The sequence below is a fragment of the Notamacropus eugenii genome, chromosome 2 (assembly GCF_028372415.1).
Source record: "Notamacropus eugenii isolate mMacEug1 chromosome 2, mMacEug1.pri_v2, whole genome shotgun sequence".
In the NCBI taxonomy this organism is placed as follows: domain Eukaryota; kingdom Metazoa; phylum Chordata; class Mammalia; order Diprotodontia; family Macropodidae; genus Notamacropus; species Notamacropus eugenii.
This window is the reverse complement of record NC_092873.1, coordinates 103,562,673-103,634,761: the sequence shown is the minus strand read 5'-3', so window position 1 is coordinate 103,634,761 and position 72,089 is coordinate 103,562,673. Positions and strand designations below refer to the sequence as shown.

Genomic DNA, 72,089 nt, shown 5'->3' with positions numbered 1-72,089 from the left:
GAAATGACAAAGCCCTGCACTATCTTTACCAAGAAAACCCTCCAAAGCAGGTTCATGAAGAGTTGGATATGATTGAAATAAGTGAACAACCACAACATGCCTTGTGGTTAAGGGAGGCTTATGCCTGGAGGGGTCCCTCAGCCAAACATAGTTCCTATCAGCTAACACCTTTGTCCAGGCAACCAGTGGAGCATCATTAAAGGAAACAGACACATCTACAAATTTTACATATGGAGACAACATTTCTGTGTTTTCCTTATAAATGGGAGTCTATGCTCATTCAGTTATACCTGTGGAAACTTGTCTCTCCATAACTTACACATTGGATTGTTTCTCCATTCAAGCCTTACATAGAAGAAAATGAAGAACTCCAACAAAGCAAAATCCATATAATTTATGACACAAAACTCTATCACTTACAGTGCTCACTCAGAAACTTAACCTGAGTCTGCAGAGACACTTCCCAAAGATGAAGAAACTCTGCCGAAAATACCCTCCTGTTTGTCAAAGTGGAGGGGGGAAAAATATGGAAAATATTAACCCAGATTAGTTAGTGGAAAGGGAAAAGACTGTGCCATATAAGAGAGTAAGGTGAGCAGCTGTGAAAAATATTGATAGAGAATCCCAATATAGTTAGACTTGAGCCCTGACAGAGGTCTACCCAATCTGCCCATTCATACCTTCTTCTCTCTACAGTCTCATCTTTGTGAATTTCTGTGTCATTATGGTAAATTCGCAGTTTGGGAAGGATACGTATAGGATTTTCTAGAGTTTCTAGACTTGCTGTGTGAAAAGTTCTTTTCTCCTGTTATCAGATTGGCCTAAACCACATGGACAATGACTCGTGTCCAGAGTGGCAGCAGTTAAGGTGCCCTTCTGGGGGAGATTCTGAGATTGTAATTATGTTTCACTAATTTTCTTCAACCTGAATGGCATTAAAGGAAGCCTGGGATTATGGATTTGTCTTTTTTAAAACTTTTGTAGAATGAAAGAATATTTGAGATTGCAATGTGTAATATATATATATATATGTATATATATATGCATATGTGTGTGTGTGTGTGTGTGTGTGTGTGTGTGTGTGTGTGTATATGTCTCTTTGATATAATTTTCTCTATAAAGGCTTGCCAAAAGCTCCAGGGTTTTTTACAGGGTTTTTGTCATCCTGAACCTATCCTTAAGCATAACAAAATATAGGTTTTTACTTCTTTGTTTGTATTGTGGTAGATTTATTTCAGCAGTAGCAGTACCTAACTTCACAGGTAGAACAAGGCATTTTTCTCCTATTCTTTATGCCTCTTTTTTCCCCAAATTTCTTGTGCATTTTTTTTGCAGGAACATCGGTAAGGAACACAATTTTGTGTTGTGGTCATTGTTTTTGAGGATCAGAGTGGTCAAATGTGATCACCAGGTGATCTAAAATTAGATTCTTTAAAATAGTCTAATTGGCCAGGTAGAGTTGGTCAAAGGTTTTAGAAATGTCTCAGTAGCTCCGATCTTGCTATAAATAGTGCAGTGATTTAATCAGAAGTCCCCCTCCTGGTCTGGTTAAAACTGATCCCTGAATCATTATATCTATTTGCAAAAACACATCTCTAGCATATACCTCAGCATCATATTAGGGATACATCAGAAATCATCTGGGGATCTTATTCTTTCTGAGTACTGACTCAGTTACTTATTTCAAAATATTGTTGCCACCACCAACAAGGAAAGCTTTGAACTGATATAAACATTTCTTTGAATGGCTCAGTGAGTTGGTTTCAGTTACTTGGTTCAGTGAATTGCTTTCGGTGATTCGGTGATTTGTAGAAAAATGTATTTCTGAAATCATTCTTCTTTGGGATCCTGAAGAATCTGGTTCAATTAGTCTTGCAAAAAAATTATACTCTAAATATGGATCTAGTCAGTCTGCTTGTTCTCAAAACATCCTTATAGTTTGTCTTCTATATAATTGGGAAAAGATTTCTTTAAAGTAATTAGAGCTATCCAAAGTTCAGCTTTTTCAAAAAAAAATTCTGCCATAATTTGAAAACTCTGCCCAATAACTGGTTTTAACACCTATCTCTACATTGCGAAACTCACAAAGCCCTGCCTTCTAATAAAAGCAAGGAGCTATGTTCCTAGTCCTAGTTCCTAATACAATACAATAATCCTAATACAATAATTATCTGGATCTTATATTTCAAAATGTTGGCAGTTTCTTCATTGCAATGTTTTTGTTTACAACCCTGCTATGCCTTGCTAGAGGGTCTTTGTACATTGCTTTGACGAAAATTGTTGTTATCTGGTAACCAGCCTTCTGGTGGTGGCCCTCTCTCAATACACTTTCCTGTCTTTTACCAAGAAAAGTGGTGCTCCAGAGAGTTGGAGCAAGTTTAGGAAGCTTAAATTTAGTTAGCTGTTACTTATTATCCTTCATTCTTGAGGAGGATCAAGACGATATTGCCATGTCAGGGTCACAATGTACAATATGTCTGTCTCTGGCTGATCTGATCAGGAGAACTTCAGAAGGCTCCAGCACAAGTCAGGCACAAATAGACTGTATGAACATTTGGAATGGAGATGTCAATAAATTTTTGGATCTCACATTTCTTTTGAGCTACTTCTATTGTGTTTTGCTCATAGAGCACAGTGCTTTCTTTGACGTGGGCATGACATTCTGAGTGATACTCTGTCAGTGTCTCCCATGTCTGACAATCAATGCCAAAGTTTTTTAGAGAGACTTTGAGTGTCCTTGTATGGCTTCTTCTGACTTCCATGTGAGTGCTTCCTTTGTGTGAGTTCTCTGTAAAATAGCTTTTCAGACAGATCCATACTTGGTATTTGAACCACATGTCCAGCCCATCAGAGTTGCACTCTCTGTGGTAGAGTTTGAATGTCTGGCAATTCAGCTCAAGAAATTCAGTATCTTGTACCTTATCTTGCTGGGTGACCTTCAGAATGGAAGTGATTCAATTTCCTGGCATGACACTGTTATACTGTCTATGTTTCATAGTCATACAACAATTAGGTAATCCCAACAGCTCTGGAGCCCTTCTTTTTGGCAGGCAGCCTGATACCCACATGATCCTTTGGAAACTCCCATACACTGAGATCGCTCTGGCAATGCATTTCTTCACTTCATTATCTATCCAACTATCTATCTATCTATCTATCTATCTATCTATCTATCTATCCATCCATCTATCTATCCATCTATCTATCTATCTAGATATGTGTGTATATATATATATGTATATACATCCTGGAAATATATATATATCCTGGAAAATTACACTATCAAGTGCCAACTGTACAGAGTTCATTCTTAAGAACGAGAAACAAAAATTGGTTGTCTGCTATTTATTTCTCTCAGAGCAGGTGAATATTGCATGTTCATTGAGAAATGAGTTCAAAGAAATGAAAACTAAAGGAGACTATAATACACAGACATACACACACAAACAAACACACAACATATATAAATACATACAAAGATCAATTATACAAATTTTCTACAAAAATAAAAACTAGGACACAGTTCTAACAAAGTCACTTATCATAACAGAAGACAAAAAATTACTTACCTCTGATTTTGATTCCAGGTTTGAGGCATGTCTGACAGCCAATCATGTAGTCACAAGACATTCAAAGAAATGCTCAGGATCAGCTAGGTGGGGAATTTTCCTTTTTAGAAAAGAATTAGCACAACTGGGAAGTAGAGTCAGGAGTATCATATCTAGACAGTGTTGAAGATTGTCCCCAAATCTTTTCCCAGACACAGACATTCAGTTTTGAAGTCCTCAGACTTCAGGGCACACTATTTTCTATTACTGACTTCATGATAAATCTATCATCTATCTATGTAATCAAAGATCAAAACAATAATAAATAACAATCCCATAAATTTTGAATAGGGTGTTCCAATAATCAGACATTTCATCACAGAAAAATACTACTGCTCTCAGAATCCCTTCAAACAATTGGACAATCTTTAAGGCAAGACTTAATTAATTTGCATACATTTCTGCACGTTTTAATTTCATAGTAAATAACAGAAATAAGAAAAATCAGATTTCCCATTATGATAACATAGGATAGCTCATAAGTTACTACTCTTCACTAACATAACAGTTTATACTGTTTGTACTGAAGTGGTTTCTGACTTTAACCTCACAAGCTGATAGATTTATATTCTTGTTTCAAGAACTTGCTTGTCCTCTAATTATACTCATCATGCTGAAAGAATGAGATTCTGCAGGAAATGAATCTTACACATATGACACACAAACACTCATTTAGCTTCCTTAAGTTATGGAATGACTACAAATTCTGATCAAACAGAAAGATTTCTTCTACTTACAGCTCATTATGGTAATTTAACCATACATTACCTTGCAAATGAAAGTTTAGTAGGCCTTCAAAAAGTCACACAAAAGAATTTTGGGAAACATTTCTTCCTAAAAATACTTCCCTTTCTTAAAAACAGTTTTAAAATTACCCTGACATTAAAAGGAATAATCACTAAATCTTTATGGAGTAAATTAGTTGAAAACCACTAAAATGATAGATCTCTCTCTTTTCCACCTTAAAACAAAAATAAATCTTTAAAATGATAATTTATCAAAACTCAGTTGGTTTAAAATGTGCTTCATACAAATTAACCCAGAAAGTACTATATCAAACTAAATTCCTACTTTCCACAGCATTTCTAGTTATCACAAATTCCCTAGTTACCTCCCTCTAGTCAAAGGAGAGTTTATAATAGGGAAGAAATTCAGTTTCTATAAGCCAAGGAGAATATAACCAATTAAATTAACATTATTAGAATAACAAAGTTCACCAGATCTTTAAAATTTTACTCAATAAATTTTTCTTCTTTTATTTTTAAATATATCACTACAAGTTAAGAAAATAATTACATTTTGGATACCTTCATAATACCCCAGATTTTCAAATGAAAATTTGTTATTATACTAAATATCATCATCCTTATCATTATTTGTTCATAAATAAGTATACCTCATTAAATATTTAGCACTTTTCAAACTATTTTTTATCACATCCTTTTGAAAGTCCAATTCATTTGCAATGAAACCCAGACTAGCAGTTACTTTGTCTAAAACCATTTCTGCCACAAAATGGTTTCTCAGATTTACAGTATAAGAGAATTTTAGAACTACAATAATCACATAAACAATAAACTTCAGATGGCATCAATTGCATTTCCAAACTGTCACATAGAGAAATTATTGTTCTCATTATCTTTTTCATTTTAAAACTACCTTAAAGTTATCAGTTGAGAAAAGAATTTGATTAAACTGGAGAGATAATAATAATGTTGTGAGGCAGAACCAAGATGGGGGAGTAGAAAGACGCACATACTATAGTGTTTCCCCTACAGCCCATAAAATACCTTTAAAAATGACTCTGAACAAATTCTAGAGCAGCAGAAGTCAGAGAATGACAGAGTGAAAGAGATTTCCAGTCAAAGACAACCTGGAAGGCCGACAGAAAAGGCCCATCCCAGCAGAGGGAGCCCAATCCTGGCTGTGCACACAGGAAGGAACAGGACCAGAACAGGCCTCTGGGACAGAATGCCCAGCAGGAAGGGTCTCAGATCCCTCAATCCACAAGTGTCAAAGAAAACTGCCAAGGTCAGGAAGGGGACTTTTCCAACTGTGCGAGAGGGGAACACACCCCACCCCCAGCACTGGCCCCAGGAGATGGCAGCATTAGTGGCAGCAGTAGTAGGGGTGGGAGCAGCAGCAGGCATCCATTTGTGAAGCACTTGGCCTAAAGCCCCTGAGGGAATTAAGCAGCTGATCTGAAACTCAGCACTGAGCACAGTCCTGGGGTGAGAAGGAGTACTGGGACCCTCATCTTGACTAAGGATTCAGAAGTTAAGTAACTGGTTGAGAAAATGCCCCAAAAAAGGGGGAAAAATAAGACCACAGAAAGTTACTTTCTTGGTGAGCACATATTTTCTTCCATCCCTTTGGATGTGGAAGAACAGTGCATACAGTCAGAGGAAGTCAAGCCTTTTGCGTCTAGTACCTCCAAAGTGAACATACAATGGGCTCAGGCCATGGGAGAGCTTGAAAAGTGAGTCAGCAGCTTCCTAAAGGAAATCCAAAAAAATTGCTGAAGAAAATAGCACCTTTAAAAATAGGCTAACTCAATTGGAGAAAGAGATCCAAAAAGCCAATGATAAGAGGAAGGCTTTAAAAAGCATAATTAACCAAATGGTAAAGGAGGTTCAAAAGGTCACTGAAGAAAATAGTTCTTTAAAAATGAGAATGGAGTTCAGGGAAGCTAATGCCTACACGATAAACCAAGAAGTTACAAAATAAAACCAAAGGATTGAAAAAACAGAAAATCATGTGAAATATCTCATTGGAAAAACAACTGACCTGAAAAAATAAAGCCAGGAGAGGCAATTTAAAAATTATGAGAGTACTTGAAAGCCATGATCAAAAAAAGAGCTTACATATTGTCTTTTATGAAATTATCAAGCAAAATTGCACTGATATTCTAGAACCAGGGGATAAAATAAATATTGAAAGAATCCACCAATCATGTCCTGAAAGAGACCCAATAAGAGAAACTCCTAGGAATATTGTGACCAAATTTCAGAGTTCCCAGGTTAAGGAGAAAATATTGGAAGCAGCTAGAAAGAAACAATTCTAGTATTGTGGAAATACAATCAGGACAACACAGGATCTGTCAGCTTCTACATTAAGGGATCGCAGGGCTGGGAATAGGATATTCTAGAAGTCAAAGGAAATGGGATTAAAACCAAGAATCACCTACCCAGTAAAACTGAGCATAATACTTCAGGGGAAAAAATGGTCATACAGTGATATAGAGGACTTTCAAGCATTCTTGGTGAAAAGACCAGAACTGAAGAGAAAATTTGACTTTGAAATGGAAGAATCAAGAGAAGCATGAAAAGGTAAACAGGAAGGAGAAATCATCAAGGACTTTAAAGCTGAAGTCTACATTCTGACAAGAAATGATAATATTTGTAACTCTTGGGCCTTTTCTCAGTATTTGGGTAGGTGGAGGGAGTATACACACAGACACACAGACACACACACACACACACACACACACATAAACATATACAGACGGAGAGCATAAGTTGAGTTGACTCAGAAGGAATTATCTATAAAAAATAAAATTAAGGGGTGAAAGAGGAATATATTGGGAGCAGAAAGGAAAAAATGGAATGGGGCAAACAATCATTCAGAAAAAAGATAAGAAAAATCTTTTTCAATGGAGGAGAAAAGAGAGGAGGTGAGAGAGGAAGAGTGAAGTTTACTCTCTTCACATATGGCTTAAGGAGGGAGTATAATGCTCACACAATTTGGTATGAAAATCTATCTTACACTACCAGAAAGTAGGGAAGAAGGGGGCAAGTGGGGTGAGGCAGATGATAGAAGGGAGGGCAAACAGGAGAAGGGAGTGATTAGAAGTAAACACTTTGGAGAAGGGACAAGGTCAAATGAGAGAATAGAATAAATAGGGGACAAGGAAGGATGGAAGGAAACGGACTTAGTCTTACACAACATGACTATTATGGAAGTCTTTTTCAAAATGAAACATATATAGCCTGTATTGAATTTCTTGCCTTCTCAATGGTGATAGGTGAGGAGGAAGTAAGGGAGAGAAGCTGAAATTCAAAGTATTAGAAATGAATGTTGAAAATGGGAGTAAAGAAATCTATCTTGTCCTACAAGAAAAAAGAGAAGATGGGGATAAGGGAAGGGTGGGGTGTGATAGAAGGGAGGGCACATTGAGGGAAGGGATAATCAAAATGGAAGGTGTTGTGGGGTGCAGGGAGGAAAAAGATGGGGAGGAAAATCAGAACTCAAAATTTTGTGGAAATGAATGCCAAAATACAAAAATAAATAAATAAAACTCTAAAAAAATAATAATGTTTTGTCTAGCACATGCCAGTTATTGTGTTACGTACTTTACAATAATTACATATTTTGAGCCCGTAACAATTCTTATTTTTTCCCTTTACAAGTCAGGAAATGGGGCAAACTGAGATAAAATTACTTGCCATTAGTTAGAAAGCTAATACATTTATGCAACAGCAGCAGAGAATTCTTTTTGGCAAGGCTTAGGGAATGTGGTTATGAGAGCTAATATGTTGACTTTCCCCTTCCCAAAAACTGCAGATGCTGCTGAAACTGGGACCACTAGCAGCTGCTGGGGCAGAGTGAGCAGAATGTACTGCATCTGGTTGAGAGTCCCAGGCTTTGCCCAGAGTGGTGGATTGCAGGGTGCACAGGGGCAGAGGGCCATTGGGGCCACTGCCGTTGAAGCCTCTACTGTGGATGCTTCCCCCTTCCTTCCATCAGGGAGTGATTCAAATTTTGCCTACAATTCTCTAGCATTCTCTTTTCTTAATATGATCTAAGGTAAGAGCAGTTAACAGGGAAAACATAAGCCTGCTTGCATTACCGTTACTAAGGTACACTCTTGACTCTGGGGGAGGGAGTGGGAAATGCTGAGTGATCAGGATTATGAGGAGGTGTTTCAGCAAGGGGTGAATTCCTGGAATTATCCCAAACTTAAAGAAGTTTTTTTTTCTTTTCCTTTTTTCCCCTTTTTTTATTTGTTTGTTTTTTATTTAACTTTTAACATTCATTTTCACAAAATTTTGGGTTCTATATTTTCTCCCCTTTTGTCCCCTCCCCCCACCCCAAAACACCAAGCATTCTAATTGCCCCTATCACCAATCTGCGCTCTCTTCTATCATCCCTCTCTGCCCTTGTTTCAATCTTCTCTTTTGTCCTGTAGGGCCAAATAACTTTCTATACCCCTGTACCTGTATTTCGTCTTTCCTAGTAGCAAGAACAGTGCTCGACAGTTGTTCCTAAAACTTTGAGTTCCAACTTCTCTTCCTCTCTCCCTCCCCACCCCTTCCCTTTGGAAGGCAAGCAATTCAATATAGGCCATATCTGTGTGGTTTTGCAAATGACTTCCATAATAGTTGTGTTGTATAAGACTAACTATATTTCCCTCCATCCTATCCTGTCCCCCATTACTTCTATTTTCTCTTTTGATCCTGTCCCTCCCCATGAGTGTTGACCTCAAATTGCACCCTCCTCCCCATGCCCTCCCTTCCATCATCCCCCCCACCCTGCTTAACCCCTTATCCCCCACTTTCCTGTATTGTAAGATAGGTTTTCATACCAAAATGAGTGTGCATTTTATTCCTTCCTTTAGTGGAATGTGATGAGAGTAAACTTTATGTTTTTCTCTCACCTCCCTTTTCCCCTCCACTAAAAATTCTTTTGCTTGCCTCTTTTATGAGAGATAATTTGCCCCATTCCATTTCTCCCTTTCTCCTCCCAATATATTTCTCTCTCACTGCTTGATTTCATTTTTTAAAGATATGATCCCATCCTCTTCAATTCACTCTATGCACTCTGTCTCTATGTGTGTGTGCGTGTGAGTGTGTATGTGTGTGTGTGTGTGCGTGTGTGTGTGTGTAATCCAACCAGTACCCAGATACTGAAAAGTTTCAGGAGTTACTGCTATGGTTATGGCATAGCTTACCGAGAGGAGCAAGTCTTATGCCTGGCCAGCAGGCTGCTCATCCTCCTGTGGAGCTCGCAAGTAAGAGAATGAAGCAGGAGAGCAGGTCAGTGAAGCAACTCTGATTTATTCAAGCAAGCACTCTGATTATATAGTCTCTGCCAGCTAGCCCAGTGAACCATGGTAACACACTTAAACAAACCCAAAACTATAGAAATGAACACAAGCTGGAACTATAGTGACAACACCAAACCAAGGGTGGGGCCATCCCTTCCAGCACCATCTTGTTCACCCTTCCCTGATCTGGACTCAGTTTACCTGATGTCTGTCAGTGTGGCGTCCCAGATGGTGTGGTGGTCAGCACCCCTTACAAGTTACAAATATTGTCTTTCCATGTAGGAATGTAAACAGCTCAACTTTAGTAAGTCCCTTATGACTTCTCTTTGCTGTTTACCTTTTCATGCTTTTCTTCATTCTTGTGCTTGAAAGTCAAATTTTCTTTTCAGCTCTGGTCTTTTCATCAAGAATGCTTGAAAGTCCTGTATTTCATTGAAAGACCAATTTTTCCCCTGAAGTATTATACTCAGTTTTGCTAGGTAGGTGATTCTTGGTGTTAGTCCTAGTTCCTTTGACTTCTGGAATATCCTATTCGACACCCTCTGATTCCTTAATGTAGAAGCTGCTAGATCTTGTGTTATCCTGATTGTATTTCCACAGTTCTTGAATTGTTTCTTTCTAGCTGCTTGCTATATTTTCTTCTTGACCTGGGAACTCTGGAAGTTGGCCACAATGTTCCTAGGAGTTTCTGTTTTTGGATCTCTTTCAGGCGGTGATCTGTGGATTCCTTGAATACATATTTAGCCCTCTGGTTCTAGAATCTCAGGGCAGTTATCTTGGATAATTTCATGAAAGATGATGTCTAGGCTCCTTTTTTGATCATGGCTTTCAGGTAGTTCCATAATTTTTAAATTGTCTCTCCTGGATCTATTTTCCAGGTCAGTTGTTTTTCCAATGAGATATTTCACATTATCTTCCATTTTTTCATTCTTTTGGTTTTGTTTTGTGATTTCTTGGTTTCTCATAAAGTCATTGGCCTCCATCTGTTCCATTCTAATTTTGAAAGAACTATTTTCTTCAGTGAGCTTTTGAAACTCCTTTTCCATTTGGCTAATTCTGTTTTGAAAGTATTCTTCTCCTCATTGGCTTTTTGAACCTCTTTTGCCAGTTGAGTTAGCCTATTTTTCAAGGTGTTATTTTCTTCAGCATTTTTTTGGGTCTCCTTTAGCAGGGTGTGGTTTTGCTTGAATGTCTCTCATTTGTCTTCCCAGTTTTTCCTCCACCTCTCTAACTTGATTTTCAAAATCTTTTTTGAACTCTTCCATGGCCTGAGCCCATTGAGTGGGCTGGGATACAGAAGCCTTGACTTCTGTGTCTTTCCCTGATGGTAAGCATTGTTCTTCCTCATCAGAAAGGAAGGGAGGAAATACCTGTTCACCAAGAAAGTAACCTTCTATAGTCTTATTTTTTTCCCTTTTCTGGGCATTTTCCCAGTCAGTGACTTGACTTCTGAGTTTTCTTTCCAACCCTACCTTGCCTCCAGATCTGCCCAGCCAGTGCTTGGGGTCTGAGATTCAAATGCTGCTTCCCAGCCTCAGGGCTTTTGGCTGGGGCGGGGCTGCTATTCAGTGTGAGATTAAATTCAGCTGCTCAGGTGGGGGCAGCGCTGCCTCACAGGACTCAGTTCCCTCAGGGGGATTGTGCAGAGACCTTCAACAATGGATCCTGGCTCCTGCCTGCTTGGGGATCCCTGGTCTGTTCCCACCTCCACTGCTGCCTCCCGAGGGGGCCTGAGTTATGGTGACACCCCACTACCCTCTTGGTCAGATGAGAAGACCCTCTCACCAACCTTTGGGGCCCGTGGGTGGAGGGACCCATGAGGCTGCTGGATATTCCCTCCCGGAAGCCAGCTCGGATCCGCTACTCTCAGTGCCACGTGGCCAAGGCAGGGCTGGGCTTGGCTGTGGGTCCAGGGCTCCACAGACTTTTCACGTCACGTTTTCAGGTCCCTCTGGAACAGAAATCTCCTCTGCTGCATTGTTCTGAGGCTTCTGCTGCTCCAGAACTTTTTGGGAGTTCTTTTTTGCAGATATTTTTTGGGCTGTGGGTTTGGAGCTAGCATATGTGCATCTTTCTACTCCGCCATCTTGGCCCTGCCCCCCCAAAGTTTTGTTCTGCAATATTAAAATGATTAATTTCCCAACTCCTTGATTATCAATCTCAAAACCTCTAGAATGTGCTAAGATAGTTTAGTTATACTAACTTTTTCTTGAAGTCCCAACTTGGCCAGAGTTGAAATCACCAAAAAAAAGTCTTACAGTGTTTTTCTTTTTAAAATAATCTAATTTGTCCTGTTTCCAGGTATGACCTCAAAATTTTAATAAATATCCCCAGTGTTTTCTCCAGTTACAGCCTTTAGAAGTTTTTCTAGCTCGTTGCATTTTGTATTTTTCAAGATAATAGCATCCAGCTCACAGCACAAAAATGACACTGTAACACAGAGACAGACATAGACAAATACAAATGATAGGGAGAGGGGAAATCTGAAAGCTTGGAGGTGCTTGTTAGAAAAGCCCCATCATGGAGAGACTATCATTATTCCAAGGAAGAGGAATGGGGAATCTTCAAGGATCTAAAATCAACAGGGTGGCCCCTGTATCTATCCAAGGCATGGATGGGGTGGCTCTATACACCTCTCCCAGGTCAGATAGTTATAAAGAGGGGCAAATGGGGCGTGGGTCCTGCAAGCTTTCATTGAAGCACCCATAAGCTTACAGATTTAAAGGGGGAGGTCCCAATGAGGTTAACCTTTATTTTTGCCTTAGAGGTTGATATGTTACACCTTTATATATGAATGTCTGTCACCCTTGAAGCTTTACAAAGTGGCTGACATTGTTCTGGCTTTTGAGTAAACTGTCATGTAGTCACTGTATGTGTGTAATTACAGAATGAGATTGTTTTCTTATCTGTTTCTTGATATCTGCTCCAGGATGGATTTAAACTGGAAAGGTAGAGTAAGGTAAGAATTTGTTTGTGCTTATTGTTAACTTTTATAAGAGCAACATGAGCAAAAATAATGTTAATAACTAACCTTAGCCATAAACTGTGCATAGCAAAACACAGTATTTGATGTAAAATTTCTTAGGACTGTATTTTGATATTGAATGGGTTTTGGCGGTAGGTGTAATTGTCTAAATTATCATGAAATCTACAAATCATCATTCAAGGGAAGTGCCATGGAGTGCTCAAAGGAAGTGCAGTCTAAGAATTGTTGCATGTGGGTGAGTACATCTGGGTAAGGTGAAATGGCCTTTCAAAGATAATGACAGGATCGTCTTGAGTTAGTTTCTCCATTATTCTGATTCCTCTCTGAAAAGGAAATTTTCCCTCATGCTTCATGATGAGCCTGGCTATGATACCCTGTGAATAATGTGGAACTTTGTAGAATAATTGATTATTTGCTTTAAAAAGTCTAACTATGACTCTTACCTGGAATCAGACAGAGCTAGAAAAATTTTATTCTATTACACTTATATTAGGTTAGTCCATGCCCTTGAAGAGACAGTGTTTGAAATGTTACAACCACTTTCCTATTTCTTCCTTTCCTAGCAAATATCTATAAGAGTGACAGGTAAAGTATAAAAAAATTTTTAAGATAATAAATCTTCTTGTTGCAGAACTCAAACACCTCTGGCTTACTAAAATGGGATGCAAGTATAAAAGAACTTAATATATACACTCATACACATATATATACATATAGTTATTCAAAACTTGTGATTATTATTTCTTTCAAGCTTCTATCCTAAATAAGTTGTTAGTCTTGCCTTCCATGCCCTTGTTAATGATTATGTGGACATGAGTAATATGAGGTTTACACAATACTATCTCTTTTCTAGATGAAGTGATGATACATGCATATGTATATCCTCAAATTGGGTCTAGGAGAAAGGCAGGATGTGATCAAGACACAAAACTTCTGTTTTATGCAAACTTTACTTTTGGGAAAGCAACAAGACTCTTTTCTCAGAAATAGAATGTGTACATGTGTGTATTGGCTTCTAATTGTTCCTATTAATAACAATGATAACAGTATGAGCAAACATGACATTCGTGAATAATGTATTTTTATTTTTTTCTTTGAATCCTGAAAGTAATTAAGAACAGGAATGAAAAAGTAGAAAAAAGCATCAATCATCCCTCAGTTTCAGTCAAATATGGATTTTTTTTGGTGTTGTTGCAAAAACATTTTTTCTTCTTTTCCCTCTGGGATATACATGTTCTAATTATGTTTTAGTAATAATTTCTCAAAAATATTACTAATGTATTTTGCGTACAAAATCTTCATAAATAATAAATGATTTTCCAGTCTTTCTATGATAATATTAAGAGACAGAAAGGCTTCATTTTACGTGTCAGGATGTCATAGAGCTTTTTTAACAATTCTTCAGCCGGTAGCTGACATTGTACACATCAGATACACGGTTCAAGTAAAGAAAGAAAAGTGTAATTCTCTGAACTCTCAGGTGAATTATGGGTTCCTAATTCTCTCTGTTGTCAATCAAATTAGTTCTGTAAAGCTTGAACTGGTTTTCACTGGTTATTGAAAGACCACTACTGAATTGGTAATACAATTACTGAATTATATTATGTCTTGTCACTAGCAGGTGTTAGCAACATTATCTAGGGAATCCCTGCAAGTGACTTGGAATCAGAGAAGCAAATCGACTAGGAAGAACCCTGTCCAGAGCTGCCCTGGAAATGAGGGCTATTCCAGAATTTCCAAGGGAAAATATTTTTCAGGATGAGTTAGCTATATGGGACAGCTAAGACCTAAAAGGAAATAAGTTGATGAAATGGAGTTTTGGAATGATTATGAGAAGCAATCTGGACTAAAGAATTCTCAACTTATTTAATATTAGGGACCATTCATGTTCCCTGGTGCTTGTATTTGCCTAATTCAGCATGTGACTCTTTGCTCTTTCAGATATTGCAGACCACTCTATTACCAAAACAGGGAAAACTGTGATGGGAACCTTTCATTTTCTTTTACTATGCTGTGTCTACTAGATAATCTGGCTCATTCCTGAACTATGCTTCCTGTTAACCTCATCCAGCTTTACAAAAAAGTCATGGAATGATGGTACCAAGGGGAGAATTCTGACATTGCCAAAATAACAAATCAAATGAAAGGAGGGGAATGCACCATCTTTAAAATCTCTGAAATATTTTATCTGTGGATGAATTTCCCTAACCCTCAGTCTTAGTGATATACTAATCTCTTTCTATCAATTAACTCACTCTAATATATTTAAAATGTACCTTTATAGATTTTGTAAGTGTAGGATTTTGCAAAACCAATGTTTAATCTTAACCTGACTTACTTTACCTACTGAGTCAGTTCAACCAGGTATGTTTCCTTGGGGGAAGGATGCCGTGATATCCTTATTAAATTAAATTTGTTCAGACTTTATACTGAAGAAGCATAGGATTATGAATCTGTCTTAAAAACACTTTAAAGCCTAGAAGAATATATTAGATTGCAATATGTAAGAATATATGAGATTGCAAGATGGAAAAGTATTTCTCTGTCTGACGTAATTTTCCCTGTGAAAGCTTATCAGAAATTCCAGTCTTTCTTTTTTTATCTTGAACCTGTGATTGAGCATACGAAAACACAGTTTTTAATGTCTACACTTGTTGTGTTGTGGCAGATTTATTTCCACATCGGTAACCACTTACACATGCTCAAAGAGGAGATATTTCTGTGATAACATGGTCCATATACTTCAAAACTTTGCCAAGGAGGTCCCAATAACAGAAAAGGTTAGCAACCTGCTGGGAATGAACTACCAAAAGCTGGATTTCTTACTGTTTCAAACTCAGCTTGTCCCAAAATGAACTTTTCTTCTTTCTTCTGAAAGCTTCTCCTCTGATGCCTAGTTTCTCTCCCTCATCTCTCCTCATCTTTTACTCAACTATGCAATTGATCTTCCTGAAGCAAGTTTATGTCATCCTTCAATTCAATCAACTCCAATGGTTCTCTATTGCCTTTAGGATCGAATATCAGTGTAAGAGCTCTCACAACCTTCATAAACTGGCTTTCTCCTAACTTTGCAGTCTTCATATATGCCTTACTGTTCTTCATGGATTTTTTGATCTGTGACATTCCACCTCCCAACTCCTGGCATTTTCACTGGCTGTCTATCTTCCTGGGATGCATTCCTCTTCCTCTCCTTCTTCTACCTTCCCTGACTTCAAGTCTTAGCTAATGTCCTACCTTCTATGAGAAGACCTTCAAAGTCCTCCTGCCCTCCAAAATTATCTCCAATTTGTCTTGTATAGCTCATTTCTACATAGCTGTTTGTACACTATCTCCTCCCTTATACCCTGAGCTCAGGAGCAGGGACTGTTTTTTGCCTTTCTTTATATTCCCCCAGGTTAGTAAAGGGCATACTTCACAGTACACTCTTTACAATGCTTTTTTTGATGTAATAACATTACTTATGATCTCGCTGTCTTGGTCAAAGCCACCTCCATTCACTCAGACTCTCCTGTGGAAGTCCTGGTGTTAGGTTTGATTCTTCCACTCCCATGATCAGGTATTATGCTCTGCAATATACATCTCTAGGGTATCTCTCATGTTTCTTCTTTATTCTCTATTCCTAATTTTATCTACTGTAGGAGAGGTCTTTATTAATAATCCCTGGGACTACTTTACTATTACCTAATAGGAACTTCTCAACCTACTGAGGCAAGAACCAAGTATTAGGCCAAGATCCTGATGTGTCCTCCCAGGTGCTTTTCCTAGAAAATTCTTATTCTCCTCTATTTTTGGTTTTTCTTTTACGGGTCTCCTAGTTTTATCATTGAACATGAGCCTGACCTGTTATCCCTTGTAACAATTTCCCACAAAACCATTATTCTTAATGTTGGCACCAACATCCTTCCAATCATTCAGGTCTGAAATTTCAGTGCCCTCTTCATTCTCTCCAAGTTACATAATAACTGTTTGGATGTGTGTGTGTGGATAGGTGTATGTGTGTGTAACATCTTTTATATATTTCTCCTTCCAATTCAGGTCTTCATCACCTCATAATTATTTCATCAACATTCCAGTTTTCTCCCTAATTCATTTCTCCCCACATCAATCCTTTAGAGATTTGCAGAGGATATTTTCTGAAACTATGTCTGGCCCCCACATATACCAAATAATGGATATATAATGGAAGCTCCAGTGCTTCCCTATTACTTCCATTTTCAAAACTTATACAAATATGTTTATTTGTTTATTAAACATTGTAAATATGTTTAATACTTCAAATTTTTCCATTTACAAATGTTCCATTTCCTTTGCTTAAAAGAAACATGGAAGGATCTATTCCAGGGTAGGGTCAGTAGGACTAATCTCCTGGAGATCTGGGCACAAGCAGGGGCTTCCAAACATAAGAGGGAGGCTGAGCAGAGGCAACAGTTGCAGAGGACACAGGCTCAGGGATCAGCTCAGGACCCAGCCGAGGACATAGAACACTCATGTAAGAGTCTCCATGTGGGTCTGAAACCATAAGAACCACTTCTTCCCACTAAGGGTATCCAAGTCCTTTCTTAGGCTCAGGCCTCACTGGCAGAGATTTAGCTATTAGAAGCCTGATCCCACCTGGACACAAGCATCTCACCTGTTAGCTGTGAACCCCAATTTCCTTGTAAAGGAAGGAATATAGACAGACATGCAAACACTTGTAATTTCTTGAGTCACAGAAGCAAAGACCACCAAGGTTCTGAACACTGAGGGACAGTAACTCCTACCATGCCTTAGCCCAGTAACTGACACCACATGGGCAGCAGTTAATTGATGCTTTATCCATACATCTAAAATTGTGTGAGTGAATGATAAAGTAACTCCTGGCAGTTATTCCAGTGTCTCTCTACAAATCGCACATGCTCCTTCCCCTTCACAAAGAGACAGTCGACCTTTCTCTGCTCTGTGAAGTGCTCTGGGGGGACAATAGTGGACAGCTCAGCCCTAACGGACAGCTCAATCCTCAAATCTTGGGCCTCACCAAGGAGAAGGTAGCCAACATGCCCCTGCCCTTCCTGCTCATGCTCAGTCTCATCCCATCTCAGGTCCAGAGATGGTAAGTTACTTTTCCAAGGTCACACTGCAAATCTGGAACAGAGGCAGGACTAGAACACAGATCGTCAGGTTCCCAGACCACTCTTGCCTATCTGCTGTACCATAACTGCAACCACACCCAGCCTGATGTAAATGCTCCCAGGAAATTTTACCCAATGCCCACCTCAAGTGCTCCTTACCAGAGTTCTTCAGTTCTTCCAAGGCAGTATGATCTAAAGGAGAAGTGTTTATTACTTTCTTGGCCTGTACTTTACTCTGTGAGTGACCACAAGCACTATTTTCTTCCCTGGAACTATGAGGGGAGTCCCCCTCCTCTCTGGCCCCAAGGACTGGAATGCTAGTGCTGCTTCTCACCCTGGGAATGCCACCAAGGACTTCAACCATGATCCAAGTATGAGCAAAGCAACAGAGACCTGCCCCTAGTAGCAAAAAGAGACCTCTGTAACCTCCTTCTAATCTGTTGCTTGAAGCTCTTACTGTCTGTGGGCTAAGAACTCTAGAAATAGCCCTTGCCTCTGTTGGTCCAGTGACTCCCAAGGCCTGTTCCTGGTTTGCTTGGGTCTAGGGAGTGCCGATGTGACCCGTGCTGGACTGTGCTCCTCTCTCACCCTAGTGCAACAGATATTGCCTGCCAACCTTCTCAGTTGTCTTGGGCTACAAAATTGTTTCACTCCATGTGTTTGTGGGTTCTGTTGCTCTAGAATTTGTTTAGAATCCTTATCTAAAGATATTTTGAGGGGTTTTGTGGAAAGCTCAGGCAAGTCATTGCCTTTACTTCACAAGTTGCCTCTGGAAAACATTTTGTATCAGTACAGCCCATATCAGTAGAAGTTACTTTGATTTTCTGATGCATTAATAATCTCATGCCATTTCATCTTCCTTCAATCAGCACAAAACATAATCCATTCACAGTTGTTTCCCTTGTGCATTTTTTCCATTGATACTCTATAGAAGTCCCACCCCCACACACTGGAGGAATAACTGTAAGTCTTTGGACATTCTGAGGTTACAAAGAGGACCCATCCATCTTTCTTTCGTACTTCCTCCATGACCTTTTTTTACTACATTCATGAGGGTAGGTTATCACTGGAAAAATGATACAACTGACTAGTGCATCTCCCTTTTGAACATTTGAAACCTTGATGCCCCAGGGGCTATAGTTTTCCAAATCCTGAAGCCGAGAAAATATTCATGCTAAAAAGTAAAGAGGCTGAATTGGGAGCCATTTAGAAGCTTTAGAGGCACTGAGCCATTTTCAAAATGTAATTCAACCAACCAATATTTGTTAAAAAAATTTAAAAACATCTGAACTTCCAGGAGCCAAGATGGTGAAGTGAACTGTCAGTCCTCATACCTTCCCTTTGTGGACCATGAAAATCCCACAGAAATATTTTCCCAGGAAAAATCCTGAAATAGTGGAATCACCCAAAGAGGTAAACAGTCTCTCAGCTCGGGAGGCTAGGGAGATTGTGAAGGAGAGTCCCTCTTGCTGTGGCTGAAGCAGACTAGGGCAGAACTCTAGCTATCCAAGACAGCCCCACCTCAGTAAGCTAGGAGGAGATCCTGGGCCTCAGTGAGGGTAGAGTCCATACAGGCCAGGATTCCAGGTGTGCCTTAGCATAGCCAGGGGAATTGGGCAGAAAGAGGGTTGACCAATCGCTGAGCCTGCCTGTACTCTAGTTCAGGGGAGGAGAATTTCTGTGGCAAGACCACCCCTCCACCACACCTCACACAGCGGGCTCCAGGGAAACTCTGGGGAAACTCAGGAACACTTCACCTGGCCTCTAATTTGGCACACCAGTCAGCTCAGTGTCAGGTAAGCTGCAGTATTCTAACTTCTAGCTGAAAGAACCAGAGGCCACAACACACAAAGCCTCAATTTCTCAGCACAAGAAAGGTAGAACAGAGTAGAACTCTGTTCCCTATGGCCCCAGAAGCAGAGACCCACTTTAAAATTCAGGGGAAAAGCAATCATCATGAGTAAGAAGCAGACCAGAAAGGAAAAGCCATAGAATCTTCCAATGGGACAAAGATCAAAATACAAATAAAGAAGAGGTCAGCATTGAGACTATACACCCATATGAAACTTCAGAAGGGAATATAAACTCGTCTCAAGGCCAAAGAGCTTTCATGGAAGAGCTCAAGAAGGATCTAAAAAGCCAATTTAGAGAGGTAGAAGAAAAAATGTCCAATGACAACAAAAACATGAAAGAAGATTCCATGGAAGAATGTAAAAGGAATATTAGGCAAATGGATAATGAGATACAAAACATAACTGGAACAATTGGACAAATGGAAAAAGAGATGCAAAGTTCATTGAAGAAAACAATATATTAAATATCAGAATTGAGCAAGGAGACGCTAATGTGTCTATAAGACATCAAGAATCAATCAAACAGAATCTAAAGAATGAAAAATAGAAGACAGGGTTAAATATCTCATTGGGAACACAATTGTTCTGGAAAATAGACCCAGGAGAGAAAATCTAAAAATTGTGGGTCTACCAGAAAATCATGATGAAAAATATAGCCTGGAACATATTGTCCAAGGAACCGTCAAGGAAAATTGCCCTGAGGTCCTGGATCCAGAGGGCAAAGTAGTAATTCAAAGAATCCATGGATCACCTCCTGAAAGAGATCCCAAAGTGAAAACATCAAGAAATATTGTTGCCAAATTCCAGAACTATCAAGTTAAGGGGAAAATACTTCAAGCAGCCAGAAAAAAAACAATTTAAATATCGAGGGACTACAAACACAATCACACAGGACCTTCCAACTTCTACATTAAAAGATTGGAGGTATTGGAATATGATATTTCATAAGGCAAAGGAGACTACAACTAAGGATCAGTTACCCAGGAAAAGTGAGCACAATATTTCAGGGAAGGAGATGGACATTCAATGAAATAAGAAATTTCCTGATAAAAACAACCAGAGCTCAATAGAGAATGTGATCTTCAAATACAAGTCTTAAAAAAGTCATGAAAAGGTAAATAGGAGGAAAAAAACAAACTTGTTATTTAATATGGGCAAAATGCTTACATCTCTACAAGGGAAGATAATACTTCTTTATCTTGAGAATTATATATTTATTATGATATATAAAAGGGGTATACACAGACAGCGGGAGTGGGTATGAATTAGATGATACAATGATAAAAATGTGTTTAAAGGGTCTCAAAGGGTTGTAACAGGAGAGGCAAAAAGGAAGAGGCAGAGAAAGGTAAGTGACTTCACAGGAAGAGGGACAAAAACATCTTACAGTAGAGCAAAAAAGAGCAAGGAGAAAAGCTCTATTTGAGGTTTACTCGCATTTAATTTGCTTCAAGAAGGAAACAATAAACTCAGATAAGTACAGAAATCTAACTTGCCCTGTAGGTAATAGGAGCAGAAAGGGGAAAGGAAAGGGAGAGGAGGGGACATGGGGGCATGAAGAAGTAACGAAAAAGGGTAATAAAAGGGAGGTGGACTGATAGAAAGGAGAAAAGACTGAGGGAGGTGTTTTTCAAAAATTAAAATTGTTGTAGAAGGGAGAACTAAAAGCATAAATGGCAGTAATGGGATGGAGGGAAAGACACAGATGGATATAATAACTGTGAATGTGAATGTGATGAACTCTTTCATAAAATGTAGGCAGAGAGTAGAATGGATAAAAACCGTAATCTAAGCATATGTTGTCTACAAAAAACACATTTGAAACAAGGGGATACACAAGGAAAAAAAGTAAAAGGTTGGAGCAGAATATATTATTATCATGATTCAGCTGATATAAAAGAAAGCAGGGGTAGCGATCCTAATCTCAGACAAAGCAAAAGCAGAAATAGATCTAATCAAAAGAGATGTGGAGGGAAACTAAATCCTGCTAAAAGGCACCAAGGACAATGAAGAAATATCATTACTAAACCTGTATGCTCTGAGTGCTATAGCATCGAAATTCTTAGAGGGGAAGTTAAGGGAGACACAAGAAGAAATAGACAGCAAAACTATACTAGTGAGGAACCTCAAACTCTGCCTCTCTAAACTTGATAAATCTAACCTCGAAAAAGAAAGAAGTTAAGAGGTGAAAAGATCTCTGGATAAGGTAGATATGGTAAATCCCTGGAGAAAATTGAATGGGGATAGAAAGGAATATACCTTTTTCTCAATGGTACATGTCACATATACAAAAATTGACCATGCCCTAGGGCATTAAAAACCTTACAATCCAGTATAGAAAAGCAGAGATATTCAATGCATCCTCCTCAGATCATAATGCAATTAAAATTATATATAATTGAAGGCCTTGGAAAGATAGACCAAATATTATTTGGAAACTAAATAATGAAATCCTAAAGAATGTGAGGGTTTAACAGCAAATCAAAGAAACAATAAATAACTTCATTCGAGAGAATGACAATAACGAGACAACCGACTAAACCTTCTGGGGTGCTTTGAAAGCAGATCTTTGGGGTAATTTTATATGAATAAAATAGAGAAAGAGGAGATCAATGAATTGGGCATGCAACTGAAAAAGCTAGAAAAAGAACAAATCAGAAATTCCCAAGTCAATAACAAATTAGAAATACTGAAAAACAAAGGGGAGATTAATAAAACTGAATTAAGAAAACTACTGAAGCAATAAATAAAACTAAATGTTGGTTTCATGACAAAACCGATAAAATTGGTAAACTTTTGGTCCATTTGATTTTTAAAAAGAAAGAAGAAAAGTAAATTATCAATATCAAAAACGAAAAGGATGAACTAGGTTTTTTGCTCCCTGAAAACCTGTGATCTTTTAAACCCTTCACTGCTCTGCAGTGTCTTTCCCTGAGCCCAGAGCACCAGTAGTCAGAGAAGCTGCCATGAGGAGACCATCCTGGCCTTTAGAGACCTACAGAGAGTGCACTCAGAGCCCTGAGAGGGCAGGAAGGAATGAGGAAGCTTTTATATGCTGACCAGAACACACTACAGGTCCCTTGGAACCCCATGTGCTAGAGGGCCCCAGGTCTTGTAGGAGCCTCTCCTCAGGTACCCTGTAAGCCACACAGAGTCACACTGGCTGAGACTGGCTTTAGAGGAGGAGTCTCACTTTTTTCTGTCCTCAAATGTGTGAAGTGAAGAGCAAAGACAAGATCTTGTTTATTGACAGATATTGGAATGGTTGCAGCTGGTTATGGATAAATGGAGAGAGGCTTCTCTGTGCCTGTCCATGGCTAGATTCTCCATAACCCTGAGAGAGCTCCACGACCTGAGGAGGTGGCAGAGGAGGCAGGAGCTCACAGCCTGTAGGATTTGGAATCACCTGACTATGCCCATGGACTTGCCTCCACTACCTCCCTCTGTTGTAAAAGGTGTGAATTCAAGAAGGCAGGGAGCAGAGTCTAACTCATTGACAAATCCTAGTCTGGGTCCCCGGGAAAAGTTCAGTAGAGCCTCATTCTTATGTAAATGGGTTTTGTCAATCATTAGATGACATGACTGAGCATTGTGGTAGAAAATGTTCTGTGTTCCCTTGTCCCCATTTTTCCATTCTAGACGTGCAGAAAGGTGAGAACCCATTCTGTGATCCATGTCAGAGTCACGCTCCTCGTGACTCTTTCCAGAAGTGTGGATATGAGTAAATCTGAGTGCCCAGTGTGAAGATATGAAGATAAAATGACTGTCCAACAGACAAAGAGACTAGAGAGAGTCATTGATTTCTGGATATTTGCTTCTGTGAGGGGGGATGGCAAGAGTCCACTCAGTGGCATACCTATCTCCAGTCTTTCCTTTCAATCAACAATGAATTAATGTTTCTTAAAAATATTTTAACTTCTTCCCAATTATATCCAACAGCTATTTTAACCTTTAACATAGTGAGTTCTAAATTATCTTCCTCCTTCTCCTTTTCTTTCATTGAGAAGGCAAGCTATCTGACATATGTTATACATGTACAGTCAGGCAAAATATTTTTCCAGATTATTAATATTGTAAAAGAATACATAAACAAAAAAGCCCAAAGAAATATAAAGTAAGAAGAAGTATGCTTGGATCTGCATTCAAAAATCATCATTTGAAAGAGTATTTATTAAGCTATGGAAAAAAAATTTCAGAATGCTAAGTGCTGGGGAGAAAAATTGAAAAAAGAATACTTCAAGAGGCAAAGGTATTCATATTCTAATGGAGAATGGGATAATAATAATATTAATTGCTATTATTATTATTCAGTTGACATTTTTGATTGACGCCAAGGTGGCAAAGTGCATTGAAATTTTATCCCCTTTTATCCTTAGAATTGCACTAAGGGGTTGGTGTTGTTAACAAATAGCACTAATACGGGGGACTATAACCATTTTACAGAGGAGGAAGCTCAGACAGTCAGAGCTGAAGTGACATGGTCAGGGTTTCATGGCTAGTAAATGTTTGAGGCAAGATTTGAACTTAGCTCTTCCTGAAACCAGGCCCTGCTTTCCATGTACTGTACCACTTGGTTGCCTGAGATGTGTCTAATGAGGTATTGCTTTTTCCAGACTTGATGTGGTGTGAGGAGTTCTCATAGACAAACATCATCCTATGCATCTTGGAATCTTCTCTACAAAGGAGAGTCCTGGGGAGTTGTTTTAGCATTCAGGTATTAGGTAGTAGTTCAAGAACACAGCCAGCTTGAGAGAAAATTAGGACTTGATTCTGGGTTTCTTGACTCTCAGGTTACCTTCCTGATCATCAGTCCATGTGATCTTATCTTTATAGTATACATTTATTCCATTGATATCCATATCTGTGTCACCTATCTATATCATTTTTATCATCTATATCATCCATATCAGTATCTACATATGCTGGGAGAGGAAATGAGGACAGAGAGAGAAAAGGGAGGGCTGAGGATCTCTCAGTCTCTTTTGGAAAAGACGGACCTGAGACCACCAAGGATATTTGGGGAAAGCATGTCAGTCTTGGAGTTGGGCCTGACTGAGTGTCAGTTCTACTACTGAGTAACTTTGTGACTGTGAAGGGGTTACTAAGCCTTTCTGAGTTGCAAAATGATGGGAGAAAAAACCCTTTTAAGAGTAAAGGAATCTTGGAATGGAAAGGATTTGTGGAAGGCATCTAATCTAACACTCCAATGAATGAGTGACCACACAGGATTTAAGCAATGAAATAGCATTCTAACATGAACTGAAGAATGAAAACTCAGAATAGAAAGAAAGGGAAAAGAAATGAGAGCAATGACAAGGTTAAGAAATCTTTGTTACAACAAAAAGGGTAGGAAAAGAATAGAACAAAGATGGAGAGGAGGAGGGATTGTGAATGAAAGACTTCATGTAGAGGGAGAAAAGAACGGGTTACTGAGGGGATGTTATAAAAGCTAAATAAAGGAGGAAAAGATAAAGAAATCAGGAAGTCAAATAAAACTCTAAAAACAGATATGGTGGACAATTTGGAAAAGAGGTGGAGGTGGAGGTGAAAAGAACAGGTGGGAAGATGGTTCCCTTAAAATAAATAAAAGAAAGCTAATTATGCAGATGAAGTAATGGCTTAAGAACAGAAGAGGAAAAACGGACCCAAAAATGAATTCAGAGAAAAAGACACAAATGCTGCTGAAGGTGGAGAAAATCCTGCGACCCTGCAGACTGGGTTCAAACTGCTGTTCTATAACCTCACCTACAGCGTCAGTGCTGAGAGCAGATTCTTTTATACCTTACTTAGCTCACTCCCTCACTCACCACTTTTGTTCTTCAGGATGTTTTCTTCTTTCCCCAGCCTTTCCACAGCTTGGCCAACCATGATTTCTCAGCTGAGAACCTGCCCTCATATGCTAGGAAAGAACAAATGGAAGTCACTCTCAGAGAACCCTAAGTTGTTCCCTCCTCCTCTCCCATCTCCAGGCACTTCCTGCCACTGTCTCCTCCTTCCCCTTGCCTGATATCATGAAGAAGTCCTCCTCCATGTCAAGGCCAACATCTTAACATTCCTAAGGGATCCCATTTCTTCTCTCTCTCCCCCAAAACTAGATTTCCTGAAGCCAAGAGAAAGTTCCAAGCCCTGAAAGGTGACAGAGAGGGCAGGAATTCACAGCTTGAAGTCTTAGGGGTTTCCTCACCTTCCTCTGATCCTGTGCCTGCCCCACTAGTCGCTGGAGAAGGTGACAGTAGAAGGAGGCAATGAGGAGGGTCTGACTGAGGCTGAAGAGGTCTTAGGCACAGCCCAGGAGGAAAACTTAGGAAAATGTCATTCTGAGATGAATGGGTCCTGTCATTCACAAACGTACCATGGTTATCCTGAGCATTAGAGTGGCAAAAGTTATGTCAACCCTGGTTTCCATCGTCTCATTCCAGACATAACTCGTAAGGGAGAAAATAGAGACCTGAAGGAATTTTCCATCCCATACCTGACTGTGTCTTTACTTGGAAGGTGGACATGGTCTATCTGTGGGGTCTAAAGGAGAACATGAAGGTGAGTAAGAATGGCTTAGAGGTAGAGACTGAGAGACTGGAGCCTGAGTCTTCCACTTCTGGCTAACCATTTTTCTACAGGGGGATGGCAAAGGCCCCATGCTTGTTCTGATGGTCTCCAGTGGGTCTTTCCTTTCTCCAATCAATTAATCAAGATTGAATGAATGCATGTGTGAATGAGACAGTGAGTGACTGGACAGTAACGTGAGTTGAGAGAGTGAGAAACTAGATGGTGACATTGAAGTTACTGAGCTAGAAGAAGGGCCACTGCCTGACATTAGCAGGGTAAGGGTCTGATTCACCTTAACCCTTTAGCTCTCACACAAATAATGGACAACCAGCTCTAGAAGACAAATGATTTTTATACTGTGCAAGGGTTGAATGAAAAGGGGAAAGGAAAGGGAAAAAGCTCCTACTATGTGGTAGGCATTGGGCTAAGTGCTTTCGAAATAGTGCCCTATTAAATCCACACAATAAACCTATGTGGATGTGTGTGACTCTTGTTCTCATTTTATACTTGAGGAAACTGAGGGAAACGGAGGATAAGTGATATGTCCAGGCTCACACAGAAACAGAATTGGGCTCCTCAACATGAACTTCAACTTACAATAATGGAAAGTCTCCAGATATTATATTAAAGATTTCAAATGAACTCGATCCCTCAGCATATTCCTGCCATTGTGTTTCCTAGGGGGCTCTGCTGTCTCTAACCTGTTTTGGCTATAAGAATGTGGTTTGTTGATGTGATGTCTCTGGAAGAAGAGTGAGGAACTGGGAGGATAGGCCAAGGGGAAGCCCTGGGAGATGTGAGGCTGCCCAAAGAGCAAGGGCAGCTCTGCCCTGGAGGCCAGAGAGGAAGCAGCTGCTGCTCTGAGCTGAATTCACCGAAAAGCACAGGGAAGCTTCTGTTCAGGACTGAAGCATTGTGAGAAAGGGAAGCTTTTATTCTGCTGATAGCAATTATCTCCAGCATCCTCAGGCGTCAGGCTGCCAATAGTGAGAGTGCAATCAGTCCCAGACTCATAGCCCCTGAACAAGGCAGGCACTCCTGATTCCAGTCTGGTATTCCCACAGATGAGGAGCCTGAGGACTCAGCCAGGTTTCTGTTGGTATCAGTTTAAGCTTTCATCTCTATTAAACCCTTTAAAGGAAAGGCTCTCACTGACTTTGCATCTCATGGTGACTCCTTCTGGATATCTGGATAAAGAAACTGTGGACTGGGTTAGTACAATGATCCCATTGTAATCTAGAAATTCCACAGAATTACACAAATTCAAAAATGTGTGAATGCCCAAGTCAAAGGATATGAAGAAGACAGTTTGTGGAGACAAAGGAACCCCCAAATTACTGACCATTGCTTCTATTTGCTTCAAAAGGAAAGTCATGATCCGTCTTCTCCACCAAATTCATAGTGCTTACAAACTGGAGCCAAGTCATGTTTGTCATTCCTGTTTTCCCCTGCTCTGTCTAAGTTTGGTCGCTCACTTGTAAGGAGTTATAAGATTTCCATCCCTGAAAATCTGTGATCTTCCAAACCCCTTCACTGTTCTGTTCTATCTTGCCTTGAGTCAAGAGCACGAGGATCCAGAACAGCTGGCATAGAAACATCATTCTGGCACTTACAGACTTGTAAACAACACTCTGAGTCCTGAGTAATATAGGCAGAAAAGAGGATGCTTTTATTTCCCAAGCCGAGCCTGTCAAAATTCCCTTGGATCTCAAAATGAAAAACGATACCAGAGAGCAGGTTTTAATGTGTGCCTGATTTCAGGGAACTTACAATGGAGACATCATCAAACCAGCTCAGACTGACCATTTACCATGACATCCTGTTTATCCTTCCAGCTTGCTGGCATCAACCTCAAAAAAATATCTCATATTTACCTTGTACATTTGTATCTGTGTACATATTATTTTTTCTTATTAAATGTGAATTTATGAAGAGCAGGGACTCTCATTTTTGTCTTCCCTCCCTCTAGATTCTGCTACAGTACCTGGGACATAGTAGATCCTTAATAAATGTTTATTAATGATTTATTGACATTTGTGCTCAAACCTGTGACTTCATGGGGTGTCAGAGACAAAATGGTAGATTAAAACAGGAATTTGCTTGAGGTCTCCCCCAAAATCCTCCAAGTACCTGTAAAAAAGACCCCAAACAAATTTTAGAGCAGCAGAACCCAAAAAATGGCAGAGTGAAACAAATTTCCAGCCCAAGACAACTTGGAAGGTTGATAGGGGAGGTCTGTTACTCTGGTCTGATAGAAGAGTGTAGTCCAGCCTGGACCAAGTTGGCACAAAGCAGGGCAGGCCTCAGGGGACTGAATCTCTGGCACTTGTGGTGGTTTCCAGACTTATCAACCCATAGACACCAAAGACAACTTAGAAGGTCAATGGGAAAGGTCCGTAGGACACGCGTGATACAGGAGCAAAGTCTGAGCTCCAAGGCAAAAGTGGTAGTGGCAGTGGCAGTGGCTTCTTCTGGAGCTCTCAACACACAGATGATGGGGATACAGTAGCTGCTGGGAGGTAGAGTGCATGTATCTCTTTGGTGGTACTGAGGCAGGATTCTTTTGCTTTGATCATGCTTCAATCTGGGCGGCAGTCATGGGGTGATGAGTTGTATTGGCATGGCAGAGTTTATGATGGCATTTGAGAGGGAATCCTTCTCACAGATTCAAGGCAGAAAACAGTGCTGTGATCACTCACAGACCAGAGTACAAACCAGGAGAGGTGTAAACACCTCTCCTTTCATCATACAACCTTGGAAGAATTGGAAGATTACAGGTCCTTAGAAATATTTCTGAAAACAGTTCCACAAAATCACTGAAGCTTGGAACAGTATACCTTTAACACTGGAATCAGACACCTGCCTTAACAAAGAGTTAAAAAGTCAAGCAATGATCTGGGAAAATAAGAAAGGGGGAGGGACATCAGACTATAGAATTTTACTTTGTGACAGGAAGATCAAAACGTACAACAAAAAGACAAAAAAGTGAAAGCTCCTACATCCGAAGAAAAAGATGAAGGCCATGGAAGAGACCCAAAAGAATTTTGAAAATAAGGTAAAAAAATCAGATGAAAAATTGAAAAGAGTAATGAGAAGGATGGAAGACAATCATGAAAAATGAGTCAACAGCTTGCTAAAGTAGACACACACACAAAATGCTGACACAAAAAACAGTTTTAAAAATTGTCCCAATTGAATTGGCCAAATAAAACAGGAGGACCAAAAGTTCACTGAAGAAAACAATTACTTGAAAAGTAGAATGGGGCAAATAAAAGCTAATGACTGAGAAATGAAAAAATTATAAAACAAAACCAAAAATTATAAAACAAAACCAAAACAATGAAAAAAAGAAGACAATGTGAAATATCTCACTGGAAAAAAAGCAACTGATCTGGAAAACAGATGCAGGAGAGATAATTTAAAATATTTTAAATAGCTTAAAAATTATGGGACTACCTGAAAGCCATGATCAAAAAAGAGCTTACAAATCATCTTTTAATAAGTTTTCAAGGACAATTATACTGATATACTAGAATCAGAGAAGAAAATAGACATGGAAAGAATCCACCCATTACCTCTTGAAAGATATCCCAAAAGGAAAACTCCTAGGAATATTATTGCCAAATTCCAGAGTTCCCATGTCAAGGGGAAAATATTTCAAGCACCTAGAAAGAAACAGTTCAGGTATGGTGGAAACACAATCAGGATAATACGAGATTTAGCAGCTGCTACACTAAAGGATCCGAGGGCTTGTAATATGATATTCCAGAGGTCAAAGGAGCTAGGATTAAAACCAAGAATTACATACCCAGTATAACACTTCAGGGCAGAAAATGGACATTCAATGAAATAAATCACTCTCAACCATTCTTGATGAAAATACCAGAGGTGAATAGAAAATTTGACTTTCTAATACAAGAATCAAGACAAGCAAGAAAAGGTAAACATGAAATAGAAATTATAAGCAACTTATAAAAGTTGAGCTGTTTATATTCCTACGTGGAAAGATAATATTTATAACTCATGAGACTTTTCTCAGTATTAGGGTAGTTGGAGGGAACGCATATATATATATATATACACATATATATGTATGTATATATATATATATGTATATGTATGTGTATGTATGTATGTATATGTGTGTGTATGTATGTGTGTTGTGCGTGTGAGTGTGTGTGTTTGTCTGTGTGTATATATAGAGAGAGACAGATATCTATGGATCTATGCCTATAGATTTTGTCTATAGATCTATATCTATAGATCTATAGATATCTTTATCTAGGCATGTGTATGTATATATGTGTGTGTGTATGTATACGTAAATAGATGGGCTATAGATGGGTTGCAGAAATCTATCTTACCCTACAGGGACATAGGAGATAAGGGGATAAGGGAAGAGGGGAGTCATAGATAGAAGGGAGGGCAGATTGAGAGAAGGGGTAATCAGAATGCGTGTTATCTTGTGGTAGGGTTAGAAGAGAGATGGGGAGAATACTTGGAATTCAAAATCTTGTGGAAATGGATGGTGAAAACTAAAAATTTATTAATGAATCAATAATAAAAAAGATTGTGACCTCATGAGCATATAAGATGTTTTTGATATAATACAAGATGCCCCCAGCTGTGGATAAACAGAAGAACCCTATTCCTATCGCACAACTGAGACTAGACCGCTTGTCTCCCTTAGAAACATTTTTAAACCCTTCAGAACTGCATACAAGGAAAAAAGAGCTTACAAGCCTTTAGGTTCTGTGCTGACTAGCTTTGCTCATGAACCTGACCCAGAATCACCTCTAGTGGTGTGACGGTTAATTAATGATAACTGAGGAAACAATGTGAGCTATATGATTTATTAGGAAAATCAGTATGATAAGTGGGTCAGTAAACTCCCCAGTGAGTCTAAAGACCCTGAATAGTATAAGATAATTTTTACATATTAAAAACAATCAAATGAAACCAATTAATTATATGAAAGCAGTCAGTCAGAATGCAAGCCAAAATATGAAATTAAGTAATATGATTTTTAATTAGAGGAAAGATTGCTTCCAAAATCATCCCCAAAGAATTCCAAACCAAAGCACTCCTACTGGGTCAGCACCCTCCTATGAGTTCTGTCTCCCAATATTTCGATGGAAACTCCTTGAGGCCATGGTCTCTCTTTGCTTCCATATTTATATTTCTAAATATATCACACAGGAAACACCTGAACTCAAAACCATTATACACGCTTGATTGTGCCACCTTGGAGGAAGTGAGATCTTACAGATACCCAGAGTATACCATACTTCTGATAACAGATCCAAAACTCAAGTAACTGGTTGGGAAAATGCGAAAAAAAGGGGGGGAAATGAGACTATAGAAGGTTACTTTCTTGGTGAACAGATATCTCCTCCTATCCTTTCAGATGAGGAAGAACAATACTTACCATCAGGGAAAGACATAAACGTCAAGACTTCTGTATCCCAAACATCCAAAATAAATATGCAATGGTTTCAGGCCATGGAAGAGCTCAAAAAGGATTTTGAAAATCAAGGAAGAGAGGTGGAGGAAAAATTGGGAAGAGAAATGAGAGAGATGCAAGAAAATCATGAAAAGCAGGTCAACCCCTGGCTAAGGGAGACACAAAAAATGCTGAAGAAAGTAACATCTTTAAAAATAGGCTAACTCAATTGGCAAAAGAGGTTCAAAAAGTAAATGAGGAGAAGAATGCTTTAAAAAGCAGAATTAGTAAAACGGAAAAGGAGGTCCAAAAGCTCACTGAAGAAAATAGCCTTTTAAAAATTAGAATGGAACAGATGGAGGCTAATGACTTTATGAGAAACCAAGAAATCACAAAACAAAACCAAAAGAATGAAAAAATGGAAGATAATGTGAAATATCTCATGGGAAAAACAACTGACCTGGAAAATAGATCCAGGAGAGACAATATAAAAACTATGGGACTACCTGAAAGTCATGATCAATAAAGGAGCCTAGAAATCATCTCTCACAAAATTATCAAAGAAAACTGCCCTGATATTCTAGAAGAAGAGGGCAAAATAAATATTGAAAGAATCCACCAAACACCCACTGAAAGAGATCCAAAAGAGAAACTCCTAGAAACATTGTGGCCAAATTCCAGAGTTTCCAGGTCAAGGAGAAAATATTGCAAGCAGCTAGAAAGAAACACTTGAAGTATTGTGGAAATAAAATCAGGATATCACAAGATCTAGCAGCCTCTATATTAAGGAATCGAAGGACGTGGAATATGATATTCCAAAAGTCAAAGGAACTGGGACTAAAACCAAGAATCAAATACCCAGCAAAACTGAGTATAATGCTTCAAGGGAAAAAATGGTCGTTCAATGAAATAGAGGACTTTCAAGCATTCTTGATGAAAAGACCAGAGCTGAAAAGAAAATTTGAGTTTCAAACACAAGAATCAAGAGAAGCATGAAAAGGCAAACAGCAAAGAGAAATCATAAGGGACTTACTAAAGTTGGACTGTTTACATTTTTACATGGAAAGACAATATTTGTAACTCCTGAAACTTTTTTCAGTATCTGGCAGTTGGTGGGATTACACACACACACACACACACACACACACACACACACACACACACACACAAAGAGAAAGAGAGAGAGAGAGAGAAACAGAGACAGAGACAGAGATGGAGACAGAGACAGAGAGCACAAGGTGAGTAAAATAGGATGGGATAATATGTTAAAAAATGAAATTAATGCGTGAGAGAGTAATATATTGGGAGGAGAAAGGGTGAAATAGAATGGGGCAAATTATCTCTTATAAAAGAGTCAAGTAAAAGACTCTTCCCTGGAGGGATAAAGGGGAGAGGTGAGAGAAAAAACATGAAATTTACTCTCATCACATTCCACTAAAGCAAGGAATAAAATGCCACTCATTTTGGTATCTAAACCTATCTCCCAATGCAGGAAAGTGGGGGAGAAGGGGATAAGCAGGGTGGGGTGATGATGGAAGGGAGGGCAATGGGAGGAGGAAGCAATTAGCAGTCAACAAGCATGGGGAGGGACAGGGTCAAAAGACAGAGTAGAAGAAATGGGGGGCAGGATAGGATGGAGGGAAATATAGTTAGTCTTACACAACATAACTATTATGAAGTCATTTGCAAAACTAGACAGATATGGCCTATATGGAATTGCTTGCCTTCCCAGTGGTGATGGGTGGGGAGGGAGGGAGGAAGAGAACTTGAAACTCAAAGTTTTAGGAACAACTGTTGAGTATTGTTCTTGTATACAACTAGGAAATGGGAAATACAGGTAATGGGGCATAGAAAGTTATCTTGCCCTATAGGACAAAAGAGGAGATGGGGATAAAGGAAGGGAGGGATGTTAGAAGGGAGGGCAGATTGGTGATGGGGTAATTAGAATGCTTGGTTATTTGGGATGGGGGGAGGGGAGAGATGGGAAGAAAATTTGGAACTCAAAATTTTGTGGAAATGTATGTTGAAAACAAATTTAAAAAAAGGTCAAAGAATAATAAAATTGAAATAAAGAAAACAATTTGAAATAATAAACAAAACTAAGAGCTGGTTTTATGAAAAAATTATAAAATTCATAAACCTTTAATCAATTTGATTTAAAAAAAGAAAGAGGAAAACGAAATTACCAATATCAAAACACAAAAGGGTGAACTCACATCCAATCAGGAGGTAATTAAAATAATATTTAGAAATTACTCTGCCGAATTGTATGCTCAGAAATTTTATAATCTAAATGAGATGGTTGAATACTTTTTAAAAATACAAATTGTCCAGATTCACAGAAGAGAAAGTTGAATGCTTAGATAACCCATCTCAGAAAAAGAAATTCAACAAGCCATCAATGAACCCCCTAGGAAAAAAAAAAAACTCCAGGGCCAGATGGATATACAAGTGAATTCTATCAAATATTTAAAGAACAGCTAATTGCAATACTATATAGGCTGTTTGGGAAAACTGGTGAAGAAAGAGTCCTAGCAAATAATTTTTATGATAACAAACATCGTTTTGATGTCTAAACCAAGAAGAACAAAAACAGAGAAAGAAAAGTATAGACCAATTTTTCTAATGAATATAGATGCAAAAATTTTAAGTAAGATATTAACAAAAAGAATATAGCAATTTATCATGAGAGTAGTACATTATGATGAGGGAGGATTTATACCAGGAATACAGGGCTGGTACAATATTAGGAAAACTATCAACATTATTGATCATATCAACAACAAAGCTAACAGAAACCATATCATTTTATCAATAGATGCAGAAAAGTTTTTGAGAAAATACAACAATCATTCCCAATGAAAACATGAGAGAACATAAGAATAAATGGAGTCTTCCACAAAATAATAAGCAGTATCTACCTAAAATCATCAGCAAGCATTATATGTAATGGAGACCAGCTAGAAGCATTTACAATAAGATCAGGGGTGAAACAAGGATGTCCATTATCACCATTGTTGTTCAAGATGATATTATAAATGTTAGCTTTAGCAATAAGAAAAGAAAAAGAAATTGAAGGAATTAGAATAAGCAAAGGAACTAAGTTATCACCCTTTGCAAATGATATGATGATATACTTAAAGAATCCCAGAGAATGAAGTAAAAAATTACTTGAAATAATGAACAACTTTGGCAAAGTTGCAGGTTACAAAATGAATTCACAGAAATCATCTTCATTTTCTATATATTACTAACAAAGCACAACAGCAAGTGATAGGAAAAGAAATCACATTTAAAGATATGATAGACACTACAAAATATCTGGGAGTCTGCCTGCCAAAACAATCCCAGTGATTACATAAATCAATTACAAAACACTTTTCACACAAATGAATTCAGATCTAAGTAAGTGAAAAAACATCATTTGCTCATGGGTAGGCCATGCTAATATAATAAAAATGACAATTCTACCTAAATTAATTTACTTATTCAGTGCCATACCAATGAAACTACTAGATAATTATTTTCTAGAGCTAGAAAAAATAATATTAAAATTCATCTGGACAAACAAAAGATCAAGAATATATAGGGTACTAATGAAAAGGAAATGCTACGGAAGGGGGCCTAGTCCTTTCAGATCAAAAACTGCATTATAAAGCAGCAATCATCAAAACCACATGGCACTCAAGGGTAGACCAGTGGAATAGGTTAGGTAGTCAAGAACCTTTTGCCAATGAATATAGCAATCTAGTGTTTCATAAACCCAAGGACCCTAGGTTCTGGGATAAGAACTCACTGTTTGACCAAAACTACTGGGATAACTGGATAACAGTGTGTCAGAAACTGGGAATAGACCAATGCCTGATATGGTACACAACATTAAATTCCAAATAGATACATGATTTAAGTATAAAGACTGATATTATAAGCAAATTAGGGGAGCAAGGAATAGGGTATTTGTCAGAGTTGTGGAGATTGAAGAAATTTTGGACCAAACAAGAGATAGAGGACATTATGAAATGTAAAATGAATAATTTTGATTACATTAAATTGAAAAGTTTTTGCACAAACAAACCCAATGCATCCAAGATTAGGAGGGAAGCAGAAAACTGGGAAAGAATTTTTGCAACTAGTGTCTGTGATAAAGCTCTCATTTCTGAAATATAGAAAGAACTGATTAAAATGTACAAGAATACAAGTCATTCCCCAATTGATAAATGGTCAAAGGACATGAACAGGCAGTTTTCAGAGGAAGAAATCAAAGCTATCTATAGTCCTATGAAAAAATGCTCCAAATCTCTGTTGATCAGAGAGATGCAAATCAAAACAACTCTGAGGTACCGTTTCATACCTATTTGATTAACTAGTATGACAAAACAGGAAGATGATAAATGTTGGAAAAGATGTGTGAGAGTTGGACCATTAATTCATTGCTGGTGAAGGTATGAACTGATTCAACCATTATGGAGAGCAATTTATAACTATGCCCAAAGGCCTACAAAAATGTGCATACCATTTAACCCAACAACATTGCTTCTAGGACTAAACACAGAGATCACAAAAATAGGAAAGGGTCCCACATGTATAAAAATGTTTATAGTAGCGCTCTTTGTGGTGACCAAGAATTGTAAATCGAGGGGATGCCCATCAATTGGGGAATGGTTGAACAAGTTGTGGTATATGAATGTAATGGAATTCTATTGTGCTTTAAGAAATGATGAACAGGAAGACTTCAGAAAGATCTGGAAGGACTTATATGAACTGATACCAAGTGAAAGGAACAGAACCTGGAGAACTTTGTACACAGTAACAACCATAGTGTGTGAGGAATTTTTCTGGTAGATTTAGCTCTTCACAGAAATGCAAGGACCTAAAAAATACCCAGTGAACTCTTGAGGCAAAATGCCTTCCACGTTCAGAGTAAGAGCTATGGAAATGGATAGCAGAATAAAGCAAACTATTTTCTCTTGTGTTTTGTTTTGATTTGGTTTGTTTTTTCTCATGGTTTCTCCTGTTCATTTTCATTCTTCCATGCAACAGGACTAAAGTGAAACATGTGGAAAATGTATGTAGTAAGAATGTATGTGTAGAACCTATATAAGATTGCTTACAGTCTTGGGAAAGGAGGGGGAGGCAGGGAGGAAGCAGAGGGGAGGGGAAGAAAATGTAAGATTTATGAATGTGATTGCAGAAAACTGAAAAATAATTTTTTTAAAAAGAAGAAGAGCTTTAAGTTCCTGCCATAGCAATTGCTATAATTATAAATGATGAAATAGGAATAAATCCAGCATAGACTGCTGGGAATGTTTTTGTAAAGCACAGCTCAGGACTATGAATTATTCCTGGAGATCAAGTTGAGATTTGTTGATTTCTGCTGAATGGACATTTACCATTACCTTTCCAAATAAACATTGATATTTATTTTTCAGTGTTGCATTCAGACTATCCATGATTTTTTGTACCTATTCCTATAAGGACACTGAACCTTCACATTAATGAAGGAATACATCCCATGAATAAAAAAGTTGCCTTAAGAAAGAAGCAAACCTTTCCTCTGCTACCTCACTCCATTTATGGAAGGAATTTCTCTTTCATTTTAAAATAGAAAGGTGATATTTCTGAGAACTAATTCTTTACTAGTAAAATAAGAAAATGAAAATTTCTTGTTTAAAGTCATGTGTCCACCATAGATTAGATTATTTGTCTGAGTTACAAATAGGAATTGCCAGAGAACATAGAAAGTTGAATAAATCTGTTACATGCAATTTCAGATAAGAATGTTAGATGACTGATTAACATGTAAATATTTGTGTTTATTATCATTCAGGTTTTCTAGGTCTCAGTTGACTCCAATATTTCATCTGGATTTCTAGTTAACACAGAAGTACCATCAACTGAACAATATGAACTTATTCGAGTTATTGAAAGTGATATCTCATGCAGACAATCTGCCTATTTCCCTGTAGAATTGAATACCGTCAGTAGTGGGAATTTAAAGTAAATATAGCTCTTGCTGAATTATATCCCTACATGAGTATATTCTAAGAACTCTCATATAATCATGATCTGTTGATGTGGATAACTCTGCGTTGAATCTGTAAAGGAAAGAATACCATTGAGAAGACCTGAAATCATGCAGACTTCAAGAAGGGCAATAAGCTACCCTTTAGTGTACTAAAGTAAAAGTTCAACGGGGATGGCAGGGAGAAAAGAGACAGTTTAAGCGCCATGATCACTGAAAACAGAAAAGTCAACTTGAAACTGAAGTGGTAGGAAAGAAAGGAACAAGCCGTACAAGAGATAAGAAGTAATATCATGGTGACCCACAAAATCCAGAAGGAATAAGAATGAGTGCCAAAACGGTTGAAATGAAAAAACAAAGCAGCAACACAGCGGAGAAGAAAGAAGTGAATGCTAGATTATATAAACAAACAGCAGAAGAGAAGCAAGTATATATGCTTTGAGCTACAATAGAGGATAAAACAATGATGCCTTTCTAAAAATCTATAAAGAAAGGAAGAGATAAACCTTAAAAAGAAAAGGGAAATGGGTCATAATAGGAAAGTGTTAGCAAGCAGGCGAAATGCTTAGCATGCTGGCTCACTTTGTAGGAAATGAAGGCTCAGAAAAAAAAAATCTTAAATTCTTTGTTATTTTGTAATCAAACACAGCTAGTGTACACAACTGTGTTTGACAAACATACATTAGCACCACTATAACAAGTTTTCTTTGATTTTTTCAGTGATATCATCCCATGATACACCAGTTTTTCATCTAATGCTCATAGAAAAGGCAAAAGATTCTTATAAAAAATGTAACTTATCTAGCCCTGTCCATTTTCTGAAGTATGTTTTTGGTATTGTAAAATTGTATGTGACATTAGAAAGCTGGATTTGACTGATCTTAATTATGACTAATGCACAGCAAGATTCTTAACCATCACAATGTGGTTAGATTAGTAAAAGACAGTAAAATTAAGACAAAAAAGTAAATTATTATATTTTTAAAATATTTTTACTTAGAAGAATTAAATATTATCCATTAGTTACACAGGCCCATACCCTAAGCATCCCAAGTAATCAAGGCTATACTTTAATATTTTTCATAAGCCAAAATATGCTTGCATTTATGTACTTAAAAAAAATAAAATGGTGCAATGAAATAATTTACACTATAAGGTTTGATTTTGTTAATATTTGTATATCAAATTCTCATTTAAAGTAAATTACACCAAAACTTATGTTTTTTATTACACGTATTTATGCTTATGGTCCTTACTAAGATGAGATTGATAACTTCTTTAAGTAGAATTCATATGATGATTAAGTTCCTAATTTTAAAATTAAGCAAATTTAATGCTTTCTACCTTGTGTTCTAACAAAGAAGACCCTTTTCCCTGGCATATTTATCAAACTGATTAGGGCTACTGCTGAAAAAAAGAGTTATCTCTGGCTAATATGCCAAAAATAATATTTGATGAATATAAAAAAGAAAGAAAAGAAAAAAAATGTGGTAAATACTTATTCAGATTGGCTGGAAGAAAGAAGGAGAGTCAACCAAAAAACAAAAAAAGTCTAGAAAATTTTGCCATGAACTTCCACAAGCCTGCATGACTGACAGTCCTGGTGAAATTGGCAAATGTTGCCAATTCTATTCCTGAAATTTCTCTTGGAGTGGTTGGGCAGCAAAGACCACATCTACCATTCCTCAGCCCTTTCTGAAACCACAATGACTCTCCAGTAAATGACCATCCTCCAATTATGGAGGATTCTGATAAGAACCTTGGCAGCAGTGACTGAGTGACATTCGTCCCCCACTCCACCCTCACTCCAGCCCCTTGATTGTCACAGAACAACCTATTTCCTTTTCTTTTCTAGAGATGGACAATGGAGGTATCCTTGAACTCTTGGGAGATTACCTCCTCTTACGATATAACCCACAACATTTCATTCAGCTCTTGTATGAGTAGTGGACCCCCTGCCTTGTAAATTTCAGCTAAAACAGAATCAGTACCAGGTACTTTCACACACATCAGCATTCAAAACCTATTCTTCATTTAGATGATCAGCTCCAGAGGGGTTGACTTCAACTTGAAGTATATGTTCAGTGTCTGTAGGATTCATTGATAACAGTCTGTTTAAATAGTTATGGAAGTATTCAGTTCACCTTTCAAGGATCAGGACCTTTTCACTTCTCAATGTGACTCCATCAGCATTGAGTAATTGAGAAGCACCATAGGTCTTTGGTCCATAAATAGCCTTCAGAGAATTCATTTCAAAGTGCTTTGGATTGTTACTATCTGCATAAAGCTGAAGTCTTGCATGAGCCAAAAATCCTGCATCTCTCTAAGTTTAGCTTGTATTTTACTTTTAATGGAATTAAACGCTACCTTCTCAGAGATGGATGAAGTATGCTGCTGGTAAACCTTATGGAGCTCTGACTTTTCTTTTTGTAGCTTATGAATTTTTTCATCATTTTTGGCAAACCATTCTTGATGTTTGCGTTTTTCTGGCCCAGATAAGTAAATGCAGTGCAGTACACAAATCTCTGAAAGCTGCCCACTCCTTTTCTGTTCCACCATTGCTAACCATGTGTCAGCTCAACTTTCCTTCCAAGTTGGCAATAAAATGGTCACACACAGAGAAGTGCTCTCATCTGTTGACATTGAGCTTGCTAGTCTTCATCTCACCTTGGAGTCACAACTTTCGTTGAATGTGAATGTGTAGCTTGGAGAAGATAAGTATGTGATCAGTCCAACACTCTGTACCACACATCACCTTTGTCACTCTCACATCCTGTCTGTCTCTTCTCCTTACAATGACATAGTCTATTAAATACCAATGTTTACAGCAAGGATTCATCCACAAAGTTTTGGTTTTTTTTTTAGGAGAAAAATAAGTTAATATTGTATTTCCTGCAACTTATTACCAGTAACTTATTGCAAAGTGAAACAGCTTGGAAAGAGGGTGAGATAGAAGGGAGGGAGGTGGTGGTGGTGAGGAAGAGATAAAGAAAAAGAATTAAATTGATCAAAGTGGAATTCTTTTTTTTTTTTTTTTAATTCTTGGGAACTATGAAGTCCTTGCAAGCACAGCTCGATTCTGCAGATTATTTTCCAAACGTGTACAAAATAGAATCAAAATGGGAAAATTGCTTTAGAATCTAGAGAGGTGCAATATTAAAAGCTACGATTATTCGGTAGCAAGTGCTCCAGCCTTCTGTTGTCAATCTCCTACTCCTTCTGTTCCCACGAGTTTAGCGGGATGAAAATGTCTTCCCTGTGATTGTTTTCATTTCTTTTTTTCTGCATCTGGGAGTGCACGATTCAGCACCTTGAGGAAGTCAGATGTTTTTGCCCGCATTCTTGTGTGAATATAAGCCTTAGAGCATTTGATGTGATAGTGCAGGTAATCCCGGATTGTGTGAATCAAGTTAATGGTGCTGTCTCTGGCATTAGGATTGGCATGGCGGGGGAACAGCACAAAACTGATATAGACAATTTTGTCGCCCACAGTGGCATCTGTGTCTTTCAGTTCTAAAGGAGGTTGGTTCCCTGTGGCTGAAGAGGACCTGTGGAGCTGTGTGGCGAGCCCTGCGTCCTTCTTTGAACTCCAGCATGAACACCTTTCCAGTCACCACATCGTCATCGTCCTTAAATATTGTGCTAAAGACAACGGTGACTCGATCCTTCCTGGACTCAACGTACATGGTCTCATCATCTCTGTAATGGATTTCTACCCTGTTCTCGCCCTCCTTTCCCTCTTCCTGGAATCTGAAGTATTTCTCAAAGACGGAGGCAAAACCGTTTCGTGTCAACACTCCAGCCTGATGCGCGGTGGAGTCCTTTGAAGCAGGTAGGTTCTCGAGGTCATACAGCAAAGAGACATTGTATCCTGCTTCTGGTTTACCAAGAAACTTCCATACACCCTCTTCAGCAACTCCTCAGCTCCATGTGCTTGCAGTTCCTTGTAGAATTTCAAAGGAATACTCACCATCACTTTTGTTTTGTCCCCTTGGGATTTGAAGTATGATAAAGGACTCCATCAAAGTCTGCAAATGTTACTTCTACCGCCTCTGGTTTGTTTCTGGCGGCCACGTTCTCGACCTTGAGCGCGAGCTTCTCCTCAGTGGTGCGGGTGTTCACCTCCAGCGGGACCGTGGCGGCGGCGGCTGAGGGGGCTGCCCCGGCCGGGAAGGAGAAAGGGCGGGGGAGGCGGGGAGGAGGGAGCCGCGAGGCTGCCCCCGACCCAGGAGGTAGGGAGAGGGAGCGGGGCTGGAGGGCAGGGGGCAGGGCTCACGCCTCCACACGCCAGCGGCTCGCGCCCTCCTCCCCTACCCTCAGGCCTCGGCGACCTGGCCCGCACCCGTCTCACCGAGCGCCCCCGGTCCCACCCAGCTCCGGCTCCAGCCCCGGCTCCAGCCGGACACTCCATCCGCAAAGTTTTACGGCACTTACGTAAATGGAAACCAGGGCTGTTGGTGAGGTCTGTCATGCCAAAGTCTATAGCAGTAAGTGGCCATGGCTGTTACCATTCCAGGCTCCATTCCTCTCAAGGACTCCAGGCCATGTCTTATGGTCTACTTCGTTCTGGCAGTAAAGTCACCAAGACTTATGTCCTCTTTGTCCTGTTCCACCTGTGACACATTAGTCTGTGCCCTTGATGAGGCAGCCTTGGTATTGTTACAACTGTATCTCTAATTCTTCATCTCACGGCAAATGTCAGTAACCATGAAAGGTAAACTTCAAAATATTTATAATATAATTTTGTTGCAACACCCAAACATCTCTAGGTTACTTTAATAGGATGAAAGTATGAAAGACCTTAATGGTTTTTTTAACATTCCTATTCTAAATTTGGGGATACTATTTGTTTCAAGTTCCTATTTTAAATAACTGGGTAAATGAGTTCTTTGATTTGCCATCTATCTGCTTGTTAATGATTATGCATTCATATGGGACACCAAGTCTGAACAGTACCTTCTCTTTTCTAGGTGATATAATGACTTATACATACTTACATTCTAAAAGGGGAAATGGGACAAAGATTTGATGTGATAAAAATGTAAAAGTTTAAGTTTCATACCAACTTTATTTTGAGAAAATCAACAAGACTCTTTTCTTAAAAAGAAATTGAAAGTATGTGGATACAATTGGCTTCCAAGCATTTCTATCAGTAACAATGACAAAAGTACAAGTAAATATAATGTTTCTGGATGATATACTTTTAATTTTTTTCTTTTATCCTGAAGATAATTAATTACAATTAAGAACAAGATTGAACAAGTAAAGCACTGATCACCCTTAAGGTTCAATCAAATACACATAGATGAATTTTTTGTTGTAAAAGCATTTTTTTGCTTTCATTCACCATTAGGATAAACAGACTTTAATTATGTTTTGGTAGTGTAAGTTCTGAAAAATTAATTGTGGATTGTACATATAAAATTGCATTAATAACAAATCACTCCCCACCCCTCACCCCCACTTTAAAGTCTTTCTCTGAAAATATTAAGAGACAGAAAGATTCATTTTACAAATCAAGACTTCATGGATCCTTTTAATATTTCATTCATCCTGTAGATGGTATTAATTGTATCAGGGACAGAGGGCAGATAAAGATAGAAAAGGGAAGTGGTATGTAAAACCTGAAATTCTCTGCACTCTCAGATGAATTATGGTTTCTTAATTGGATGTTCTTATAGTTCTGTTATTAATAAGGTTAACTCCATAAGACAAGAGCTGGTTTTCGCCAAATTAACTAGTTACTGGAAGAACAAATGAAAGAGGTTCAATTAGGCCTTACTAAATTGTATGAGGTCTTATCACTAGCAGGTTTTAGCAGCATTATCTAGGAACTCTGCAAGTAACCTGGAGCCAGGGAAGCAAATCTACTAGAAGGAGCCCTGTCCAGAACTGTCCTAGAAATAAGGCCTATTCCAGAATTCCCAAGAGAAAATGTTTCCCAGGATGTGATGGTACATGATGCAGCTAAGAACCAAGAAGAAGCAAACTTACTAATGGATATTTGGAGTGGGTTATAAGGGACTATCTGTATTGAGGAAATTTCATTTTATTTAATATAAGTCATTATTAATGTTTCCTAGTATTTGTGGTTGCCTAATAAAATATGTGATTCTTTAATCTTTGAGGTATTGTAGACCCTCCTATGATGAAAGCAAAGCAAATAGTGATGGGAAAGTTTCAATTTTTTAAATTATATTTTATTTTGGCTTTTCTTCTGAACATCGTGTGTCTCCTGAAACCTATTTCCTGTTAACCTCAACTGGCTTAAAAAAACAAATAGTGAACAGGGCACCCACCCTGGAGTCAGGAAGACAGAGTTCAAATCTGGCCTCAGATATTTGATACTGGATGTGTGACCATGGGCACATCACTGAACTTTTTGTATCAAAATTGGCTTGGAAGCCAATTTTTGTATCAAAAAAACAAAAAAGAGTCCCTGAATCAGAGGAAGACCTTTGACATTTCCAAGATAAGAATTCAAATGAGAAAAAGAAAAGAATACAACCTCTGACCATTAAGATTTTATTTGTGGAAGAATTTCCCTAACACTGAGGCTTAATGACATATAAATTGTTTCCTCTCAATTAGCCTACTGTGACTTCTTTAACATGAAGCATTATATGTTTTATAACTGCAGGATTTGGCAAACTCAGTGTTTATTCTGTAATCTGACTTACTTTACCTACTGAGTCTATTTAACTGTTAAGTGTTTAACTGTTTACATTTCCTTGGGAGCTGTATGAGATTATGTTCCTGTTCACATTTGTTCAAATTTTATGGCATTGAAGGAATAGTAGGATTAGGAACTGATCTTTAAAAAAACATTTTATTACCTAAAAGAAAATGAGATTGCAACATGTAAAAGAATGTATTTCTTTGTCTATTTGACATGATTTTCTCTACAAAGACTTAATCATAAACTCTAACCTTTTTCAAGGCTTTTTATTTTAATCCTGAAGTTGTGCTTGAGCAGAAGACCTGAGTTTTTAACCTCTATCATATCTATGTTATGTTATGGTAGATTTATTTCAGCAACAGTAACCTCCTGCACAAGCTCAAAAAAGAGATATTTCTGTCTAACTGAGTTCATAGGCTTCAGCAGGTTGCCAAAAGGATTCTGGACACAAGAGGTTAAGAACCCAGTTCCTACAGATTATCAATAGCTGGATTTCTCACCACTTCAAACTCGACTTGTCCCAAAATGGGATTACCATATTTCTCCCCAAACCTAAATAGGCTTCCCATATTTCTCCCCAAACCTTCTCTTCTTTGCTGCCTAGTCTCCAGGCCCCATCTCTCCCCATCCTCTACTCAGCTATCAAGTTGACCTTCCTAAAACAAGTTTAGGTCGCCCTTCAATTCAATCAACAGGTGTGTTCAAGGAAGGCTAGTACCTTTGATGTGATGGCTAATAAGCCCTTTTCAGGGCTGTTTTCCTCCTTTGGTGCCCCCTTGTTCCAACCACCTCTCACCTGTGACTCCAAAAAGCTGCAGCATGCAAAGCAGCCATACTCCCGTTTCAGCTGATGGACCAAACCAGGTTGAGGGTAACCAAGGGGTCTCAAACCCATTGGTGAGTTAGGGGGATGTCTAACCCAACCATTTGAAGACTTCCCCTGGTGGAATGGGTGGATGAGAACAACTTATTCCAATGGCCATGAAGGCAGCTGAAGCAAGAGATGTGGAGGGCTTAGTGCTTGGTTAGACACCGAAGACACTAAGTCATTCACTGCATCCTGAGCCATCAATAGTTGCCTTGATTCTGTCCTGCCACTGGACTGTGATGACTGTGGAGGAGTAGTGAGGCTGATGACTTCGTGCAACTCTGCCTCACTTAAATCCAATTTATGCATGAATCAAAAGACATCATCCATAACATTATACTATTATACCTCAAAGTCCTGTGGCAACAGGCAAGTGATGAAGCAGCAGGTGCGGATACACTAGGAGCTGTAGTCTCAACCCTGAACACAGACATCCCAGGGCATAGGGTCACTGGAAGCAGCAGTGGAACTCCACAGCCCCCAAGGTGTCTGAGCAGCCTTTTAAGGATCACACTGCTCACCTCCTGGTGTGAGGAAGGGGATTAGAAAAGGTGCCCTAAAAATTGGCTGTCTCCCCAACCCTGGCCTGATTACCATGGCAGGCAGGGAATCCCACTCTGGGGTCAAAACACAAACAATGTACAAAATGTACAGAAACATCTTCAAAGATGATTCCACTCACCATCGGCTCCTTATTGTCTTTAGGATCAAATATAAAATCCTTTGTTTGGCTCTTAAAGCCCTCCATAAATTGTCTGCTTCATACCTTTCCAGTCTTCTTATACCTTAATGACTGGAAGTACTGTTTGACCCCTAACACTCCATCCCCAACACCCAGTATTTACACAGGCTGAACCCCACTCCTGGAGCACATTCTTCTCTTAACTTCCCTAACATCTTTCAAGTCTCAGCCAAAGTCCTACCTTCTGCAAGAAGCCCTTCCAAGTTCCCCTTCATGTCAGTACATTCGATCTGAGGTTAGCTTCAATTTGTTTGAACTGAGCATGCTGTTTTCTCCCTGGCACCCTGATCTCAAGAGGATGGAATGTTTTCTGTCTTTCTATATATTCCCCCAGATTAGCAGAGTGCCTGACTCACAAGATGCTCTCAGCTATTTTTTTTTTTTTTGACGTGAAAACGTAACTTGTGATTTCACGGTCTTCATCAAAGCCATCTCCATTCATTCAGTCTCTCCTGTGGAAATCCTGCTGTTATCTCTAAGCTTTCCTCTCCCATGACCATTTCCTAGGTGCTGCTAAATGCATCTCTAGGGTATCTCTCATGTTTCTTCTTTGTTTCTATTCTTAATTTTCTACTACAGGAGAGGCCTTTATTAATGCCCCCTGAGACTAATGTAGTATCCTCTAATATGAACTTCTCAGCCTATGGAAGATAATATCACGGGTAGCCTTGGCCCTGGTGTATCCTGCTAGGTGCTTTTCCTAATGACTTCTTAGTATTTCCTCTTGTTATTTTATTTTATACAGGTCTCCTAGTTTTATCATCCAGTGTTTTCCAGACTTGTTTTCAACATACCATTTCTCATATCTCATAGACATTTCCCCCATATCCACTATTTTTTTTTACTAGGTGACTTTATTTTTCTTCAGCAATCAAGAAAGAACAGAATTGTAAGTATCCATCATTCTTGCTAATCCAGAACTGAAATCTGTGCCTGAAATTGATCAAGGTGATCAAGGCTGGTCTTCAGCCTGCTGCCCATTTTCTGAGAATACGTTCTGCTTCTGCAATTTAGGCCGAACTGGTTCTGTCTCCCAACAACCTTTCTGTCCTTTCAGACCCTCATTCTCTTCATTCAGTTCACTGATCCTCTGCTAATCAATAATATCTGTCAGAGACTCTACTCTCCCCTGCAGTTGCTGTGCCCTTTGGAGTTCACCCTGTATGTCTATCTGTTTCTGGAGACTAACATAGGTGCCTCTCAGCTCCTGGTTGTGTTGGTGCAGCTCCTGGTTCAGCTGCTCAGTCTCCTCCTCCTCCTTTCCCTGAGTAGTAACCATGAACATGTCCTCCTCACTTTCTGGATGGAACTGGAAAGGGACACTGCCCCCCAAAAAACAAAACAACACCATTGAACCTGGGGAGATAGGAAGCTTTAAACTGTACACGCTGCTGCAAAGACAATTTGCTGTGAAAGTTGACAGGCAAAGTACCCCGCATAAAGATCCTATTCTTGGGTTGTCTTCCATCCTCCCCTAAATATGCCAACAGCCTTTCTGGTGGAGAATAAAATGCCGAGTGAGGATGTAATAGCATGTGATGTCTCCTTTAGGGAGGTAAAATTTCTCCAGTTTAAGATGATTGCAGAGAAATGACAGTGATGAAGCAGGATGGCTGACATCGGGAACTTCTTGCCTATCTCTTCCATGGTGGGGGCGTATCCCAACAGCCCCAAGCAATGTTGTTGCAGCAGCAACCAGGCTGAGGTGGGGACAGGGAAGGGGAGGCAGGGACCAGCACAGAACTACTTTGCACCCACTGCAGTCGCAATACACTGTTCTTAATGAGGGCATAAACATCCTTCCAGTCACCCACAGCTGAAACTTCAATGTTATCTTCACTCTCCCTACATATCCAGTCACATACTAGTGTAGTGTGTGTGTGTGTGTGTGTGTGTGTGTGTGTGTCTAGCCTCTGACCTTTACTATCTTGTGACATTGGGCTCTGGCCTGGGTCCTCTTTTCTTCTTCCTCTACATTATTTAGCTTGGTGATCTCTTCAGCTCTCACAGATTAAACTATCATCTCAAAACAGATGACTTTCCTATCTCTTTGTCCAACCCTAACCTCTTTCATGACCTCTATTTTCCCATCTCTGATTGCCTAATGGATACTCCTAAGATGAATGTACTCCAGACATCTTACACTCAACATGTCAAAACTAAGTTTATTACTCATGATGCCCTCCAACACCACCCTTTCTCCACCCTCACTTCCCTATGGCTGTGGAAGGTACCACCTTCCTCTCAGTTACACAAACTCATATCCTTGTCAGCCTTGACTCTACACTCTCATCTCCCACATCCAGTCATCTGTCAAGTCCTGTCCTTTCTACCTTGGTAACATTTCTCACACATGCTCTCCTTTCTCCTCTAATACGCCAATCACTCTGGCCCAGGCCCTCCTCACCTTAGGCCAGAACTATTACAATAGCCTGCTGAGGGGTCTCCTTGCCTCACAGCCTCTCCCCACTCTGGGCCATTCTCTACTCAGATGTCGAATTGCTCTTTCTGAAGTGCAGGGATTTCCTAAAGACTCATGATGGAAAATGCTGTCCACATCCAGAGAAAGAACTGATGGCGGCTGAATGGATATCAAAGTACATGATTTTTACTTTCTTTATTCTTTCCATGTATTTTTTCTTCTGTTCTGTTCCTTCAAAATATGACCAGTGTGAAAATGTTTTACATGACTTACATGTATGGCCTATATCAGATTTTGTGCTGTCTTGGGAAGGAAGGAGAAAAGAAAGATTTGTAACTCAAAATCTTATACAAAATGAATGCTGAAAATTGCCTTTACATGTAATCAGAAAATAAAATACTATTTTAAAATAAAGTGCAGGTGTGACCATGTTATTTTTCTATTTGACAAACTTCAGTGACCCTGTAGTATGAACAGTATGTTCATGAACAGTATGAACAAAAAGAAAATCCTGTTTAACTTTTAGACTGTGAGCTCCTTCAAGTCAAGGACCATTTTCTTCCTTTCTTTGTATCCCAACACTTAGGACAGTGTCTGGCACACAGGAGGCATTTAATTAATGCTTACTCAATTGATCTGACTAATCTTATGGAGCTTAACCTTCCTCACCTGTAAAATGAAGGGTTTAGACCAGATGAACTCTGAGGTCTCTTCCACCTCTAGATCTATATTAGAAAATCAAAGGGAATTGGTTGCTAGAAAAATGTATGAAAGGAAATAATGAAGTCCTTGAACCCATGCTCTATTACTTTATACTCTATACTAAAATTCCAATGGATTAAAATCTATGGGAACCTGAAAACTGAAATACTGCTCACAAATGACTTTGTTTCTGTACACAAGGGAAAAGTACATGAGCAATCTTGGGCATCTCATCCCTCACAAGCCATTTAGGGAGCTGTTACTCTCCCCACATCTCCCCACCTCCCACTTATTGCTCTGACACTGACAGGCTTCTGCACTCTCCAAAGAGGGAGAAGAGCCCAACTTGGATGCAGAGCAGAGGAGGCCCAGCATCCTCATTTCCACCCACACTGACACTTCTGCTACTGGTCAAGAATGGCCTCCCATAAACGTCATTAGGTAAAGGTAAGTTCTGGGCAGCCTCACCCCTTCCATGGAAATGAATTAACCACAAAATCCACTGATTTAGAAGCATCTCCTCCTAAACATCATGGGCAAATGGCATGATGATTTTTAACAATTACTTTCCTTCTACTTACCCCAAATGGCACTAATTCAAGGGAACCTTAGATGAGATTCCATTATTGTTACTAATAAAAAGCCAACAAAGTTCTACAAAAGGTCCAGGAAACAGCTGGTTTCATAGTAGATTTTATAACTGCAACGAAAGGGAGAATTGTTCACTAAATAAGAGTTTGAAGAAACCAGAGGAGAAAACAATTTTGGTTATATGAAACTGAGGACCCTTTACATGACAAGATTAACAGCTAAAAGAATTGTTGATGGGGAAAAATGTCTTTGCCTCAGTTGTCTCTGATAAAGGAGGGGCAGCTAGTTAGTGCAGTGAATAGAGCACCAGTGCAGGAGTCAAGAGGACCTGAGTTCAAATCTCACCTCAGACACTTGACACTCACTGTGTGACCTTGGGCAAGTCAACCCCAATTGCCTCATCCTGGGTCATGTCCAGTCATCCTGATGAATACCTGGTCACTGGATTCAGATGTCTCCGGAGGAGTGAGGCTGGTAACCTGAACAGACCTCCCTCACTCAAAACAAAGTCAAGTGCATGTCATGTCATCATTTCTCTGATAGCATGGTCTTCTTCAGCAACCAAAAGACGAACACACTCTGATAAAGGTCTATTATCCAAGACATGTAGGAAATGAGTACTAATGTATAAGGTCAAGAGCTTTTACCACTAGATAAGTGGTCAAAGGAAATGAAGAGTTCTCATTTGCTCCAAATCACTAATAATGAGAAAAATGGAAATTAAAACAACTCTGAGATTTTACTTATTCCCCGCCAAATTTTCCAAGATGCTAAGACATGAAAATGGTTCCTGTGGGAAGGACTACACAAAGACAGGCAGCTTGATGTCCTACCTGTGGAGCTGTGCACTGGTACAACATTTTGTGAAAAACAATATGGAAGCATGCTCAAAAGTGTCCAAATCTCTATGCCCTTTGATGCTGAGATCCCACAGTTTAACATATATGCCAATGGTGTAAAAGATGAGGGAAAAATCTCAAAATACTCATTGCAATACTTTGTGGTAGCAAAGAAGTAGAAATAAAGGAGGGACACATCACCTGAGAAAGGTCCATGCAAACTTTGGCACAGGAATGTAATGGAATTGTGTTGCAAAAGAAGAAACAACAAAAATGAAACATGGGAAGACTTATGTGAACTAATACAGAACAGTGTCAGCAGAGTCAGGAAAGAAATACACTCAGGACTACAAAATGGGGGAAATGATGCTGAATGTTATACAATTAGTTACCAGGCTTGGCCAGAGGACAGAAAATAAACATTTCATGGAGGAAGTGGGGAGATTATGTGTATATATTGATGCATGTACTGTTGGATACATGTGATCTGTGTGACAGTTATTAGGGAACTTTAGATTAAAAATTTTGTTATAAGGAAAAGCAATGGGGGCAGGATATATATTAAGCAATGAATACAACATGAACACAAAATGTATTACTAAAACTTTAATTTTTTAAAAGTGCCATGGAGAGGCACAGGAAAGGCCAATACAGGCTACAGTATATCATCAAATAAGAACTGAGCAGAAGTGACAGAAGAGTCATCAGAGAGATGGATCACCAGAATGAGGGGGGCCCATCACATGGGAAAGTTAAGGGTTTCTGGGCACACAGCTTGTGAGGGCACTGGTAGCTACATAATATCAGGAAATATATCAGGAAGGTCACTAGCTTGTTGATTAACCAACTTCTGTAAGAACAAGAGGCCCTCAGGATGAAAAGGTGTGGATGGATCGTCATCTGCACGTCTGGAGGGATTTCACACTTTGACAGAATCTACAAATCCCAAATGCTGAAGTTTCCTCCTCTGCTCCCTTCACTTTGTCTCCGTATCACCAAGCACCAGTTGATTCTCAGTCTTCTAATTCATGGGTGAAGGTTCAAGGGACAAAAATGGATTAAAAAAAGGTAAAGAAAGAAAGGAGGGTGGAGGAGGTCTTTGAAGCTCTCTTGGAGAAATACCAAGAGTCCAGACAGTCAAAGGTACATGCAAGGAGCTATGCCAAGGAAGGGGTCAGTAAAGCTAATTCCTGGAGATCTGGGCACAAGCAGGAGCCTCCAAACGTGAGAGGGAGGCTTGGGGACTCGACAGTTCCAGGGGACACAGGCCCAAGGATCAGCTCAGGAGCCCTGCAGAGGACACAGAACAGGCACAGAAGAGTTTACATGGGGGGTCTGAACCCAGAAAAAGAACCACTTCTTACCACTAAGGGCCCCCAAGTCTCTTCTTAGCTTCAGGCCCCACTGGGCAGACACTGTAGCTATGAGAATCCTGATCCACCTGGGTACAAGGATCTTACCACTTGGTTGTGAACCACGATTTCCTGGGAAAGGAAGAAAGACAGACAGACATACAAATCCTTGTAAATCCTAGAGCCACAGAAGCAAAGGGCACCAAGGCTCTGAGCACTGTGGGACAGGGGACTCCTGCCACTGCTTAGTCCAGTATGGGACACCACAGAGGAAGCACTTAATCCATGCTTCACCCATCCAATTACAACAGTGTGAGTGGATGTGGGGAAGGGAGAACAGCAGGGGGAGGACTAAAGGCTGGAACCTGAGACCCTTCCCAAGGCTGTCTCTATTGTGAATATGAGATTCCCTAACACCCTTGAGCCCTAGGATCTGGCCCCTTCACTACCTTCTATAAATTCCTGGGGGCGGGGGTAGGGAAAAGAGTTGGGAGTCACAGCCAGACCACACCTTCACCCCTGACCTGAGGTCAGATTTCTGGCACAATCAAAAGTCTTCTCTGTACTAGAGAAGATCATGGAGGGGAGGGGGGCCTCAGGTCTTTCCCCAGGCTATCTCACCTTTAGACCCCAAGTCTGCCAAGGAGGTCCTGGACAAAGAAGAGGTTAGCAGCCTTTTGGGAATGGACTATCAATAGCTGGATTTCTTACTATTTCAAACTCAACTTGTCCCTAAATGAGCTTTTCTTATTTTTTATGAAAGCTTCTCTTCCTTACTGTCTAGTCTCTCTGCTTCATCTCTCCCCATCTTTTACTCAGCTATCAAATTAATCTCTCTAAAGCAAGTTTGCATCATCTCTCAATTCAATCAATTCCAATGGCTCCCTATTGCTTTTAGAATCTAATATAAATATGAGGTCTTCCAGCCCTTCATATACTGGCTTTTTCCTAACTTTGCAGCCTTCATATATGCCTTACTGCCCCTCATGTGTTCTTTGATCCGGGACAGTCCACCACCCAATTCCTGGCATTTTCACTGGCTGTCCATCTTCCTGGGACTCATTCTTGTTCCTCTCCTTCTTCTACCTTCCCTGACTTCAAGTCTGAGCTAAAGTCCTAGCTTCCCCAAGAAGACCTTCAAAGTCCTCCTGCCCTTTGAGTTTATCTCCAGTTTGCCTTGCATAGCTCATTTCTGCATAGCTCTTCATGCATTGTCTCTTCCCTTACATCCTGAGCTCAGGTGCAGGGACTGCTTTTTGCCTTTTTCATATTCCCACAGCTTAGTGGAGTGCCTACCTCACAGTACACTCTTCTCAATTATTTGTGATGTAACAACGTAACTTGGGATTTCTCTGTCTTGGTGAAAGCCACCTCCATCCACTCAGACTCTCCTGTGGAAATCCTGGTGTTATTTTTGATTCTTCCACTCCCATGATCAACTATTAGGTCCTGCTAAATATATCTCTAGGGCATCTCTCATGTTTCTTCTTTCTTCTCTATTACTAATTTTCTCTGCTATAGGAGAAGTCTTTATTAATGATCCCTGGGACTACTGTACTGTCCCCTAATATGAACTTCTCAACCTATTGAGAGAAGTGACAAGTATCAGGCTAAGGCCACGATATGTCCTGCTAGGATGCTTTTCCTAGAAGATTCTTATTCTCTTCTATTTTTCTGGTGTTCTTTTACAGGTCTCCTAGTTTTATCATTGAACATGATCCTGACCTGTTGTCTCTTGTAATCATTTTCCACAAATCCATTATTCTTAATGTGGGCACCAACATCCTTCCAATAATCCAAGTCTGGAACTTCAGTGTCCTCTTCACTCTCTGCACATATCGAGTCATATATTAGGTGTTTGTGTGTGTGTGTGTGTGTGTGTGTGTGTAACATGTGTTACATATTTCCCCTTCTAATTCAGGCCTTCATCACCTCATGATTATTTCATCAGCTTTCCAGTTTTCTCCCTACTTCATTTCTCCCCACACCAATCCTTTAGAGATTTGCCGAGGAAATTTTCCCAGAGTATAGATCTGACTCCTGCATTTACCCAATAAACTCCAGTGCTTCTCTATTACTTCCTTTTTCAAAACTTATACAAGGATATGTTTATTATTCAAAATTTTTCTATTTGCAAATGTTCCTTTTCCTTTGCTTGAAAAAAAAACAGGGAAGGATCTCTTCCAGGAAAGGGGTCAGTAGGGCTAATCTGGAGATCTAGGCACAGGTAGGGGTCTCCAAACATGAGAGAAAGGCTGAGGGGAGGCAACAGCTCCAGAGGACACAGGCTCAGGGATTGGTTCAGGCCCCTGGAGAGGACATAGAACACTCATGTAAGAGTCTACGGGTGGGTCTGAAACCATAAGAAGAACCACTTCTTTCCACTAAGGACCCCCAAGTCGTTTCTTAGGCTCAGGCCTCACTGGGCAGAGACTGTAGCTATGAGAAGCCTGATCCCACCTGGGTAGAAACAACTCACCTGTTGGCTGTGAACCCCAGTTCACATATAGATATAGAAACACTTGTGAATTCTTGAACCACAGAAGCAAAGAGCACCAAGGTTCTGAGCACTGAGGGGCAGGATGTCCAAGATCCATCTGACCAGGAGTACTGAAATATAGACAAGTATTCAATATATGAAATAATCCTTCACTTCATTCTCTTGTCCCTCACTAGGTTACATCCTTTTTCTCTATTCCATTCTCTGTATTCATCTGTATCCAAATTCCTGGAAAACTCAGTAACCTAAGCTTATAATACTACTCTTAAATGAATGAATAACAAATATTTACTAATCACCAATGATACGCTGAGCATTGGGAATACAAATGCACAAGTAAAGAAGTCTTTACTATGAAGCAGCCTGCATTTTAATGAGGGAAAGAACATTCATAGATAGTGGTAGCCAAAGAGGGATACTCTGGGCTGAAGGAGGGGAGTGCAGCCACAGGGGAGTAGATGGACGCAGCCCATCAAGGAACAAAAGAAAAATAGCTTTCATCATAACTCTTGGATCCTGATTTTATTTTGGGGAGGAAGGAAGGGCTGTGAGGAAAGAGCAGGTGCACCTCTATGAAAAGGTTGGCAAGGAGGTTGTGAAGGAAGTAGCTGTGGAGAAGGAAATGAAGTGAAGCATGACAGAACCTTTTCTGAAATAGCTCTCAGACTTAGGAGCAGCTACATGACCCAGTGGGTAGAACACTGAGCTTGGAATGAGGAAGACCTGAGCTAAAATATAGCCTCAGACATGTTCTAGCTGTATGACTCTGGATGGGTCACTTAATCCTGTTTGCCTCAGTTTTCCAATCTGTAACATGAGCTAGAGAAGGATACGCAAACCACGGCAGTATCTTTTCCAAGAAAACTTCAAATGGAGTCACCAAGAGACAGATATGACTGAAGTGTCTGAAATAGAACAGTACTGTGGGTTCAGTCACCAGTCCAGAGAGCAGGGCCCCAATTCAGAAGATCCTCCAAGGCATAATATTTGGTTTGAGAAGCCAGGGGAGTTTTAAAGCTTTAAAGGAAGTGTTTCCTCCATTTACCTCATTTTACAAATTATAATAACTTTATCTCCAAGCTCATCCTTCTGTCACTGCAGCCTATGACACAGATGGTCACTCCTTGAAATCCTCCCCTCCCTGGGCTTTCGTGACACCTACCATCCCCATTGCTTTCTTACCTCTCCAACTACTACCTGCCTGGGAATCCTGGGCTGATTCCTCCTCCTCTTCTCAATCACTAAACTTATTCGGGGGGTGGGGTCGTCTTAGTTTACTCATCTGTTGGCCTACATGATTTCTAAGGTGCAAATTCAGGGATTCCTTGCACAAGAGGGGACAGTTTGAGGGACTCACCCACAGGTTAAAAACTCCTTCAGAAGAATAAGGGTGACTCAAAGTCACCACCTTCTATTCTCCTCATATACTCTCTCCCTCAGACATCCTTTTACTCTCGCTTCTTTTCTCCCTCTACAGATATCTCTTGAATCTAGGCTTACCCTTTCTCATAAAGACTCACTTCCTACATTTCTAACTCCCTGCCAAGTGTCTCTACCTGGATATGCCCAAGCATATCACAGTAAAAATGTAAATGTTGTCACCATGTCCCTGAAATCAACTCCTCCTCCTCATTTGCTTATTTCCATTAATGTCACATTCTGCCTTATACCAGTTATAGAAACCTGGAATAATTTGGGCCTCTTGTCTCTCCCTTTCCCTCAGCTCCCCTAGACAAGTAAGAATGCCTTACTGATTCTTCCTCTCCAGTGTCTCCTCTCTGCCCTAGTTTTTCCAATCACACCATGACCACCCAACTTAAAACCCTTCAGTCCTCTAATATCTTCACCCAAACACATACAGCAGTTCACCATACTAACCACACTACCCTGGTAATTTCTACTGTCACCTTGTCTGAGTCAGTAAGCTGGAAACCTCAGTTTCATCATCTGTAAAGTGAAAGTATTAGCCTCGATAATCTCTAAGGTGCAAATCCTGGGATTCTGTGCAAAGGAGGAGACCATTTGAAGGACTCACCCACAGATAAAACTCCTTCAGAAGAATACAGGATTAGGGGGAAGGGGAACACTTTGGCCTCAAATATTGGTGCTCAGAATGGCAAAACTGTGGTCACCAATTCAAGTGAGTCAGACTAGAGCTGGACCCTTTGGAAATAGGATGGGGAACCTGCATCCTTGAAGCCACATGTTTTCCATGTTTCAGAAATTTTGACTGAGTCCATGTTTTATGGAACAAATTCTTTTAGTGAGGAGATTTGTTCTATGAAGTTTGGGTTCAGTTAAAGGCCACACTTGAGGACGTAAAGGACCACAGTTCCCCTGCAATGACCTCAAACATCTTTAGCCTGCTCATTTCTCAGGCATTTGCCTATCTTTTTTAAATATCATGATTTAAAAGTGAGAAAGTGAGAAAATATGTTCTAACATTTTTCCATGTTTAGAGCCTGATGTTACCAAATTCCAGACATTTTCCTTCTGAATCTTGAACACATCTGGAGCCTCTGGCCACTCTTTGCTTCCCTGACACCTTAAGCTGGCTGTACTGATAACTCCTGTGTCCATCCCCATACCTTTGACTGCCCTATTCAGCTCAGTCCTCCTTACCAGGATGACAGTCTGCAACATGGTTCTCTGCCCAGCTACAGAGGCCAGGCATGATGGGCTAAGCTTCAGTATCTGCAAGGGCCTCCTAACTGTTCCCTGTGATTTAAAATCTTCTCTCCAAAGCACCCAGACAACACCATGACTCTTAATTGCCATTTAGATAAGAACAACTTCTTTAGCCTAGAAATCAAGGCCTTCTCCTCCTCTTCTCCGACTTCCCTTTCTAACCTTCTTTCCCCACATTTGCCCACATGAAGTTTCAGCCTAAGTTGAAGTCTATTGTTAATCCATTAGTTCGTCCTTGTGCTTGGCCTTTTCTGTGCTGATTCTCCTACAGACATGGATGCTCTCTCTGTTACTGGTGAGGTACCATCATACTCCTAGTCACCTCGGCTCACAATCTCAGTATTATCCTTACTCATACTGAGTCTGTTGCCAAAACTTGGCAAATTACCTTTGCAACATCTTGAATATTCCCCATTTTCCCCATTTTCTGCTCTGATCCTGCCCTGACCCTGATGCAGGCCCTCAATACCTTCCACCTGCACTATTGCAATAGCTTGCTGGTGAGTCTGCCTGCCTCCAGGCTCTCCCCACTCTCCCTACTCTAGTCCATCCCTCATTCAGCTGTCAAATGGATCTTCCTAAAGCACAGATCTGACCCTGTCAAGCACCTGCTCAATCAACCCGAATGGCTCCCTATCAAAATCTTCTTTGGCCTTCAAAGCTCTTCACATGTTGGTCCCTCCTACCTGTTCAGTCTCCTTACCCCTGACTCCCCCTCCCCTACCTATGTACTCTGTGATCCAGTGACACCGGCTGCCCTGCTGTCCCTCCTACTAGACACTCCATCTCCCAGCTCTGCACATTTCCTCTGGCTGTCCCCATGTCTGGAATGCTTTACCTCCTCATCCCTGACTCGTGGCTTCCCTGGCTTCCTTCAAGTTTCAATTAAATTCCCATGTTCTACAGAAAGACTTTCCCCAACCTCCTTCTATTGGTAATTTCCAAATTATCCTAAATGTAACTTGTTTATGCACATTTTTCTTGGTGTCATCTCCAAGGACTTTTATATTTCTTTGTATCCCCCACATTTAACATAATTCAGCACATAGTAATTGCCTAATGAAACTTTGACTCACTTCTAGCTGGGAGGCTACTTCCACATTGTGTAGTTTGATGATTGTCCACATGGGGGCAGCACCTGCTCGGTACACCCATGGCTGACAGCAGGATGATCCTGGAGTTGTCAACTAAGTTAAGCAGTCATCACCCTGCACAGACTGGGGAATTCCCCTGCCCTTGGGTTTCCCTTGCTCAGTCCCTAACAGACTGTCTCTGGAAGGTTCTTTCTCTGGGTTTTACACATGACATACTTTCCCCCCAAAAGCAATGCAGGTGACAATGCTCAAGAGGGGGGACAGATTACAGAATGACTGCTCCAGAGCAGGTTAGGATCCCAGAGAGACCATCATTGTCCATGTCAGTTACCAGGCCAGACTGCAGAGACAGTAATATGTACTGTACCAGTGGGCCTTTTATCTGCTCTACTATAATAATTACACTAGCTGAAAGATTTTGTCCCATACCAGAGGGCTCCTTTTCTGCCCAGGACCAAGGATCTCACACCCCTGCTGTCGCATTGCAGAAGCCCCTTTCTACAGACCAGGGCTTCAGGGAGAGCAGCAGAGATATGGAGACCACCAGTGACACTAAAAGACTGAAAGGCGGAGGAATGCAGAGAGGGTAAGCCCTGTCAGATTCAGGGGAGTGTAGGATTGAGAACACTGAGTATGCACCTCATTTCTCAGCCCATTAACAAAGGATCATGAAGACAGAAGAAAAACCAGCCTGGGTCAATCCCGTTGGTCCCTCCAGACCAGTGTCTGACTCTAGCCTGCCTCCTAGAAATGGATATGCCCCATATTCCCCACTCCACCATGATGTTATTCATGAAAACCAAGAGTGGTCCCAAATAGTCCACCTCCACTTGTGGACTTGAAATCATACCTGGGAAATTAAAATGAGAAAGTCTACTTCTTCCTCCTCCAATAACAGCCAAATTAAAATTTCCAGCAGTTTCTATGAAGGTTTTTAGCAGCAGAGAAAAGTTTAGTTGATAGTGGGAGACCTTGACAGATTGAGTTACCTCCCAATCAATAAACTGCATTGACTCCTTATCATCTGTAGGATCAAATATGAAATCCTCTGCTTGGCCTTCAAGGCTCTTTACAACCTGGTGCCTCCTACTCTTCCAGCCATCTTACTCTATATGTTCCCAGAACCCCAGCACTCTGCTATCCAGTAACACTGGCCTTCTTGTGCTTCCTCCCATAAATTTCTCCCTCTCCCTATTCTGGGCACTCTCTGGCTGTCCCTCATGCTTAGAATCCTCTTTTTCCTCACCTCTGCCTCCTCACATCCCTGTCTTAATTCCAGTATCATTACATATTTCACAGAAAGCCTTTCCTGATCCCTCTTGATGTTAGTGCCTTCCCTTTCTTATGTCCACTTTATCTGATGGCCATCTCCAGTCCTCCTGATCTAGATCTTGTGACTGGACCCAAATTGGTTGAGAGGACAAACTTAGGCTGGTGATTATGTGCAGCCTTCCCTCACTTAAATCCAATTCACTTACATGTCATTGAATCACCTCCTTCATGTCATGGTCTTCTTTGAGTATGAAGGAAAAACTACAACCTCTGTGAGTAGTAGTAGGAGCTACTCCAATGGGGACATAAATGGAACTGGACAATTGGGCAGCATGGTTTCTTTCCATCTTTCCTTTCCTCCTTAATTCCTTCCTTCCTTCCTTCTTTCCTTCCTTCCTTCCTTCTTTCTTCTTCCCTTCTCCTTTCCCTTCACTTCTCTAGCCTTAATCATTGATTGTGCATTACCTTAGTGAAACTGAGATCTATTAAAGACTTTTGCTTAAAAAAAAATGAAGGTCTCCCACTGAATCCAGGGACATCTCCAGTCATGCAGATCTATATCTCACCATTGAATCCAGTTGACTCCTGAGAAGAAAGTGAGGGTGTTGGCTTTGCACAGCCCTCCCTCACTTACATCCAATTCACTTGCCTATCATCACCTCCCTGGTGTCATAGTCTTCCTGAAGAATGAAGGACAAACAACAACAGTAGCAACCAATTTATCCTGCATTTATCTTGACTGTATGGAGTTATTTAACCCTTTTCTCCCCCAGTGGACTGTGAGCTCCTTGAGAACAGGAACTGTCTTTTGACTTTCTCTCTATCCTTGGCATCAGCACAGTACCCTGCAGGTAATAGGTGTTTAATAAGTGCTTACTGACAAACTGTCTGGAGCCCTCAACCTTTGAAGGAGCAGCTGTATGAGGTCTTTGAGTACTGAGGAAAAGGGGGAAAGGATGCAAAGGACCTGAGGCAGAATTAGTTAGGACGGGAGCCTGAAAAAGAGATTCACCTGCTAGTCATCTGTCTGAGGACCATCCTGTCCCAAACCTTCCTGTGGTCTGAGCCCCAGCTGCGGTCTCTAGGGAGCTGCTACCCTGTACTTATCTGAGGGCATGTCTGCCTGCAGCCACCTGGGAAGTTAGCACCAGCAGGATCACAGCCAGAGCCTCTGTCTAGATGCCCCTGGGGAGGAAGACACACAGCATCCTGGAAACAAGATGAGGCTAATAAAACAGAGGCACAACAGTCGGTATGGCCCTCACTTCATGGAACTACCCCGCACATCTCCCAGACTGAGCATTTAATGACTCCTTTGTCTGCCCCAGGGCTGGGAAACCTCAGAGCTGAGAGAGTCAGTAATCAATAGGAATGAAGGGCATCATTTGTTCCCAGGCAAAGGTTCCTTTTCAGGGCCTTTTCTAATACTTCAGTGTTTTTTTGATGAAGAAACAAAAAACATCACAGAAATCATGGAATCTCAGGGAAGGAGGGGGCCCCAGAGGTCATGTCTTGCCTGGATTATTGCAGTCGTCAAATGTTAGGGTGCTGAAGCTCAGCTGCTAGTGGAGGTCAGTGAAAATCTTCACTAGTGTAGTGGGTCCCATAAAACTAGAGGACAAATTTTCCAATATTTTGGAAAAGAGAAGATGAATACATACATAAGCTACAGTTCAATGAATTTTCTTTTTGACTATCAGCAAAAATTTTTTTTAAAACACATTAGAAAAGATACATTTTGTTAGCATTTTGAAATGGAAGAGTGATTGTATAAAGGAAGTTAATATCTTATCAAAAACAGGTGAAGACAGATGAGCCTTTCATTTTTGACAGTCTAACTGAGCTGATGGATGAGGAAAATGTTGTATATATGTAAACCTGGATTCCAACAAAGAATCTGACAGTGTCCAATACTTTCCCTGGGACAAAGGTGGGTATACATGCATTAGATGATAATGTTCTTAGCAGATTTGGAAGTGGTTGAATGGCTGGGGTCCAAAGATTAGTGCTTAATGGGTGAATGTCAAATGGGAGAAAGTTTGCTAGCAGAGCATGCAGTTATCTTTCCTTGGTCCTTTCCCATTCAACATTTTTATCAGTTCCTTGAATGAAGGCCATGCAAAGTGAATTTTCAAATGACTTGAAACTGGGAGACATAGCTAATGTTTGGGTGACAGAGCCAGGATCCAAAAAAAAAATTGTTGAGATGTAAGAATGATGGGAGAATTGACTGCAATGAGATTTAATTTAATAGAGATGAAATGGAAAGTTCTGAACTTATACTTTAAAAAGTACACTTTTCTGTTGGAATGACTTTATGTGATAAGGTCACAACATAAACATAGAATTTGCAGATTTAAAGTTTGCAAAGTACTTTATAAGTATTATCTTCTTTGTTCCTTTTGTGGTTCTTGGTTGACACAAAGGATGCTTAGGACAAATGTGCAGACTTGGCTCATGGACTTATCTCAATTGGCTGCAGAGAATTCAGAGGCATTATTCAGAGAGAAGCCTGGGCAGAGGAAACTCCTGGGTATTAATGAAGAAAGACTTTGAAGTGGTATATATGTATGAAAGGTCAACCCTATCTTGTCTTTGCGATTGTTTGAAATTCTAGAGACTGCTAGGAGTAGACATCCTGTGAGTGAGACAATTTGTTCACTCATTTTTTGAGCTGAAATCTTAACTCACTCCCAGATGAAAAACTCATTTACTCTTGTGTATTTTCTGTCATATTCTAATCTTACAACTTCTAATATTTCAGTTTGCTTTTTTACTTCCATAAATGAGTTTATCCACTCTTTGCTACTTATTATAATCTTTTGAGCAATCAGCATGGGTCAGGGGGTAAGGAGCCAAGCTGGGTAATGTAAACTTGCGACCACACTCTCCCATTAACAATAGTGAGTAGCCAACTACTATTTTTTCTTAAAATTAAGTTAATTTATGTATTTTTAGTTTTAAAAATTCACTTCCATAAATTTTAAATTTTCTCCCCCCCTGCATCCCCAGACAATGTAGATCCTTGATGTACAATCTGATATATAGGCTCTACATACACAATCCTATTAAACATATATTCACATTACTCATATTGTATAAAAGAATTAGAACAAATTAGAATGAAAAATATAAACATATAACAAAACAAAATAAAAACAAAATGGTCTGCTTCGTTCTGCATTCAGATTCTATATATTTTTTTCTGGATATGGATGGCGTTTTTCATCATGAGTTTTTTGGAACTGTTTTAAGTCCTTGAATCATTGCGATCTAAGTCTATCAACGTCAGTCATCGAGCACTGTGGTTGTTACTGTGCACCATAGTTCCCTGATCCTGGTCATTTCACTAAGTATCAGCTCATAAAAGTCTTCCCAAGTTTTTATGAAGTCTGCCTGTTCATCATTTCTTATAGCACAGTAGTATTCCATTACATTCATATACCACAACTTGTTTAGCCATTTCTCAATCAAGGGACATCCCCTCAATTTCCAGGTCTTGGTCACAACAAAAAGAACTGCTATTAATATTTTTGCACATGTGGGTCCTTTTCCCATTTTTATGATGCCTTTGGGATACAACCCTAGAAGTGGTATTGCTAGATAAAAAGATATACATGTTTTTGTAGCCCTTTGGATCTAGGTCCAAATTGCTCTCCAGAATGGTTGAATCAGTTCACAACTAGACTAGCAATGATTGAGTGAGGAGCCAAATATTCTGTAGAGCAACTTGGAACTATACCCAAGGGCTATAAAAGTGTGCATACACTTTTATCCAGCAATACTACTGCTAGGTCTGTATCCCAAAGACATAAAAAGGGAAGAAAGGCCCTATTTGTACAATAATATTTATAGCAGCACTTTTGTGGTGGGTAAGAATTGGAAACTGAAAGGATGCCCATCAACTGGGGAATGGCTAAATAAGCTATGATATTTGATTTTGTTGGAATATTATTGTGCTACAAGAAATGGCAAGTTTAATGATTTCAGAAAATCATATAAAGACATGAATTGATATAAAATGAGGTGAGTAGAACCAGGAGAACATTGCAAATACTAACAGTAATGTTGTATGATGAAGAATTGTGAATGACCTTAGCTATTCTCAGCAATATAATGATCCAATCCCAAAGGACAAATAATGAAACATACTATTAGACTCCAGAGGAAAAAAAACTGAAACTATCTGAATATAGATTGAAGCATGCTATTTTCATGTTTTTTCTTACTCTCCTTCCTTCTTTCTTTCTTTTTATATGAGTTTTCTTATACTAACAGGGAAATATTTCACATGATGGCACATGTATATCGAATTACCTATCATCTCAGGGAGGGGGAAGGGAAGGAGTGAGAGAGGGAGGGATTGAATTTAGAACTCAAAAAATTTTTAAATGATTATAAAATTTTTTTTATTAGACAAGTGGGAAAAAATTATATTAAACAAAAGTAATCAGGAAAGCAACTTTTTTTCTAAAGTGCTCATTCCCTAGACTACAAATATTTGAAGGGGAGAGTCACCCCAGTGGAGTTATAGGGAATGACAAGGAGAGAAACAGAGAGTACTCTCACACAGAAGACCATTTTAGAAATTCCTATTATTTCTACTACGGTTAAGGAAAGCATGGAGTCAATTTCCCATGCCTGTATGTAATTCCAAAGGATGTTCTTCCAAGGATGTCTCCTTGATGTTCTCTGTACATATCTCTACAAATAATTTCCCCAAATTTTATGCAGCCAAATGAAGATAGCCCCATACACAGTTATGCAGCATCTCACTCAGTATTCTTTTCACCAATCAGAAGTCACATATCCCTCCACAGAAGCAGTGTGGAGCACAAAGCTGTCCCTCCTGCATTTTTCTTATGCCCCTTGCAAGCTTTCTCCACCAACGTGGGAGCCAGGTCACATATATTATGACTAGAGTGTGAAGTAAGATCTAATGGGGACTGAAGTGCTGTGGACAGAATTTTGAGCTTTCATTATCTCTTAAAAGTTCAGAGTTAATGCTGGGGTCTCTTCTGGCTAAGAAGCTATCATCAGGTTTCAGAAAAGAAAAATCTGAGAAGGCCCATGCTGAGACCTGCCTGAATCACAAATGCCATTTAATGAAACATCTCCACTTGTGGTTCCAAACGAAGCAAAGAAAGGTCTGATGCAGGGAAGAGGGAGGAGTGGTTCATATATCTCCTCTCAGTAGGATGAACGCTATCAGTCATTGCTGATAGCTGTATCAGTATGTAACAAGATACTTTTCTCTCACCAGACTCTACTTATGCATTCCCAGCTATGTCTTCCTTAAACTGTCCCCCAGGCCTTATCCCTCAGGGTCATGGATCCCATCCACAAAGCTCCTAACGCCTCTCAGGAAGGGAGGGACCAAATAGTTCTCTTTCAGATGCACAGAAGGGCTAGTCGATCCTGAGCTTCCTGAGTCGAGGGGAAAGTTGCAAATTGAAGAACAAGCTTTGAGGAAGATGTTAGGGGGAAACTTTCCCATTCTGCCTTAGAAGGGAGAAAGCTTGGGATCTGAAAGGGATCTGGAGAAGTGGGGAATCAACAGTTCCATATGAGTCTGTAACAAGGTCTAGAGTAGAGATAGAGAGAGATGGGGAGAGTTAGAAACCATACAACAGTATTTCTCTGGCCAGCTCCTGGGCAAGATGTGACAACAGCATGGCTAGCTCCATGCTGGATGACTAAATGCCAGTGCTTGTGAATGACAAAATGGAAAGTGTAAGAAAGATGAGTCCCTACTCAGACCTGCTCAGTCATGGAAGGGAGCTGTGTCCAGAGTCTATCTTCAACAGCATCATCAGCATCAGGACCAGCATCCAATATTTACAAGGTGATTCTGTTCAGTGGCTCAGTGAGTCATTATCACTTATCACTAAGGTGATGAAGGATTGAGGGCGAAAATGGGGAAATTCTTACCTGGGTTTGGCCTTGAAGATGGAAAAAAGAAGTTCCATACGTATCAAGACCATGAGGTAGTTCTATCCCAATGACAAATCCAGGGGGTCTCATGCTCTTTGCAAGCTTTGCCCAGAGACCTGATGATCTTAATAGCTTCTGAGGCACATTGAGACCCAGGCATCTTTTGGCAATTCTTCTTCTCTTATCTCTTCCCCTTTATACTCTTGTCTCTCCATGACTTCATGTTCTTCCCAAACCAGGCCCTGTTGTCCAGGACTCCAGTGCTCTTCCCACTATGATTCTACAACCATTCATTCCAGTCACCCTACTTCTCTCCTCTCATAGCTGTCTACTGAAGACCTTATGCTCTAGTAGCCCCTCCTGTAAATGTTTAATTCATTGATCAAGCTTTTATTGTGTACTAATGTGCAAAGCCCAGCATTAGTGACTGAATATTCAAAGGTTAAAATGTAAAAAATAGTCCTTGTCCTCAAGAAGGTCATGTTCTACCATGGAATATAACGTGTAGTCCCTATGGCAAACTCTCTGTCTCACTTTCATATATGAAGCCCTCAGAGCAAATGCCTCAGGTTTAAGATTCTCTCTGGGTTGACATCTACTACATCACAAGTCTCCAATAAAGTATGCACCTTTTGATCTTAGGGATTTAGAGAAATAATGGCAAGAAAATTGGGAGTCATATGTATAAAATGAACTTGTGTGAGTTAATGAAATCATCAGTGGAGCAAATGTAGGGAGGGACAAAGTCTTGAGGAACAAGTCCAGTTAGGGAACAGGACACGGACATTGATCTAGCAAAGGCATTTAGAAGAAGTGATCAGGCAGGTAGGAGCACTAGCAGAGAACAGTGTCATAAATCCACTAGAGAAGAAAATATTCAGGAAAACAAATTGGTTAACAACATCAATGACCACAGAGAATTCCAGAAGGATGAGGATTTAGAAAATGCTATAAAGTTTAGCAACTGAGATTTAGTGAGATAACTTTGTGTTTTATTTTGTTGTGAAACTTGGATCTCCATCTCTCTGAGACTAGAAATACAGAGGCTATTCCCAAGCCCATTCACAGAACTGATCAGCATAGATTTGACTGGTTCCATATCTGACCTGGTCTGGTTTATCCCCTTCTTAAGCAAGCTGGTAGTTATCCTCTGCCCTCCTTCTGGGGGCACACCATATTAATATTGAACTTAGTGCAGACAATGGATTATCATAGCCCTCTATAATTTAGAACTCCTGAGCACCAGCAATCCACCAGCTTCAGCCACTCCATTGTACCTGGGATTATAGGTGTGTGCCCCCATTCCCAGAGGAGTGATAACTTCTGTGCACATCAGTTTTCCTTCTGTGGCTGAGTCACAAGCCTGATTTCAAATGATTAAAAGGTGGGTGTAACCACGAAAATGGACCCTTTTATCATAGGTTTTCACTGTGAAAAAAGCTAGAGCTATAAGAAGATATCTTGAAAAGGGGCCTGGTAAAATAAAGGTATATTGAAGACAAGAGAGATATGAGCATATTTATAGAGAAGAGGTCTAGATAAAGAGAAAGACTGAGGATGAGAAAAATGATCAAAGGGGCTAGCTCCTGGAAAAGGATGAAAAGAAAGAACATCTTACCTTAAGAAGAGAAGATTGCCCTATCAATGAGAAGGAGCAAGAAAAAAAGAAAAGGAGGCTGGAGCACAAAAGGGAAGAATGGAGACTAACGTAGAGAGATTTTGAGGTAGGAAGAAAGAAAAGGGAGCTCGTAGCAAATTACTTTCATTTTCTAGTAAAACAGGAAGGGAAGAACAGAAGTATGTAAGGGTGAAATGCGAAAAAGTTGGAAATTTGAAATCAACTGACATAATATTTGTTTTAAAAAAATTGAAAAGCCTTAACTTCTGGGAGCCAAGATGGCAAAGTGAACTGTAAGTCCTCCTACTCTACCCTTGTTGACCATGAAAAACCCAGAAAATATTTCCCCGGGAAAACTCCTGGAATAGTGGAATTACTTGAAGGGGTAAACAGTTTCTCAGCTCGGGAAGCTAGAGATATTGTGAAGCAGAGTTCCTCTTGCTGTGGCTGAAGAGGACCAGGGCAGAAATGGAGCTATCCCAGACAGCCCTACCTCATCAATACAGGAGGAGATCCTGAGCTTCAGTGGGGGTGGAGCCCTTAAGTGCCAAAATCAGGAACCCAGGTGGACAATATCATCCAAGAAATCATCAAGGAAAACTGCCATGAGTTCCTAGATTCAGTGGAACAGTCATTGAAATAATCTGCTGATCACCTCCTGAAAGAGATCCCAAACTGAAAACACCAAGAAATATTGTTGCCAAATTCCAGAACTATCAAGTTAAGGGAAAACTACTGCAAGCAACCAGAAAGAAACAATTCAAATATGAGGAACCACAGTCAAGATCACACAGGATCTTGAAGCTTCTAGATTAAAAGATTGGAAGTATTTGAATATGACATTCCATAGGGCAAAGGAAACTACAATCAAGGGTCAATTACCCAGCAAAACTCAGTATAATATTTCAGACAAGGAGATGGACATAAAATAAAGTGAGGAATTTCCTGATAAAAGAAGACCAGAGCTCAAAAGAAAATATGATCATCAAATACAAGTATTAAGAAAGGCATGAAAAGGTATACAGGGGAAAAACACAAACTTGTTATTTAATATGGACAAAATGTTTACTTCCCTAAAAGGAAAGATAATACACATTAATACTGAGAACTGGATATTTATTATGATGTGTAAAAGAGATATACATAGATAGAGGATGTGAATGATAGAATGATAGATAGAATGATGTCATGATAAAAATTTTGTTTTAAGGGTGTGACAGGACTGTAACAGGATCAGTGACAAGGAGGAGGCAGAAAAAGATAAATTACTTCACAGGAAAAGGGGTAAAAACATCTTAAAGTAGAGCAAAAGAAGGGAGGGAGATGACCTCTGTTGGAGGTTTACTCTCACTTGATTTGGTTCAAGAAGGGAGGAACAAACTGTTAAGTATAGAAATTTAACTTGCCCTATAGGTAATAGGAGCAGAAAGGGGAAAGAAAAGGGAGGGGAGCTTAAAGGGGAGGGAAGAAGTAGTAAACAAAAAGGGGAATAAAGGGGAGTGGGACTGATAGAAAGGAGAGAAGACTGAGGGAGGTGGTAGGCAAAAATCAAAACTATTGTGGAGGGGAGAACTAAAAACATAAATGGGGGGAATGGGATGGAGGGAAAGACACAGATAGATATCATAACTGCCAATGTGAATGGCAAGAACTCTTCCATAAAATGTAGGCAGATAGCAGAATGGATAAAAAGCATAATTCAAGAATATGTTGTTTTCAAGAAGCACATTTGAAACAGGGGGATAAACACAGGGTAAAGGTAAAAGGTTGGAGCAGAATATATCATGCTTCAACTGATGTAAGAAAAGCAGGGATAGCAATCCTAATCTCAGACAAAGCAGAAATAGATCTAATAAAAACAAATAAGGAAGGAAACTATATCCTGCTAAAAGACACCATAGACAATGAAGAAACATCATTACTAAACATATGAGCACCAAGTGCTATAGCATCCAAATACTTAGAGGAAAAGTTAAGGGAGATACAGGAAGAAATAGACAACAAAAATATACTAGTGAGCGAATTCAACCTACCCCTCTATAAACTTGATAAATCTAACCTCAGAAAAGAAAGAAGTTAAGGAGGTGAACAGAACTCTGGATAAGGCAGATATGGTAGATCTCTGGAGAAAACTGAATGACGATAGAAAGGAATATACCTTTTCTCAGGAGTACATGACACATTTGCAAAAACTGACCACGTACCAGGGCATTGAAAACCTCACAATCCATTATAGAAAGGCAGTGATAGTCAATGCATCTAATCAAAAACAGTAATGAGACAACCTACTAAACCTTATGCGGTTCTTTGAAAGCAGTTCTTAGGAGAAACTTTATATGAATAAAATAGAGAAAGGGGAGATCAATGAATTGGGCATGCAACTGACAAAGCTAGAAAAAGAACAAATCAAAAATTCTCAAATAAATACCAAATTAGAAATACTGAAAAACAAAGGAGAGATTAATAAAATTGAACTAAGAAAACTATTGAAATGATAAACAAAACTGTTGGTTTTATGACAAAGCTAATAAAATTGATAAACATTTGGTCAATTTAATTAAAAAAAGAAAGAAGAAAACAAAATTACCAGTATCAAAAATGAAAAGGGTAAGTTAGGTTTTTTCATCCCTGAAATCCTGTGACCTTTTAATCCCTTCACTGCTCTGCTGTGTCTTTCCCTGAGCCTAGAGCACCAGTAACCAGAGAAGCTGCCATGAAGAGACCATCCTGGCATTTAAAGACCTGCAGAGAGTGCATTCAGAGCCTTGGGAGGGTAGGAAGGAATGAGCAAGCTTTTATATGTTGAGCAGAACACACTACAGGTCCCTTGGGGCTCCATGTGCTAAAGAGCCCCAGGTCTTATAGGAGCCTGTCCTCAGGGACCCTGTAAACCACACAGAGTTACACTAACTGAGACTGGCTCTGGGGGAGGAGTCTCACTTTTTTCTGTCCTCAAATGTGTGAAGTGAAGAGCAAAGGCAAGATCTTGTTTATTGACAGATATAGGAATGGTTGCAGCTGGATATGGATAAATGGAGGGAGGCCTCTCTGTGCCTGCCCATGACTAGATTCTCCATAACCCTGAGAGAGCTCCATGACCTGAGGAGGTGGTAGAAGAGGCAGGAGCTCACAGCTTGTAGGATTTGGAATCACCTGACCCTGCTAATGGACCTGCCTCCACTACCTCCCTCTGCTGGAAAAGGTGTGAATTCAAAAAGGCAGGGAGCAAAGTCTGGCTCATGGACAAATCCTAACCTGGACCCCTGGGAAAAGTGGAATAGAGCCTCATTCCTATATGAATGAGTTTGGTCAATCACTAGATGACATGACTGAGCACTGTGGTAGAAAAGGTTCTGTCTGCCCTTTTCCCCATTTTCCAATTCCATTCTGTGACCCATTCTGTGATCCATCTGATACCATCCTCATGACTCTTTCCAGAAGTGTAGATGTGGGTAAATCTCTGTGCTCAATGTGAAGATATGAAGGTAAAATGACTGTCTAAGAGACAAGGAGATTGGAGAGAGTCATTGATTTCTGGATAACTGCTTCTGGGAGGGGGGATTACAAAAGCTCCCTGAGTGGCATACCCATCTCCAGCCTTTCCTTTCAATCAACAGTGAATGAATACATGAAAAGGCATTTATGTTTTTAAAAAATAGTTTTTGCTTTTTCCCAATTATATCCAACAGCTATTTTAACCTTTTAAATAATGAGTTCCAAATTTTCTGCCTCCTTCCTCCTTTTCTTTCACTGAGAAGACAAGCAATCTGATACGTTACACATGTACAGACAGGTAAAATACATTTCCAGATTACTCATATTGTAAAAGAATATATAGACAAAAAACCAGATAAATGTAAAGCAACAAGAAGTATGCTTTGATCTCCATTCAAAAGTCATCAGTTGAAACAGCATTTATTAAGCTATGAAAAAAGTTCCAGAATGCTAAGAGCTGGGGAGAAAAGACGAAAAAGAAGCATAGTTCATGCTACAAAGATATTCATATTCTAATGGAGAACTGTATAATAATATTCATTGTTATCATTGTTATACAGTTGACATTTTTGATTGACCCCAAGTTGGCAAAGTGCATTAAAATTTTATCTCCTTTTATCCTTAGAATTGCACTAAGGGGCTGGTGCTACTAACAAATAGCACTAATACAGGGGACTATAACCATTTTGCAGATGAGCAAACTGAGACAGAGTTGAAGCCACATGGTCAGGGTTTCATGTCTAGTAAATGTCTGAGGCAAGATTTGAACTTAGTTCTTCCTGAAACCAGCCCCTGCTTTCCATGTACTGTATCACCTTGCTGCCTGAGATGTGTCTAAAGAGACATTGATTTTTCCAGATGTAATTTGGTGTGAGAAGTTCTCATACACAAACATCAGCCTATGCATCTTGGAATCTTCTATACAAGGGAGAGACCTGGGGAGCTGTCTTTAGCATTCAGGTATTAGGTAGTAGTTCAAGAACACAGTCAGCATGAGAGAGAATCGGGACTTGATTCTGGGTTTCCTGTCTCTCAAGTCACCTTCCTGACCATCAGTCCTTGTGAGCTCATCTTTATTGTATAGATTTATTTCATTGATATCTATATTTGTGTCATCTATCTACATCATTTTTACCATCTATATAACCATGTCTGTATCTACATACGCTGGGAGAGCAAATGGGGACAGAGAGAGAAGAGGGAGGGCTAAGGATCTTTCAGTCAATTTTGGGAAAGACGGACCTGAGCCCACCAAGGATATTTGGGGAATGAATGTCAGCCTTGGAGTTGGGCCTGGCTGAGTGTCAGTTCTACTACTGAGTAGCTTTGTGACTTTGAAGGGGTTACTAAGCGTCTCTGAGTTGGCAAAATGATGGGAGAAATAACCCTTTTAAGAGAAAAGGAATCTCTGAGTGGGAAGGATTTGTTGAAGGCATCTAATCTAACACCCTAATGTATGAGTGGCCACACAGGATTTAAACAATGAAACAGTATTCGGAACATGAACTGAAGAATGAAAGTTCAGGATAGAAATAAAGGGAAGAGAAATGAGAACAAATACAAAGTTAAGAAATCCTTCTTAGAACAAAAAAGGTAGAAAAAGAACAAAACTATGTTGGAAAGGAAGGACTGTGAATGAAAGACTTTATGTAGAGGGAGAAAAGGAAGATTACTGAGGGGG

General features: G+C 39.7%; 2 pseudogenes; both read right to left on the bottom strand.

Moving 5' to 3' along the window:
- Window positions 1-40,517: 40,517 nt before the first annotated feature.
- On the bottom strand, window positions 40,518-41,883 carry LOC140526148 (actin-related protein 2/3 complex subunit 2 pseudogene; annotated as a pseudogene).
- Window positions 41,884-46,810: 4,927 nt separating this feature from the next.
- On the bottom strand, window positions 46,811-47,548 carry LOC140522779 (calcium-binding and coiled-coil domain-containing protein 2 pseudogene; annotated as a pseudogene).
- Window positions 47,549-72,089: the final 24,541 nt, after the last annotated feature.